The sequence below is a fragment of the Macaca nemestrina genome, chromosome 5 (genome assembly GCF_043159975.1).
Source record: "Macaca nemestrina isolate mMacNem1 chromosome 5, mMacNem.hap1, whole genome shotgun sequence".
Classification (NCBI taxonomy): Eukaryota; Metazoa; Chordata; class Mammalia; order Primates; family Cercopithecidae; genus Macaca; species Macaca nemestrina.
In genome coordinates, this window is record NC_092129.1 from 81886621 (window position 1) to 81958709 (window position 72089).

The following is a 72089-nucleotide window of genomic DNA, read 5'->3' on the forward strand; positions in this document are numbered from 1 at the left end:
TCGATGCTTCCTATCCATGAGCATGGAATATTTTTCCATTTGTTTGTGTCCTTTCTGATTTCTGTGTGCAGTAGTTTGTAGTTCTCCTTTATCTCCATTATTCACTAATTGAACTAAATAACAGACAGGTAAAATATATGACGTCTTTGTCAAAACCAAAATACCTTAAAATTTTACTTAGGGCTAGATATTTTTATATCTAATGAAAAATTTTAAACCTCAATTTTTTCTTCCTCACAATATACCAATTAATATTGATGTATGCATATTAAAAATGAAACATTTTATACAAAATTAGCAAGGCATGGTAGCACATGCCTGTAATCTCAGCTACTTGGGAGGCTGAGGCAGGAGAATTGCTTGAACCTAGGAGACGGAGGTTGCAGTGAGCTGAGATCATGCCATTGCACTCTAGCCTGGGCAACAAGAGCAAAACTGTCTCAAAAAAAAAAAAAATTTAAAAAAATCACACCAATAACACTCTCAAATGTATAAACCTTTAAAGTATGAAGTACAACAAACCTTACTTTAGACAAAGGGTCTTGTTCCTTTGTGGAAGCTTATTTTTCTAATCTTGAAAACAAGATGAGTATTGAATATTTTGTATATATGATGATAAAATATGAAACAGTACTTTTTCTGCATACCCAAAATAATTAAAATGTAGATGGAAACTAATGTACATTTTATACTATAATAGTAAATTGGCCTCTGTAAATGTTTTAAGATAAATATTAAGTGTAAGAGAATACAGAGTAGATTGAATAAATGTGCTAAATCAATTTAAAACAGAAATAAATTTGATATGGCTATAGCTGCCATAGATAGTGATTACTCTGATCTGGGAAAAGTTAGTTGAAAACATTTCAGAAAGGATTCATTATTCTGGATGCCACTAAGAACAATTATGATTCATGGGAGGAGGTAAAACTATCAACATTAACTGGAGTTTGGAAGAAGTTGATTCCAACCATCAGTCATCAGGGGTGACTTTGGGGGGTCCAAGAATTCAGTGGAGGAAGTACCTGCAGATGTGGTAAAAATACCAAAATAACTAGAACTAGAAGTAGAGCCTAAAGATGGGAGTGAATTACATTCTTATGATGAAACTTTAATAGATGAGGAGTTGCTTCTTACAGGTGAACAAAGAATGCGCTTTCTTGAGATGGAATCTATTCCTGGTGAAGATGCTGTGAACATTGTTAAAACGAAAACAAAGGGTTTAGAATTTTCCATAAACTTAGTTGATGAATCATCAGGATTTGAGATGATTGACTCCAAGACTGAAAGATGTTGTACTGTAGGTAGGTAAAATGCTATCAAATAGCATTCATTATATGCTGCAAAAATTTTGTGTGTGTGTGAAAAGAGGAGTCAATGTATGTGACAAACTTAATTGTTGTCCTGTTTTAAGAAATTCTCAGTCACTCCAGCATTCAGCAACCACCACCCTGATAAGTCAGCAGCCATCAACATCGAAGGAAAATCCTCTTCCAGCAAAAAGATTACAGATCACTGAAGGCTCAGATTATTTTTAGCAATATTTGCCAATAAAGCATTTTAAAATTAAGGTATGTGCATTTTTAAGACATAATGCTATTGCACACTTATAGACTACAGTATAGTGTAAACATAGCTTTTATATGCGCTGGGAACTAAAAAATCCATGTGACTCTCTTTCTTATGATACTCACTTTATCACAGTGGTCTGGATCCAAACTTGCAGTATCTTGAGGTATGCCTGTATGTGCAGACTACACTTGGAACAGCTTAGAGAAAAATTAGACTGAAGTGAGACTTGAGCTGTTGCCCAAGGAATAGGTATTGTAGTACATGTCTAGTTGGAAATATTACCTGCTGAACAAAGGAAACAATACAAATGGAGAACAATAGCAGAATTCAGAATCTTCACAAATTAACATATGTAGCATTAAAGATGAAACCTAAAAGTACTTAGCATACAAAACCAACAAAATGGAACTCATTCTCAAGAGAATATAAACTCTACTAAGTCTAACTCAAGGATCAATAAGATGTTGGAAATAATAGACAAAGATTTAAAAGTCATGGAAATACTTATCCTCTATGAAGTAAAAGTAAACATGTTTTCAATGAAGAAAATTTCAGCAGTGTAATAGCAGGAAGAAAATTAGATATAACTTATAGCATCAAATAATGTAATTTCTAAAATAAAAATATTAACTGGATAGGTTTAACAGCTGAATGAAAATGACAAAGGAAAGAATAAATAAAGATAGATCAATAAAATTATCTAAGGTGAAGAATGGAGAAAAAATTCAAAAAATGAGCAGAATGTTGGTGAGCTGTGAGACAACATTGAGCAGTCCAGCATATGCGAAACCGGAAACCCAGAAAGAGAAAAGAGAAACAGGGGCAAAAAAAATATTTTAGGAAATACCAAAAATTTCCCCAAGTTACATGAGAGACAGAAAGTGTGTAAATACAAGATGTTAAACTAACACCAAGCAGAATGAACACAAATAAGCTTGTCTAGAAACATAGTCAAACTGTTGAAAGCCAAAGATAAAGAGCAAATCTTGAAAGAAGAGAAAACTGACATATTACATACAGGGGAACCACAATCTAGTAGCTGCCTTCTTATAAGAAACTACGAAGTCCAGAAAGAATTAAAACATATTTAAAGTAATAAAAAGAAAAAAAGTCACAAAACCTGTCAACTCAGAAGTCTATTTCACTGAAGATATCCTTCAAGAATGAAGATGAAATAAAGACATCTTCAGATAAAATAAGCTAAGACAATTTGTTGCCACCAGACCAGCATTATAAGAAATGCTAAAGGACATTCTTTACTTTTAAATATTTTTTGTTTGAATTTTATTTTATTGTGATAAAGAACACAATATAAGGTCTATTTCTTAACAGTTTTTTAAAGTACATGATACATTGTTTTTTAATACATCTCTAGAGCTCATTCATCTTGCTTAACTGAAACTTTATGCCGATTGATTTGTCATGTTCTTTAGATGTTCTTTAGAATAAAGAAAAATGGTAGAAATTTAGGTTCTCAGGAAAGAATGAACAGCATTAGAAATGGTTAACATCTGTATAAAGCAAATGAAAATTTTTGTTTTGCTTTTTACCTCATATCTTTATAAACTATGTAAGCATTTAAAGCAGAAAGTATAACTTTCTATTGAGGGGTTTATAATGTATGTAGGTATCATAGAGATACAACCATTATAACAAAGGATGAAAGAATCTGAACCTCTAACTATGCTAGGTTTCTATATTTTATGGGAACTAGTAGTATTAACTCTACTGTCTGTGAAGAGTCAGAGATATACATTGCAATCCCTTCAGTCAACAGTTGAAAAGGTTGGAAAGAAGAGTAGCTAAAATATCAACAAAAAATTAAAATGAAATTCCAAATACATTGAAACACCACCCCCAAAAAGGTAGGAAAGGAGGAATAGAGGATGATTATGTAGAAAACAAAAATTAAAATGGTAAACCCATACTTAATCATATCAACATGACATTACACTAAATGTTAATGGACTAAACAGTCCAAATCAAGGTTGATATTGTTAGAATGGATTCAAACAAACAAAATGTATAAACAAGACTCAACTGTATTGTATAAAACTGATGCATATTAAATGTAAATATACAGGTAGGATGGAAAAAAGACATCTATATATGCAGTAAGCATAGGAAGGCTGACTTTGCCATATTAACATTAGATAAAATAGATTTGAAAACAAAATAGTGTTAAGAGAAATTGTTCATAATGATAAAGGTTCAGTTCTTCAGGAAGTCGTAGTTCCTGTGTCCAAGACCCACGGTGGCTCCCGTGTCAGGCCCAGCTGTGGCTCTCTTGTCAGGTTCTGCTGTGGCTCCCGTGTCTGGGCCCCACCATGGGGAATGTGTGTGGGCCCAATAACAAAGATTCGAAAGACAGGAGGCTAAAGTTGACAGAATTAAATGGAGAAACAGGCAAGTATGCCATTATTAATAGTCCCTCTCAAGAGCTGAATGAACAATTAGACAAAAAACAAAAGACCATCAAAGACATAGACAATCTGAACAACACTATCAATCTCTTTCATTTAATTGATATTCACATGTCAACACAGCCCCAGACAACAAAACACTCTCTTTTAAAGTGCACATAGTACTATACTAGAATAGATAATAATCTGGCAATAGAACATGTGTCAATAACTTTAAACATATTAAAATTATACTGTTCTTGACAACAATGAAATTAAAGGTCAATAATAGTGAGATAACCAGAACCACCCCCACCAAACCCTGTGCCAAGAACATACATAAATTAAATGAAAGACATCTAAGTGTGATCATTTGGTCCAAGAAAAATTGGAATCTGTTGGGACAGAATGATAACAAGCATACCACATGAAGTTTGTGGGATGCAGCTAGTGATGGAGGTGGCCTTACAGGTCTCCAGAAGTATTGAGTAATCCATTATCCACAGATGTGGTAGGAAGAATGGTTTTATGCTCCCGAACAGCTCATTTTCATAGTCCTTTCTGCTCTGCACCTTGGTCCTGTTCAGGACAGATTTTTCTTCGATCTTAAACTTTGAATTCCTTCTGAGTTTTTAAGTTACTATTCTGCCTTTTCTCTTTCCTTATCTCAGGCCATCTTAACTCAATTCTCAGAGGGAAAATATTAGCCTGGCAAATAGGTCTCAGAGAAGGGAATTATTGCTTTGCAATTAAGTCAGCAATTCCTTTGAATGTGTTTCTGCACTTTGGTGTGGGCTGGGGGAAGGAAAATGGCCCTTGGGGTGAAAGAGAAAGTATGAAGTGGTGGAGCAGAAAGTTAATGGAGCCTAGTCTTGAAGAGGAAGGAGCAGTCAATAAAAGCACATTGAAAGATTCACTATTTAAATGGGAGGGAGTAAAAGATAGAGACTTATCTTCCCTATACCTTGGGGAGAATGAAGAGGCTAGGAGAAATCTTTGGTAAGAGATTTCAAATGATTCTGTCTGGTCTTCTCTCTGACAGGTACAGGGCCTATACCTTCATTCTACCACTACCACTCTAGGTTTCCAAGGCCCCATTCACCAATCGCAGAGCTTTCCATGAGTTTTAGCAAACTGAACTGGGGTTGTCCACACAGTATGTTTCATATAGCTGCTGGCGGTTGAGGGGAGATGTTGAGTAAAGTCTGGGAGCACAGAGGTGCAGCATGTCCTGCTGGATAGTCATTGGATGACTTGCTGACTTGGTTTAATGGTCTTTACCGAGTGGCTAGAGATGAAAGGGTATGGGCTTGTTTCTCTGATGCAGGACTTTCTATCTAATTTGCTCCTGTTGCTGTTTTCTCTTGGATTCTCTTTTCTCTAAACTGTAAAGTCTTTCATCTTCATTTGGAGTGCCACATAAAGGCATTTGATTCAGTTTCTTACTTTATATTGAGGGTGTGTTTACTTCTACAGTGGCCCAATTCTGATAGCCATGGGAAAGTGAATCATTTCTAACTGAAAGTAAGCCTGAACTTGAATCTTGGCCCTCTGAGTACAAGAAGTCAAACATGACAGGAGATGAGGAAAGGAAATTGGGAAGCACACCACCTAGAAATGTAAAGTATCATCCAGCAAGGAAAACAAGTCTAACTAAAGATAGAAAAATGGAGGTAAAGGGAAAAGAGGTTGGGGCTATTTAGGCAAGGTGATTGTTTTCAGTGATAAACCAACCAAGGTCATCTGTTGAGTTTAAGAGAGCAAATGAGTTATAATAGTTTCCCTTTTGCAGTGTTATGCATATGAAATCTAAAAAATATTCTATTTTTGTGAGGATATCTAATGAAAGAATGAGATAAACACTTTCCAATGGAAGATAAACTCATCTACAGCATCTGCCAAATAAAGAACATCAATGGAGAATTACAATAAAAAAGGATAGTTTACTTTCAGAGTTTAATAGCATTAAAAGTGCTTTTAAAAATGAATTTTAGATTCCTTAGAGGAAGAAAAGAATATACCATGAAGTCAAGCAATTTAATCTGAACTCAAATTATAAAAGTACATGATGTTTTGCCATCAAATTCAGTTACATGTTCTCACTCATAGGTGGGAACTGAACAATGAGATCACTTGGACTCGGGAAGGGGAACATCACACACCGGGGCCTATTATGGGGAGGGGGGAGGGGGGAGGGATTGCATTGGGAGTTATACCTGATGTAAATGACGAGTTGATGGGTGCAGCATACCAACATGGCACAAGTATACACATGTAACAAACCTGCACGTTATGCACATGTACCCTGGAACTTAAAGTATAATAAAAACAAAAACAAAAACAAAAATAAATAAATAAATAAAATTTGTACATTCCAAAAAAAAAAAAAAAAAAAAAAACACGCTGATCTGAGGTTGTTTTGTGCATTGTGACCAACAATACCTCCTCTTCTCCTTTCTCAGTTATGCCACGCTGCTCCATTTGTGGAGCTCCATTTGCTCCATTTGCCTTAAGGATACCAGAATTCAGCAGCAAGGTAATATTTAACTTTAGAAGAAAAATTGCTGGACTTTATAGCTTTCAAAGGACCATGTGTCATGATGTTACGCATGAAAAGAGTTTTCCTATAGGGGAACTAGTTTTATAAGCAATGAATGACCACAGGGAATAAACCATAGTTATTTTAGAAAGCATTTGAATAACTCTAACAAATTACCATTTTATACTTCATAATATACCTCCTTCCTAAAACTTGCCAAGAAAGCCTCAACCACTGATTTTTACAGTCATCGAATGTAGAGAGTATCTTTGGCTAACACCCAACTGCACTTGGTGGCTGATTTTACTCCCCTTACTCTGTTGTTCTGCTGGGTGAGGGGCTTCATAGAAAGCAGGTTTCAAGAGAAGAAAAAACAGATCCATTCTTCTCCTTTTTTTCCTGATTCTTCTATGTATTTTATTTTTTTACAGAATGCTTTATCCGATGCTTACATTATTAAAAATATATTTTATTAATAATACATTCTAGATATATTTTTAGCTTCAGAAAATACATCCTTTATTCAGCCTTCTTCAAAAGGTGGATATAACACATAAGTATCTCCAAGATCCTTTTTAACTAAGAAAAGGTGTTTGAATTGGGATATCCACCAAGTAAGTTTGCTTTTGTGTGTCTACTTCCCAGATTGCAGAAAGAGTGCCAGCCGAATTGTTCAAAAGTTAAGTTGTATATTGGTCATAATGCTCTGGAGATCAGTCATATTTAGGAAATTGATTAACACTCATCATAGTTGCTTGTTGAAAAGTTACTAGGAGAGATAGATGAGTAAGAAGGCATTGATTAAGATAGTTTTCTGTTTTATCTCACTGAATCGACTGTCAAGAAAAGTTGGCCATTTTCAATTACAGCCATCTCTACATCCTGGGGCCACTAAACACTGAAGATAATTTATATATAATTCAATTAGTCATTAAGAAGTTTACAGATAATTGAATGTTTGCTGTCATGCAGATAAAGATGGTAATTAAAGTGTTTAGTTCCCATCAGCATACTAGATATCACAGATACATAATCATAAACCAGGTTCAGCAGTCTTTGCAACAACAAAAATTGAGTACCTTTTTTTCCATCCAAAATCTTTTATTCCTTGCCTACAACTCACTCATTTTCGCTTTAAAGTGTCTGTGAGTAAGGTTATGGTGCTTTATATTATATTCAGGTTTTTCTCCTTCAGTTGAATGTACATGGTGCAGACTGATGCTTGAGCAGCTTACATTTTTTCAGTATTTAATTCAAAGTTATAGTGATTTTTAAAACTTTTATTTAAATATTGACATAATAACATGTATCTCACAAAATTAATATAATTGTATATGACTTAATCTTTAGTTTCAAAATTTATAATAGTTAATATAACTATGCTTGAGATATTTTTAATTATATTATATACATTATCCAAGTCTTATGTCTACATGAAGTATAAATTGATTATTAAATACTATAATTAGAGAAAAATATTTGTTTTAGTATATCCTTTGAAAATTCATTACATTTGCCTTTAAACATGTATTATAATCTTAAAACAATGTTTTAAGATGTTTTATTATCATTTTAAAACAATGTTTTAAGACATTTTATTATAATCTTAAAACAATGTTTTATTATAATCTTAAAACAATGTTTCAGAAAAATATACTTTTGTTCATATAAAATATGTATTCTATTTTATTCTCTTGCAAAACAATAATAAATTATATTCTACTTTGGAACACTAATGATTTAAAATAAATATCTAAGTTCAGATTGATATCATGTGATATGGTTTGCCATGAAACTGCTTTGAAGAAAGCTAAGACTTCAGAGACCTTTTTAAAATAAAAAATGGCAAGAAATCTCATTTGAAAAGACTATTTAAAATTTTCAGATGAGATTTTTTTTTGCATTAATTACATTTTTAAAAACTGCCTTTAAAAAGCTGGTAGTATTTAAAAAGCATATTTATTCTTTGTAACCTTTCTGAAGAACAAAATGCTTAACAACCTTTATCGAACCTCTTCCATAATTTGAGTGTAGTCAAAAAAGAGAAAATAATTCCATGATTTCTGCACTATTTCATGAAGACCTTATTAGAAGTTTAATTCTGAATCACGATTCATTTGTAATCCATTGTGAACTCTGTATTAATTAAGAGTGCTTATTCCCTATGGGAAAATTTGAGAAATAACACCTTAACCTTTAACATGAAAGGAGCTAGTGTCAATTTTTTTTTTGAAATGAGAATATTACTTCTTTTGGTAACACTAAAACTATTTTTTTATTCAATATTTATTTTTTAGAATCACTTACCAAGATCACATTTCTTTTACACTTACAAATCTTGTGTTATGTGAACACTCTTTGAGGGAAAAGAAATGTTGAAGGCTGTTAGCTTTAATTGCCCAGGTTTTTCTCTGTGGCTCTCTGGACACTGTCTCTAGAGCATAAACTTAGGAAATAACTTAGATAACTAATATTGTCTCATTCTCTGCCAAAAATATTGATTGAGATGGTTCTTAAACATAATTATATCACTACTTATGGAATTAATCTTCAGATTTTAAAAAATCATGTTTATTTGGCCTCTTTAAATAAATTTCACCTATGAGTCCCATTTGAGTTTATTAGTTGACTCATAATTACTTCATACAGTTTTTCTGGTGTTAGTGTTCTCTTAACTTAGATATTTGATTATAAGTATACAATTTTCCCCCCCTTTCATATCCTTTCAGAACAAATAGCATAGAATAAACTATAGCTATTGTTCAATGAACAGGTACATATATGATGTGTGGTTTTCTGTTGTGTGTTCAATGGCAATCAAATTATGCAAAGCATGCTTCAAGATTGATAACATTTTGACTGTTTGATATCTGGAAAAAAGTGTTACACAACTGACATGAGATAAAGTAGATAATTTTTCAAAGTTAGTCAATAGTACTGTAGTAGACTGTAATAGATTTGTTAACCTGTTAATAAAATAAAATCCAATAGGATTTTTAAGTGACTCAAAAGACAAGAGGGAAAGTTATAGTCTGGCAGTGACAGCTGGCAAAGTTGCCTTACATGCTTTTAAGAACAAAATTGATAACATCCATGATTGGCTACAGTTCAGGGTACCCAATTCCAATGTGCTGTCAACCGTATATTTTTACTATTGATTAACACTCTAGCTACATTCTCTTCAGAATTTTGATGTTGAACCGTTACCTTAGGAGCAGCAGCCATATGTTTTTCTCTCAGACCTGTGATGAAATATATGAACAAGAATCAATTAATATGTTCTTATGGATAAAGTTAGTGTTTCCATTAATCATATTTTATAAATCTAAGGAAACTGTTTTAAAGTCAAAGAAAAATCAATCAATTTTAGTCAAAACATTTGAAAAGAATGTGCACACTGCTAGGCTCAGTACCAAATGAATATATTCAAATAATGTGACTTTCCAAGTAGTATCCACACACTTGGATCACATATACAATATCAGATGAATTCAGCATAAATGTTAATGTCCATTCCATAGAACTGCTTAATCCTCAAATTTCACACATATGCATAAAAGAAATCTAAACAAATAAAACAACCCTGTTCTCTAATGTGTTTAGAAATGTGTCTCATTTATAAGAGTTCATAAATTTTTTTCACTTGACAAATATTTATTGAATATCATATATGCTCTGTATTGTTCTAGGGATATGGTAGATAATGGAACAGACAAAAGCCTCATTTTTATGAGTTTCTGTTCTATGGAAGGTGACAAGATAAGACAGAAAATGTATAGTCAAATAATAAATGCTTTGGAAAAAAATGAAGTAGGGAGCGGGCATAGGACAGGTAAACAATATAGTTGTCAAGGAAGGCTTTTGTGAGAAGTTATCTGAATAAAGACCTAAAGAAGTGAGGTAGTAGGTCATGGAGGTCAAGGAGAAGAGCATTTTAGCTGAAGAACACATCTTTTTGAGATGAGAGCCTGATGAGAGCAAAGTGAGCCAGGGGGGTGTCTGGTGGGAAGAGGATGTCAAAGGGATAATGGGATTGGACGACAAATTGTTTAGAGCCTTCTAGGCTACTATAAGGATACTTGATTTTTACTGTGGGTGCGATTGGGAAACTCCTGAAAGGTTTAGGAGAAGAGTTTCATATTCTGATTTGGAATGAAAGAATTGCTCTACTGTTCTGAGATTAGGCTGTAGGAATCAGGGATTGAAACAGGGCAACAATTAGTTGGATGATCGAGTGGTGTTGAGACTGGTGTATTTGATTCCAAGGCTACTTGAAATATGTACAGGGACATAAGTCTCTAATACATGTCCAGATCTACTAACTGTGAAACATTTAGCTGCCTGGTAATGAATCTGGGGTCAAGGCATTGTACCTAACTCGTCCCATCTTCCATTTGACATCATCTTTCTCTTTCAAAAGAAAGCTATATTTCTCTTCTATTCTAGATTTTACTATGATGCATTTTCCCAGGGTGTAAAAACTTCTAGAGTGAAAAATGAAGGGGCAATTTCAAATATTTTTATTTGACATTCTCACTTCTTTCACCTACCTTCTGTCACTAGAAAAACTATCATTCCTGTGGGAGATACCTTTGAGAGCAAAACAAACTGAGATTTTATCGTGTCACAGATTTATGACAAGGCTCTCTTGTTTTATTCATTCACTTATTTATCTGTTCACCTACATATCCATCTGAGAATTTCGATTTTTGAAGATGGTTTCCACAAGAAACTTTATTAAAATGGAAAAAATCAAGTCAGACTATTCTAATTGTGTACAGCTGGTTTGATAATAAGAACTGATTTTCCCATTTCCTTTCACATTTTCCTTAAATTGAATTAAGAAAGTCTGCAGCTCTATAGCTTTTAGCAAAAATACATTCAAAGCCTGTGATAAGACATATTTTATTCAATAATCTGTTTTGTAAACCATTTAGAAAATAATTGTATTTTGATTTTTCCTTGCTGTTTCTAATTGTATCTTGTGAAATAGTTGTCTGTAAGTGAAAGAGTAGTAGGTATACTGAATAGCAGTTTAGTAAATATCAGTAATTTTTCTGGGGTATACATTTCATAAATTTAAAAATTGAGTAACTTTAAATGACTAGACAAATAAAGGTAAAAGATTAATAGTATTTTCTATTTGACAAAATTAAGTATTAAAGTTAGTAGTTGATAGATTATGAAAATAATTTTTATGAGAGACTACTATGGATTTTTGTTATAAGACTTGGATAGAGTTTAATTAATTTGTAATATAAAAAAGTCTGTTCTAACTTATTTTGTGAAGTGTCTCAGTACTTATATCTATACAGGAAAATAAGAAGTGTAAAATGAATTGCTGTTAAAATGTATACAATGAATAAGTTTTCATCTATGGATAGGCCAACTAATTGGAGGTAAAAGTCCCCATCTATCTTATTAGGGTGTGCCAGTCCAATAAGATGTTATGTTTCTTATTTTTTCCTTTAGTAATTACAAAGTATTCCAAAATTTGATGTCATTTTCATCAATTATATTTCACGAATAATGGAAAAGACGACTTCATTCAAAACATATTTTAAAATTTTAGGATTTATGGGCCTAGGAAATAAAAAAGGTATCAAATTCTAGACATTTTTATTGCAGAGAAGTTTGTTAGGTGATCCACAGAAGAATCAGCACTATCCAATACAAGTGTAATTTTAATAGAATTGCATATAGAAAGCACATATATAATTTTAAATATATATTGAAAATAAAAAGAAATAGGTGAGATTCATTTTAAAACATAATTTTTTATCCAACACACAAAAATATTTCATTGTCATGCCATCAATATAACATTAATGAGATAGTTTATAAAATAGAAAACATTATAGTTTCGTATTGTGAAAATCTGAAATGTGGTGTGCATTTTACCTTATAGCACATCTCAATTTGGACTAGTTACATTTCAAGTGCTTAGTAGCCACACGTGGCTACTGACTAATGACTACTGGCTGATACTCTGTACAGAACAACTCTAAATTTCAAATAGATGTGTACATACATACATATATTACAAGTTTAATTAGAAAAAGAATTTAACATTTCCACTTGTTAAAAAATGCTTATTCTGTATATTTTTAAGTGGAAGATGGTGGGGTTACATCAATATGGCATTTAGATTCAATGGGATTACGTAAAATAAAATTTATTATTTGCAACAACTTAAACTCATAATGCAATTTTTAGTTCTTAAAAATGTTTAGAGGAGCATGTGGGCAAACATGTTTGAAGACTGCTAGGCTATTTGATAATACTGGCAAGAGATGATGATAACTTGGGCCAGATACTGAAACTCAGTTGAATTCTGGATATATTTTTATATCCAGGTCACTATCCAAATTTTTTAAGACAAACAAGGTAGAAATGGTAGATTTTAAACCTGGAAAACTTTGCCAGTGAAAGGATCCTTTAGGTTCTCATCAGGAATATACAAGGTTTAGAAACCACAGTACATTACAGAGATTAGTTTTTAAAAAACAGAACCTCATCCTATCCCTTGTTACCCTAGAGAGACTTCCCATGATTGTTGTGTCTCAGTGCCACTGGGACCACTAATAGTGTTTGAAGTGTGATAGCAAATTGTCTGTGGTGGTTTGGCGGGACTTCAATCTGTAATTGTAAACATTTTCTCCACATCTTTAGGATTGCGTCCGTTATGTTTGGGACTCTTTCTAAGTTACGATTTGGGACTCAGCCTGTCTGATAGGTATTTTTTCAAACACTCAATCCCTACCACAGAAAATTGGAGACAATACACACATCAGATAATTCTATCTGATTCAACTTTGGATTTCTATGGATAGATGACAATTTAAACGATTTAAAATTGGATTCTCATCCAATTTTTTCAGGTTGAGGGCTTGTAAGTCAGCTCCTTCTCACCAAAGCCTCTGAGGAAAGATTAGAGAAATCCCTTTCTCATGATTTCTGTTGATCTTTTTTCTCCCTGTGGAATTTGTGGTCTTGGAAGAAAAGCTATCTTTAGGTGGTGAAGCTCTTTTTTATCTTGGTGTAACTGAACTCAGATTTTTTTCCACTGCCTTTATGTGACACTTCCTTGGAAGGAGTACATAGTTTCACTGTATCTATGATCTTGTTTTCTTGCTTCAAGATTCTAGAGAGTCTTATATTCTGTTAAAAAAGATCTTTGGGCTTTTTGTAGTCATGAATTATAGCCATTTTTAAATTTCCCTTAATATTCATATTATTTCTACCAGAGTAGGCCTTTAGCTTTGAGTGAACAGAAACTCCTTGAGAAAATTTCATTATATTGCTGCTATTAGCACCTTCCTTTCAAAATATAGAGTCAAGTAGTAGCTATATTCATTGAATCTTTTCATATATATATAAAGTCTGTTAGACTACTTATAAAATAGAAGCTTTCATGCATCTTTTCTTAAAGCAGTTTGTCAGGGTGGAATGAATCAAATTTGATATTTTTAGCCTTGGAGATGAGACATTTATTGACAAGTGGTATGTAGATAGTGTTAAAGCCACTCAGGTGTGACAGGCAGTCCTCTCCATGAAGTGTGCAAATAAAACATGGGATTAGACATGAACCTTTGACTAGAGATTTTGGGCCGTAAAGTTTTGCATATTTTAAACTTTTTATTAGATAAATGATGTGTTTTCCTCAATTGCAACATTTCAATAGGAGCAAAATCTACTGATTTAGGGATAACACATTCTTAGGAATTTAAATTTCAATTTGTTCTGGGGAGATTTTCTTTCTACTTGTCTTTATTTCCTTCTTAACTCTCTTATGATTTGATTGTTTGCTTCATATGTATACATAGTATAAACTATCAACATACCACAAGACAAATATATGGTCTAAACTATATAAATCCTCTGTATATAAATTATGTCTATGTCTATTATATACATATTACTCAGTATATGTTTCTGCATATAAATTATATTTTGTGTTTTTATACCTATAAAGTATCAGAAAAATTTAAGTTAATGTATAGTTTAAAACACCTTATTAGCTGCAATTCTTGAGAATTCAATAGTACTCGAAAAATGATAACATTGTACAAGAATGCAGAATGTGTTTTGTGTGTATGTGGTAGGGGTGAAGTATATTCATCTTCATAACCATGTGAAGATTGAGTTTTTCTGGTCAGAGTATTTATTTTTATTTTGTCATCACAGTTTATCTGTATGAGAGACTGGATAAATATTTGAATGTGTTTTTATTTTTCATCTTTTAGAATATTTGGCTAGAATAATTTCTAGATGAGAAGTTTTTTGTTATTATATTTCAGCTATTTGACAAATACAGGATTTCTTATAGAAATCATATGGATAACAAACAAACCCATCAAAAAGTGGGCAAAGGATATGAACAGACATTTCTCAAAAGAAGACATTCATACAGCCAACAGACACATGAAAAAATGCTCATCATCACTGGCCATCAGAGAAATGCAAATCAAAACCACAGTGAGATACCATCTCACACCAGTTAGAATGGCAATCATTAAAAAGTCAGGAAACAACAGGTGCTGGAGAGGATGTGGAGAAATAGGAACACTTATACACTGTTGGTGGGATTGTAAACTAGTTCAACCATTATGGAAAACAGTATGGCGATTCCTCAAGGATCTAGAACTAGATGTACCATATGACCCAGCCATCCCATTACTGGGTATATACCCAAAGGATTATAAATTATGCTGCTATAAAGACACATGCACACGTATGTTTATTGCAGCACTATTCACAATAGCAAAGACTTGGAATCAACCCAAATGTCCATCAGTGACAGATTGGATTAAGAAAATGTGGCACATATACACCATGGAATACTATGCAGCCATAAAAAAGGATGAGTTTGAGTCCTTTGTAGGGACTTGGATGCAGCTGGAATCCATCATTCTTAGCAAACTATCACAAGAACAGAAAACCAAACACCGCATGTTCTCACTCATAGGTGGGAACTGAACAATGAGATCACTCGGACTCAGGAAGGGGAACATCACACACTGGGGCCTATCATGGGGAGGGGGGAGGGGGGAGGGATTGCATTGGGAGTTATACCTGATGTAAATGACGAGTTGATGGGTGCAGCACAGCAACATGGCACAAGTATACATATGTAACAAACCTGCACGTTATGCACATGTACCCTACAACTTAAAGTATAATAATAATAAATAAATTTAAAAAAAAAAGAAAGAAATCATATGGATAAAGGTTATCTTTAGGTCAGAATAGTATAGAATTTTGGTTACATTCATTCATAATATAGTCCACTGTATTATGCGGATTCTGCAAAATTATTTATTTTTTCAGTTGTCCACCTCCTCAATCCACATTTATTTAGTGCCAACTATTTGCTAGGAACTTTGGTAGGAACTAGAGATATGAATTTAACCATTTTCAAAATGAACAAACTTGATTTAGAGAAAAATATTGCCGTATAAGCTGATTACTATATTTACTATCAAATTTTTTCTATAATATAAGGTACAAGGTAGACATCATGTCTTCATATGCATAGTAACTCATATTATGTTTATTCTAATATTGGTATAGATTTTTGAAATTGAGAATGGCCTTGAAATTGGTTTGTAAGCATTATCAGAAAATGAGTATCTTTGTAATTATGGTTTTTTAAATAGTCTAATTTTGTTCAAAAATATCTCTCATGATTACAAATATAATTCACCAGATTTGGATCTGAGTGGCTCTTGCTATTTTAAAAATGAAATTTCTTCAGAAAGGGAAAAATGATTTTGCTTCAGTTAAGATGATTAAGAGGTAACTTAGAAAAGAATCTTCCAAAATATTTTAAGCAACATACCAAATAAAATCTCAACACCATTTCTAAAAATATAATCTAAGAACGAGCCTCCAGACATCCATATACACATGTGCCTGCATGTGCAGTCATATCTCCTGCAATAATCATTCAGTATCATCTGAATCCCAAGTAGCATGACCAAATCTGGGCATCATAAAACTAGAATTATTTTCAGGAGTACTTTCCATGGACTGCCATTACTAGGAAAGAGAATCATTTTCACAATTATTTTAGAAAGACCAAGAAACATGCTGAAATCTATACTTACGTATCTATCTAATTATAGCTCATTATATAAACCAATATGTGACACTGCCGGAACATGTTTCTACTTAGGAGGATGCTGAGCCATTTTTTTTTATTGCTATATAGATACCTTTAATCTCATGTGAGGTAGAGATCTGACATTTGCCCTAACTCAATGAGTTTATTGTCTGTTCTTTCTATATTTTATGTAAAACCAAGTTTTCAAAAGGTTATACATACTTTATTTCTTTCAGTTTCTTGATTCATTACAATTGATTGAATTACCTTTTGCTACAGTCATTATGATCAAATGTCATATGTACTTTGCAATGTTATGATTTTACTTATAAAAGACATTAACAGCTAATCACTATTAAATTGGTTTTAATGAATTTAAAACTTCAGTAGGTTAGAACTCACAGATAGAACACATGTAAACCACCCTAAGTGACATTATTCATGGGGAATGATATTTGGAACTCTATTTCAGTTTGTTTATAAAATGTTCAGTTCTAGCTGTTCATCATAACACTTAATATTACTAATATATGGCTGCTATTTATGGCCCTCAATGGGATACTTTCAAAAGCATGCATTGAGATGGTTGTAAGCCAGCCTTAAACAATGATGACATACAAAGGCTATATGGAATTTAACAAAATGCATACAGTAGTGAAGTCAAAGTCACAGGTCACATGTTTCTCTGTAAACACTTTTATGAAAGTTCTTTTTGTTGTCTTTAGTGTTGTGATTTAAATTTGCAGATGGAATTTTTCATAAATATAGAATCCAACTAAGATCACTGATACTAGTTTCCTTTTTCCGAGGATACTTGTTTGCTATTCAGTAAAAAATATAAAAGGCAAATTTCTAGAGTGTGAAAAATATTTGTTTAGTATTTACAAGGCAGGAGAATATCCCAGGTGTCTATGCTGGTCCACTTCTTCATTCTTTGTATGGAGATTAGATTTTTCTAAATTTTATAGAAAATACAGTCTTTCAGATAAACTCTCTAATCCCTCCTCCTGTACAGAGATGCTGGTGCTACTACTGATAAGACATAGGGACAATGACTTATTCACCTCATGCATTAAAAAAAAAGTTGTACCTCTCTAGGATTTCTCTATTACCTATTGAAAAGGTGTTTTATCTGAAGTAATCATTGTGATGTATCGTTGCTCTGAATTAAGAAAAACAATGGTCTCCAGTTTTTTGGTTATACTCTGAAATAGTGCTTCTAAAATTTTATCGTGTCTTTAGATTGCCTAAGCTTCTAGTTAAAGTACAGATTCCAACTCAATAGGTCTGGAGTAAGGCTTGAGATTCTGCATTTCTAACAAGTCCCAGGGATACCCAGGCTGCTTATAGAGGGACCCCATTTTGAGGAGCAAGATGCTAAAGCTGCTCAAGGTATTTGTAGAGCAGCAGATAAAGCAGACATGCAAAGAATGATTTGCTAAGATCCAAGAATAATTCCCTAGCAAGATGATTTGCTGCCTTTCTACTGTTTCTTTACTGCTATCTGCTCATGAAATCATTTTTAGTAGCTGATTTGCACTCTTTAATTCAACCTGCTCTATTGAGAAGAGAAATAATAAACAGCATGATGTCAGATCACAACTTCATAAATTTTGGACATTTTAAATCTAACAGCCAATAAGTATCTATTATAAATAATTCCAAATGAGCTCCTTTGCTTTTAAAAATGTACATTTTCCCTTTTAACTTGGAAATGGTTTGCTTGTGTGCTCAAGCTAATAGTCATGGGAAATTGGTGAATTGCATTTTTTTGGTGATACATGGACTGTATTTCTTATTTCCTTTGCTATTATGAAAATACAACTTTTAATGGATAACTTTAAACATTATTATAAGGATTTGGTTGCATTATGACCAAAATCTTGTAGCACTGGAACTTTTTCTCATTGAAAACAAGTTTGCATTCTAGAATTTTGCTGAAATAGAAACAATACAGAATGTACTTTGGGCCAAGTATTTTAAAGACGTCAGATGGTAGAGAAGATCTTTGTAGCTCAATGGACACACATATGTGTTATTAGATTAGTTTTCTCCTTTGCTTTCAGAGGGTTATTTTATTCTGAGTTAATTTGGGGTTAGAGTTGTTTTATTTAGCTATAATGGGGTATGATTTATGGAAACAAGATATTTGGCAAGGTGGAGGAGAAGGTGTTATTTGTGGTTGTGCATCATGGTGCAGTCATGTATGTAATGTAAAGTAGGTTGAGAAAGACTGAGAAAAGATGTTTTCTTCCCAGCAAGGGCTTATATTTTCACAGCTAGCTAGTTATGCCCTGGTAGACATGTGTACCTGGCTTGTAGCCATTTACCTATCCTTTATCAAATGAATCAATTTCTGATACAAATGTGCAAAGAATAACAGGTGTGTCCATATTTATAAATATAAGACTTTTTTTTTGAATATAGGCAGTCTTGAGAATTCTATTGGTGTAAATATAAATTCCTTTCAAATGTGAGAATGTCCAAGTTCTTTTGTCTGATCCCTAGGAGTCAGGCAACTTAGTAGTAATGATAGTAGTCATATTTTTCTGGAGCAACTTTCTGGGAGATACCTGATAAGTATTCATGAATCAAAAAGACAAGTGGATGAATACTCTCTAACTCATGTTTATCAAGAACAATAATTACTACATTTTACATATCCATTTTAGGATAATATATGCATGCATAAAAATAAACACATTTTCAGTTCAATGAATTCTTGTCAGAAGAATAATTTTGAGACTGTAAGCCAAGCTTTTGTCTATTATTAACCAAACGAGTTCATTAGGTGTCAGGGAAGAAGGCATTGAAGCTACATTTTGTAGAGATGATTTTATTACAATAAATAGTTTTTTACAGTTGTTCAATGAGACCAGGAAAATAGCTTTGCATTATACCTGCACGTATCTGTTTAGAAAAGTATAAAAAAGCTTACATGTGCAAAAGTTTCTGTTAAGAAGAACTGAAGTGATTGAAATTGGATTCTTTCTTGTATGGCACTGTGAACATCATATCATTCTTAGTAAAATGATAAACTTTGCAAGAGTAAGCTTTTTATTTTCCTTATAATGATCTTGAAACTGAAATCACATCTCGAACTTCACATGCATATCAAACTTTCTCTTTGAAACAGTTAGTGAGGCTTTTTGTCCTATTCTTGGGAATGATTAATGCAATTCAGCTCTATCTCCCTAAATTTGCCACAGTGATTTTACATGGTGGAATAAAAAAATTGCAATAAAATGGAATAATAAAACTAACTTACATTTTTACTAATCATTTATCATGAAAAATATTTTCTTTTGTCATATACATTAAACATTCTATTAAATAAGTAAACCTATTCTCCTTTACCTAAAGTGAGATATTGCTATTTGTTTAGGATGATATGATTGCTCTTAATCGACTCCTAAGCATATGTGTGTACGTATAACTCCTCATATCATACTGTTTCTTCAGATTTATTTTCTTCAGTGTTTCTCTTTTAATTTTTAAGCGTATGCAGTATGTCTAAATCACTGTTTAGAAATTCTTTAGGTTATAAATCTATAGATAATTTAGATCAGAACTCTAATTCATGTAGTAGAACACCTTTATTTTTATAATCTAAATGATACCCTCAGACATGCTTATGAATAATAAATTGATAATTTGCCATCAGCATCTCTGGCTCTTTAGCTGTCTTCCTGAGTGGTCTGACTCACTGGTATCTGATCCATTCCCCATTCCTACTCCTGTTTTGCCTGCTCCAAATCTCATGAATGTAGGAATGTCGGCAGAAGATGGCATAGTAGATTGGGCAGGTTGCCAGTACAGCTATAAATGGAGATGACCAAAGTGAAGGAGGGGTAGAGGTAGGTGAATGGCAATCAAACCATATTGCCTCAATCCTAAAGTGCAGAGGGCAGGTGAGAGGGAGGGCATGGATTTGAAATGCAAAGACTCCTTCAGTTGGCTTCATAAACTCTAAAAACCAGTTTGACAGAAAATGTCTGCTTGTTTTGGCAGAAAACTGCTTTCCAAGTGCAAGCTGTACAAAACCATTCATCAGACCTGGTAGAGTTCAATGAATGGAAGGAGGGGCAGAGCAGTGGCAGAAAGTGTCAGACCACAAAGGCTGACCTGAAAAGTCCTTTGATATACCTACTGATAGTGGTGTTGCAGAAGCAGGTGATGGCAAGGCACTGGAAGTGGAAATCAGAGAGATTTATTTTATTTTATTGTGGTAAGAACACTTAACATGAGATCTACCCTTTTAAATTTTTAGGTGAACTATACAAACAGGAACCCTTGCATGCCAGTACAGCCACTATGGAAAACAGTTTAAAGATTCTTAAAAAATAAAAATATAACTACCATGTGATTTAGCAATTCCACTTCTGAGCATTTATCTAAAAGAATTAAAATCAAGATTTCAAAGAAATATTGGCACTCCTATTTTCATTACAGCACTATTAGTCAGGATGTAGTAGTCAAAGGAATTTTTAAATGGAAGTGTGATTGGGAGTGTGGTGCCCACTTACAGGAGAGTTTTAAGTAAGTGCAGCATGGTACCAGTTGAGTAGCATGCTAGGAGGGAAGGGGCTGAGTTGAGGTTTGAGGGGGTTTCAACAGCAAAGAAGGCAGTGATGAGAACTGGAATGTCAGTTTAAGAAGTACAGTAAATATACATTAAGTTTGGATGAAAGTGTGGCAAATGCAAACTAGCCTCAAACTAAAGGAGAGATTCAAGGCTGCAGGTCATAATCTGGGAGAACAGGGAAGATATAGTGGAAGCATCAAGCAAATTAAGGCACCTTGGGGAAAATTAAACAGAGAATAATGAAAAAGTGTCTAGCCCATGTGAAACAAGATTGATGAGAATGAAGTGGGGGAAATGAGTAGGGCATAGGGCATGTCATCCATAGCTTGAGTTGCGTAGGCAGTGAATGGCTCTACTGCTTCTTAGAGTCTTTGGGGCACTTGGAAATTATCTCTGGTATCTGGAGCTTCCAAGATCCTTTCCCAGACAAAGCCCAATAGTAGTTTTGCTCATTAATTGTAGGATTGGCTGAAGTGTGTACAGATACTTAGTGTTCAAGGCAAATAACTGTGATTGATATGGCTTGGATTAAAATACTATATCCTGCACAGGCAACATTACAGCTCTTAAATACACAGGTAAACACAGCTTAGTGAACTCCTCTCAAGTGAACATTATTTAGAGTGGACCCGGCTGTTTTCCTTTTGTAACCCTAATTTGTGCTGGTACAGGTATTATGAAGTCACAAAATTATAAAACTAAAACATTTACTGAGAAAATATACTACCATGTGATAATTTGTGTCTAAGGAGTGAACAGCCTGGGTTTTCTCTTTGATTCAGTCAGTACTGTCCAAGGCTTCTCAATGTCCAGGCAATCATTCAGAGCAGCAACACCATAATTCTTGTTCCACCTAAGGCACATAAGATTGATGGTAAAAATATTTTGTAATGGGGAAACATCAAACCCAAAATGATACAAAACTATTATTATTGAAACAATTAAAAATTCACTTAAATACCATGAATAAACAAAATCTTCTAAATTCTAGTTGTCCCCATGGTATAGGGCAATATTTATATGGATACAATAGAGAATACTAGCAAAGGAATTATTCTTCATATTTCTGTATACCAGTGAATGGAGCTGTCATTAGTGTCCCAGAAAAACGTGATTCTCTCTTGATTGTGCTCTGAAGAGTAAAGGAAAGCCATGATGGAAACCAGAATACCAGTACTTGGAAAAATACTCCTTCTTACAAAATGATTAGACAGAGCTTTTCCTTTTCTTCATGGATGATTGTTCATTCTTTCTGGCTGCCAGAAAATTAACTTCGAAGTTCAGTGGATACTTCTGGATGTTGTTGCCTTAAATCTCCCAGAACCACTGTTTGCCCCTTTTCTAAAAGATGACATTGACTCTCATAATTTCTTTTCTGGAAGAGTGACCTCATTTCACTGTATGCAACTTATAGCCAGAGAATAGGTTAGCCATAGGAACTAAACACTCCCCTGTCTGCTGGACTCTGGTAGGAGAAGTTAAATTGTTTGGCTGTGCCCCCACCCAAATCTCATCTTGAATTGTAGTTCTCATAATCCCCACATGTCCTGGAACGGGCCTGGTGAGAGGTAATTGAATCATGAGGGCATTACCCCCATGTTGTTCTCGTGATAGCAAGTGAGTTCTCACGAGATCTGATGGTTTTATAAGGAGCTTCCCCTTTTGCTAGGTACTCATTCTCTCTCCTGCTACCGTGTGAAGAGGTGCCTTCCACCATGATTGCAAGTTTCCTGAAGCCTCCCTAGTCATGTGGAACTGTTGAATCAATTAAACCTCTTTTCTTGATAAATTATCCAGTCTTGGTTATTTCTTCCTTGCAGTGTGAGAATAAACTTATACAAACAGTTAACCTGGATTCAGCAGACACTTCTCATTAATGCAGACCATCAGACCCCAGCATGCTGAAAGAAGGGGAAATGCCAAATGGGCCTTTTTAATTGATGAGCATGACTAAGTGCATCTTTAAGTAATTGCTTTTTGTTTACTTTGGTATTCCAGATGCAGTCTGTTCTTGACTTAGTGGTTTCTCTTAGCTCCTTCTTTTTAATCCAGAGCAAATATATTCTTTGTTGATTGCTTTTGTTAAAATCCAAATTCTCACACACTTAACCTGTTAGGAACTTTACTTTTATGTCTCTGTTCTACTCCATGGCAAAGTCAATTCCCATGTATCTAACATTTTAAATCTGTGAAATATTAAATCTGTCAGAATTTCGGAGATTTAATGTTTACTTACCAATGATATTTTACTTGTATTATGTAAGTATATCCATCAATATTATTGTGATTGTATATACTACATGGGTGTCAAAGAATACAGAAACAAAAAATAATACTTTTTTTAATTTGAAGGACAGTTTTTGCAAAATGAGAATCATATGTGAACCAAAGAAGAGAAGAGTATAATTTGATGGTAGAACCTTACACACAGTCACCCCTAAGATCAGAAAGAGGAATTGTAAAGGCTGATTTCCATGGACTATGCCTGTTCAGTGATGTTGAAAAGATAACCAGAGTCTGTACATTAGGTATTGCAAATATTCCACAAGTTCAGGTATCTGAAAGCACTCTCCAGACCCAACAGAGCATACTCATGTAAGGGTTTTGTTTTGTTTTTGTTTTGTTTTAATAGGAAAATAGTGCAGTGGGAGAAAGTGTGCAGACCGGCACTAGGAGTCTGGAGTCTGATAGATAACTAGCTGTAAGCTCCGCAGGGTTGTTATTTGCCCAAGGACACATTTTGTCTCTGAATTAAACTACCAAGTCTGTGTGAGGAGTCAGGGCAAAAGTTCCCAGAGGGGATGTTTATGACCCCCTGGTCATGTAGTCAAGCCAGGCTAACAAGTTACACCAGGTAAAACCTATCAGTAAACAAACTGGCCCTGGAGAGTCTCCAGGGACATTTTGAACATTAAACTGCCCACCATAAATCTCACTGCATTCATCTTGGGCCAAAGGTCAAACCTGACATTCAGAGTCCCCAGAGATAAAGATAGACTTTACCCGGTTTAATTGTAAATTAACTATGTCCTGTACAGTTACTTAGTTGTTTTATGTACCCCAAGAAGATAAGCTTGAATATATATTAATTTAATTAAGGCTGAATTATCACAGGGAAGAAAAGATAAATGTCCAAAGTCCTATAGCTATAACTGAGCCAGAATTAGAACTTACATCTGCTGGATTTAATTTTAATATTTTCCCCAATAATCTCAACTGTAACTCCTCATAATTTAGGATTCCTTTTAAGCATAAAACTGGTTATTTATCAGGCATGCTCTCTTAGTCTGTTTGGTGTTGCCAAAACAGAATACCACACACTTGGTAATTTAGAAAGAAAAGAAATGTATTTCTCCCAGTTCTAGAGGCTGAAAGTCCAATATCAGGGTGGCCAGCATATGGTAAGGGTCTTTGTGCTGCATCATCCCATGGCAGAAGACAGAAGTGCAAGAGAGAACAAGTTCAAGGGAGGGCCAAACTCTTTTTTGAGGAGCCCACTCCCTTGATAACTCACTTCTGAGATAAAGACACTAATCTCTTATGATCTAATCACCTTGTTGCATTGGGGATAATTTTGAACACATGAACTTTGGGGGACACATTCAAACTATAGCATTTGGGACCTTGGCTCCCAAAATTATGTCATTCTCGCATGCAAAATATCTTCATTCCATCTCAGTAGTCCCAAAGTCTTAACATATTCCAGCACCAATTCAAAAGTTCAAAGTCTAGATTCTCATCTGAATCAGATATGAGTGAGACTGAAGGCACAATTTATCCTGAGGCAAATTCCTTTGCAGTTATGGGCTTGTGAAATTAATAAGTGATATGCTTCCAAAACACTACAGTGAGGTGGGTTTAAGACAGATATTCCTATTCTAAAAGGGAGAAACAGGCAAAACCAAGCAAACAAACGTAAGGTATCTGGTACCAAAGAAATCTAAAACCAAACGGGGTAAACAACATGATCTCTTAACATTGGAGAATAATCTCCTTTGACTCCATGTGCTGCATCCTGGGCACATTGGGATGGGAGTCTTGCCCCTAAGGCCTTGGATAGACCTGACCTATTGCTTTGCTGGGCTCAGTCCACTCAGCAGCTCCTGTGAGTTGGGGTCTCATGCCTGCAGCTTTCTCAGGCTGGAGTTGCAGGCTGGTAGGTCTACAGTTCTGAGGTCTCTGAGGTAGCCTTGCTCCCTCTGTTACAGTAGACGTTGCCCTAGTAGGGGTTCTCTGTGATGTCTCAACCCCTGTGACAAGTGGATACTTGGGTCCTTAGGTTGTCACAACATCAAATCTAGGTGGAGGCCACCATAGCCCTAAAGCTTGTGCACTCATCACTTCTGCAGTCAGCACATGTGGGTCCTGCCCAAGTCCTACAGCTTGCTCCCTTGGGAATTGTGGCACAGGCCACACCTGGGCCTATTTGAATGCCAGATGGAACATCTTAGGACCTCTGCCCTGGGATGTGGGGAGCCGAGCCCTGAGGTGGCCCTGGGTAACAAATGCTGAGGTCACAATGGGTGCCTCTCTGAAAACCTTGTCCTCAAGGCCTTGCCCTGTGCCTGTGATGGGAAGGCAGTCTCGAGGATCTCTAAAATATCTTTGGGGTCTTTCCTAATCTCCTTAGCAAATGGTTTCTTGGCTAAACCTTTTGTTTGTTCTCCTAAAGATGTTTGTTTTACTCTTTATATGGCCAGGCTGCGAATTTTTCAAATCTTTCCATTCTGCTTCTCTTTTAATTATAAATTCCACCTGCATCTTCCTATATGCAGTTAAATGTAGCCATAAGTCTCCTTCAATATTTTACTTAGAAATTTCCTTCACCAGATATCCTAGTTATGGCCCTTAAATTCCACCTTCAATAAAGCCCTTGGGCATGGACAAAATCCAACCAAATTCTTCTTGACTTTATAACAAGGATGATCTTCCATCCAGTTTTCAAAACGTCATTTTCATCAGAGACCTCATCAGAATACACATTACTGTCCATTTTACCAGTAAATACTCTGATCACAGTCACTTAAGTAATCCCTAAGAAGATTTAGGCTCTCCTTATAGCTCTTGTTTTCTTCTGAGCCTTCACCAGTATTGCCATGAACACTCCCTTCACAACAATACAGTCTTTTCCCAGCCTGTTCCTCAAAACTCTTCCAGTCTCTACCCATGACCTGGTTTCAAAGCCACTTCCACACTTTCAAGAATTTGTTGTTGCAACAGCCCTCCTTCTTGGTACCAATTTTCTGTCTTACTCATTTCTGTGTTGCTATAACCGAACACCACAGAATGTGGGTAATTCATAAAGAAAAGAATTTATTTTTTAGAGTTCTGGAGGCTGAGAAGTCCAAGGTTGAGGGATCTGCATCTGCCAAGGGTCTTATTGCTGCATCATCCATGGCGGAAGGTGCAAGAGTAAGAGAGCAGGCTCGAGAGAGAGAGAAAAGGACAAATTCCGTTTCTTCAGAACCTCATACCAGAGATAACTAACCTCTCCCTCAAGAAAGGCATTAATCCATTCATGATAGCTGAGCCCTCATGACCTAGTCACCTCTTAAAGGACCCCCTCTCAACAATACTTCACTGGAGATTAGGTTTTGAACACCTAAACTGCAGGGAATACATTTAAGCCATAGCACATATCTATGTTGTGGAGACCAGAAAGAAACCCTCAACCACTACTACACTCAAGGGTATAAAATGTCACTTACAGAAAGAAACATATATTACTTTAAAAATAAATAGTACCATATTCATATTAGTAAAAATGCAGTATCTTATTAGTAATTTTTATTAGTCAAAATGCTGTCATTAAAGTAACTCTAAAAATTCAAGACATAATAACTATCTTTCTCAACTAATAATGATCAATCTAACTTTTATTTTGATTTTCCAAAACTTAACATTTAGCCCTATCAAAACTATAAAAAGGTATGCATTTTTAAAAGAAACTTAACAGAAGGAGATAATAGAGTAATACAATTATATTTTCTACCACACACTGTAAGAAAGCAAATGTCTTCTATTCTTGATATATTCTATATATACATAAATATAGATCTATTCTCTCTGTGTATACATATAAATATACATATTTATATACCTGATTTGGAGATGAAGCTCTTTGAGCATTTTGGTTTTCTCTAGAACCTGAGGAGAAATAAACTCTTAGAAATGTCATGCTATGAGAAATAAGGCCTTGCACAAATCTGTGAAATATTTCTGAAAGACAGAATGGTTTATTTTTAGTAAGGAGAGGCTTTTTGTTGAGATATAACCTTGAAGACAAGGAGGGAGAGCAAAATAAACTGCCTAAAATAGTTATCATCAACATGTGTATTTGAGATAATCACATAAGCATTTTTACTTCTGATTATGTTGCTTTTCCATCTCCTGCTCAGCTTTTTCTGGACAAGCAAATAAATGATCAATTTAGAATCACATTACATTCAAAATGGACAAGATTGTGAGATCATGTTTGAACCAGCAGTCCAGTGGAGAGGATTCAAACTTCCATTGGGAGCCTACTGAAAATACAATAAACATTTCTACAAAGGCATGTGTCTCTTGGATGATCTGGAGAGTAAATCAATAACTCAGAGAAAAGGCACATGGTAAGAGAAGACAAGGGGACAAAATGATTATCTGAAATTGATAGATAATACCTAACAACTCCCAAATGGTTGAGTGCATTTTCACAATGCTGGTGAGGCCAGATCTTCAGCCAAGTCATAATTCTGGAACCATCCATCTTGGTGATGAGAGAGGGCTGGATTACTGAGGATGAGTCAGCTCTTCTAAGAGCCTAGACACTTGTATATTTGTGTCTTGGGCTAAAGAAACATAGCCTATATAATTTGCATTTTTGTGAAAGTGAAGGTTGCTATTCTGTGGAATGAAATAATAAACCCTCTTGTCCTGCTAATTTATTCAAACTACTCTAATGATGTTGTCGGCTTTAATGTTATTTGCTACTGCTCATGAATTCTTTTCTAACTGTATTACCTGAAAGCAAATCGCTGCTAAGATGATTTTGCCTAATGATCCTAGATCTTTGTGGTACTTTTCTATTGAAATTAGGTTTATATTTTTCTTCTTTTGTTCATGTCTTATACTATGAATTAAACACATAGATTCATGAATTTTCATATGTTGGACTTGAGAGATTCTGAACTGATAGACCACATAGAATCATTTTTATTTTTTGTTTTTAACTTTTATTTTGAGTTCAGGGGTACATGTACAGATTTGTTATATAAATATACTGCGTGTCATGGGGGTTTGGTGTACAAACTATTTTGTCACCTAGGTAATGAGCATAGTACCTGATAGGTATTATTTCTGATCCTCTAGCATCAGCAAGGGTCTTATTGCTGCATCATCCGTGGCGCAAAGTGGAAGAGTAAGAGAGCCTGTCACCCTCCACACTCAAGTAGACCCTGATATCTATTGTTCCCCTCTTTGTGTCCATGTGTTCTCATTGTTTAGCTCCCACTTATAAGTGAGAAGATGCAGTAATTTGTTTTCTGTTTCTGCATTGGTTTGCTTGGGATAATGGCCCTCAAACTCCATCCATGTTGTGGCAAAAGATAACATCTCATTTGTTTTTATGGCTGCATGGGATTCCATGGTGTATATGTACCATATTTTCCTTCTCTAGTCTACTGTTTTTGGGCATTTAGGCTGATTCCATGTCTTTGCTATTGTGTATAGTGCTGTGATGAACATGCATGTGCATATGTCTTTATGATAGAACAATTTATATTCCTTTGGATATATGCCCAATAATGAGATTACTGGGTCAAATGGTAATTCTTTTTTAAGTTCTTTGAGGAATTGCCACACTGCTTTCCACAATGGCTGAACTAAATTACACTCCCACCAGTGTATAAGCACTCTTTTTTTGCTGCAATCTCACCAGCATCTGCTATTTTTTGACTTTATTATAATAGCCATTCTGACCGATGTAAGATAGTATCTCATTGTGGTTTTGATTTGCATTTCTCTGATGATTGATGATGTTCAGCATTTTTTCATATGCTTGTTGAACGCATGTAAGTCTTCTTTTGAATATTGTTCATGTCTTTTGCCCACTTTGTGATGGGGTTGTTTTTTTGCTTGTAAATGTGTTTAAGTTCTATGTATATTCTGGATATTAGACCTTTGTTGGATGAATAGTTAGCAAATATTTTCCCCCAATTTGTAGGTTGTTTACTCTATTGATAGTTTGTTTTGCCTGGAGAAGCTCTTTAGTATAATTAGGTCCCATTTGTCAATTTTTGTTTTGGTTGCAATTGCTTTTCCCATCTTCGTCATGAAATCTTTGCCAAGTCCTATGTCCAGAATGATATTTCCTAAGTTATCTTCCAGAGATTTTATAATTTTAGATTTTACTTTTAAGTCTGTAATCCATCTTGAGTTGGTTTTTGTAAATGGTGTAAGGAAGTGGTCTAGTTTCAATCTTCTGCAAAAGGCCAATCAGTTTTTCCAGCCCCATTTACTAAATAGGGAGTTCTTTTCCCATTGCTTGTTTTTGTCAGCTTTGTCAAAGATCACATGGCTGTAGGTGTGCAGCATTATATCTGGACTCTCTATTCTGTTCTATTGGTCTATATGTCTGTTTTTGTACCAGTCCCATGCTGTTTTGGTTACTCTAGCCTTGCAGTGTAGTTTGTGGTTGGGTAACGTGATGCCTCCAGCTTTGCTCTTTTTGCTTAGGATTACATTGACTATTCAGGCTCTTTTTTAGTTCCATATAAATTTTAAAATAGTTTTTTATAATTCTGTGAAAAATGTCATTGGTATTTTGATATGGCATTAAATAACATTGAATCTGTAAATTGTTTTGGATAGTATGGCCATTTTAACAATATTGAATCTTCTTATCCACAAGCATAGGATGTTTTCCATTTGTTTGTGTCATCTCTGATTTCTTTTTTTAAAAAATGCTTTAAGTTCTAGGGTACATGTGCACAACGTGCAGGTTTGTTACATATGTATACATGTGCCATGTTGGTTTGCTGCACCCATTAACTCATCATTTACATTAGGTATTTTTCCTAATGCTATCACTCCCCACTTCCCCCACCCCACAGCAGGCCCTGGTGTGTGATGTTCCCCACCTTGTGTCCAAGTGTTCTCATTGTTCAATTCCTACCTATGAGTGGGAACATGCAGTCTTTGGTTTTCTGTCCTGTTGATAGTTTGCTCAGAATGATGGTTTTCAGCTTCATGCATATCCCTGCAAAGGACATGAACTTATCCTTTTTTATGGCTGCATAGTATTCCATGGTGTGTATGTGCCACATTTTCTTAATTCAGTCTGTCATTGATGGACATTTGGGTTGGTTCCAAGTCTTTGCTATTGTGAATAGTGCTGCAGTAAACATATGTGTGCATGTGTCTTTATAGTAGCATGATTTATAATGCTTTGGGTATATACCCAGTAATGGGATGGCTGGGTCAAATGGTATTTCCAGTTCTAGATCTTTAAGGAATCACCACACTGTCTTCCACAATGGCTGAACTAGTTTACATTCCCACCAACAGTGTAAAAGTGTTCCTGTTTCTCCACATCCTCTCCAGCACCTGTTGTTTCCTCACTTTTTAATGATTGCCATTCTAACTGGCGTGAGATGGTATCTCATTGTGGTTTTGATTTGCATTTCTCCGATGACCAGTGATGATGAACATTTTTTCATCTTTCTGTTGGCTGCATAAATGTCTTCTTTTGAAAAGTGTCTGTTCATATCCTTTGCCTACTTTTTGGTGGAGTTGTTTGATTTTTTCTTGTAAATTTGTTTAAGTTCCTTGTAGATTCTGAATATTAGCCCTTTTTCAGATGGGTAGATTGCAAAAATTTTCTCCTATTCTGTAGATTGCCTGTTCACTCTGATGGTAGTTTCTTTTGTGTGCAGAAGCTGTCTAGTTGAATTAGATCGCATTTGTCTATTTTGGTTTTTGTTGCCATTGCTTTTGGTGTTTTAGTCATGAAGTCCTTGCCCATCCCTATGTCCTGTATGGTATTGCCTAGGTTTTCTTCTAGGGTTTTTATGGTTTTAGGTCTAACATTTAAGTCTCTAATCCATCTTGAATTAATTTTTGTATAAGGTGTAAGGAAGGGATCCAGTTTCAGCTTTCTACATATGGCTAGCCAGTTTTCCCAGCACTATTTATTAAATAGGGAATCCTTTCCCCATTTCTTGTTTTTGTCAGGTTTGTCAAAGACTAGATGGTTGTAGGTATGTGGTATTATTTGTGAGGCCTCTGTTCTGTTCCATTTGTCTATATCTCTCTTTTGCTACCAGTACCACGCTGTTTAGTTACTGTAGACTAGTAGTATAGTTTGAAGTCAGGTAGTGTGATGCCTCCAGCTTTGTTCTTTTTGCTTAGGATTGTCTTGGCAATGCAGGCTCTTTTTTGGTTCCATATGAACTTTAAAATTTTTTCCAATTCTGTGAAGAAAGTCATTGGTAGCTTGATGGGGATGGCATTGAATCTGTAAATTACTTTGGGCATTATGGCCATTTTTACAATATTGATTCTTCCTATCCATGAGCATGGAATGTTCTTCCATTTGTTTGTTTCTTTGAGCAGTGTTTTGTAGTTCTCATTTTAGAGATCGTTCATCTCCCTGGTTAGCTGTATTCCTAGGTGTTTTATTCTTTTTGTGTCTATTTTGAGTGCGATTGCATTCCTGATTTGACTCTCAGCTTGGATATTTTTGGTGTGTAAAAATGCTATAGACTTTTGTACATTTACTTTGTATCATGAAACTGCTGAATATGTTTATCGGATCAATGAGCTTTTGGGCAGAGACTGTGGTATTTTCTCAATATAGAATCATGTCATCTGCAAACAGGGATAGCTTGACTTCCTCTTGTCCTATTTAGAGGGCTTTTATTTTTTTCTTTTGTCTGATTGCACTGGCCAGGACTTCCAGTACTATGTTGAATAGGAATGATGAGAGAGGATATCTTTGTCTTGTTCCAGTTTTCAAGGGGAATGCTTCTAGCTTTTGCCCATTCAGCATGATGTTGGCTGTGGGTTTGTCATAGATGGCTCTTATTATTTTGAAATATGTTTCTTCAATGCCTGGTTTATTGAGAGCTTTTAACATGAAGGATGTTGAATTTTATCAAAAGCTTTTTCTGCATCTAATGAGATGGTCATGTGTTTTTTTTTGTTTATGTGAGAAGTCACATTTATTTATTTGCCTATGTGCCACCAACCTGGCATCCCAGGGATAAGGATAAGGCCTACTTGATCAAGGTGGATTAGCTTTTTGATGTGCTGCTAGATTTGATTTGCTAGTATTTTCTTGAGGATTTTTGTATCAATGTTCGTCAAGAATATTGGCCTGAAGTTTTTTTTTTTTTTTTTTTCTTGTGTCTGTGCCAGATTTTGGTATGAAGCTGCTGCTGGCCTCACATAATGAATTATGAATGAATCCCTCCTCCTTAAGGTTTTGGAATAGTTTCAGTAGGAATGGAACCAGCTTTTCTTTATACGTGTGGTAGAATTCAGCTGTGAATTTGAGTGGTTTTATTACTTGGAAGGCTTTTTATTACTGATTAAATTTCATAATTCATTACTGGTCTGTTCAGGGATTCAATTTCTTCCTGGTTCAGTCTTGGGAGGTTGTATGCGTCGAAGAATTTATCTGTTTCTTCTATATTTTCTAGTTTGTATGCATAGAGGTGTTCATAGTAGTCTCTGAAGGTTTTTGGTATTTCTGTAGGGTCAGTGATAATGTTCCCTTTGTCATTTCTAACTGGGTTTACTTGGATCTTCTCTCTTTTTTTCTTTAATAAGTTAGACTCCAAACTAGACTAACAATTTTTTTCAAAGGACCTATTTCTAAATTCATTGATCTTTTGTATGGCTTTTTGCACCTCCATTTCCTTCAGTTCTGCTCTGATTTTGGTTATTTCTTGTCTTTTGCTAGCTTTGGGGTTGGTTGGTTCTTGTTCCTCTAGTTGTTATGTTAGGTTGTTAATTTGAGATCATTCTAACTTTTTGATGTGGACACGTAGTGTTATAAACTTCCCTCTTAACACTGACTTAGCTGTGTCTTAGAGATTCTGGCATCTTGTATCTTTATTCTCTTTAGTTTCAAAGCATTTCTTGATTTCTGCCTTAATTACATTACTTGTGCAAAAGTCACTCAGGAGTAGGTTATTTAATTTCCTGGTACTTGTATGGTTTTGAGCTTTTTTTTTAGTATTGATTTCTATTTTTATTGTGCTGTGGTCCAAGAGTGTGGTTGGTACAATTTTGGTTTTGTTGAATTTGCTGAGGACTGTTTATGTCCAATAGCATGGTTGATTTTAGAGTATGTGCCATGTGGCAATGAGAAGATTCTATATTCTGTTGTTTTTGGGTGGAGAGTTCTGTAGGTGTCTATTAGGGTCATTTGGTCTAATGTTGAGTTCAGGTCCTAAATATCTTTGTTAATTTTCTGCCTCAGTTATCTGTCTAATGCTGTCACTGTAATGTTGAAATCTCCCATTATTATTGTGTGATTATCTAAGTCTCTTCCTAGGCCTCTGAGAACTCACTTTATGAAATTGAGTGCTTATGTGTTGGGTGAGTATACATTTAGGATAGTTAGGTCTTCTTGTTGAGTTGAACCTTTTACCATTATGTAAGGCCCTTCTTTGTCTTTTTTGATCTTTGTTGGTTTAAAGTCTGTTTTGTCTGAAATTAGAATAGCAATTGCTGTTTGCTTGGTAGATTTTTCTCTCACCTTGTACATTGAGCCTATGGGTGTCATTACATGTGAAATGAATATCTTGAAGACAACATGCCATTGGATCTTGCGTCTTTCTCCAACCTGGCACTCTGTGTGTTTTAATTGGGGCAGTTAGCCCTTTTATATTGAAGGTTAGTATTCACATATATTAATTTGATTGTGTCATCCTGTTGTAAGCTGGTTATTATGCAGACTTGTTTGTGGGGTTGCTTTATAGTGTCTACGGTCTATGTCCTTAAGTGTGTTTTTGCAGTGACCAGTAATAATCTTTCCTTTCCATATTTAGCACTCCCTTCAGGGCTTCCTGTGAGGCCAGTCTGATGGTGACAAATTCCCTAAGAATTTGTTTGTCTGAAAAGGGTCTTATTTCTCCTTCACTTGTGAAGCTTAGTTTGGCTGAATATAAAATTCTTGGCTGGATATTCTTTCCTTCAAGAATACTGAATATGGTCCCCAATCTCTTTTGGATTATAGGGTTTCTGCTGAAAGGTCTGTTAGCCTGATGGGGTTCCCCTTTTAGATGTCCTAACTCTTCTCTCTAGCTTCCTTTAACATTTTTTCTTTCATTTTGACCTTGGAAAATCTGATGATTATATATTTTGGGGATGATTTTCTTGTGTAGTGTCTCACAGAGGTTCTCAGCATTTCCTGAATTTGAATGTTGGCCTCACTAGTGAGGCTGGAGAAGTTTTCATGGATGATATCCTGAAATATGTCATTTAAGTTGCTTGCTTTTTCCCTATCACTTTCAGGGATGTCAATGAGTTGTAGATTTGGTCTCTTTATATAATCCTATATTTCTCAGAGATTTTGTTTGTTCTTTTAAATTTTTTTTCTTTACTTGTGTCTGAATTATTTCTAGAATAGTTTTTTTTTTTTTTTTTTTTTTGGCTACTTGAAATTTTCTTTTAGTTAGTTGCCAAGATTTAAACATTGGAAGACTTAAGAATATGCTTGTCTTTTAAAAAATATAATTCCAACTTTTATTTTAGATTCAGGGAGTGCATGAGCAGGTTTGTTACCTGGGTATATTGTGGGATGCTGAGATTTGGGGTATGATTGATCCTGTCACCCAGGAACTGAGCATAGTTCCTAATAGTTTTTCAATTCTTATCTTCCTCATTTTCTGACTGCTCCTGAAGATTCAAGCATCCTGGTAGCAACAGTGTCATATTTCTGCATGGTCACTCTCAGCCATTGCTGTATAGCTATTGCCTCCTATAGACTTGGCTGCCATACTTCACTTTGTCTCAGATCCTTCCTGACCTACTCCACTGTGCATAGCATACTCCTGATCTCTGTGGACACTAGTACAGATAATCAGAAGCAGCTCAGGTATTTTAGAACACCTTACTGGCATTAAGTTATTCTTTTCTTTCTTTTTTTTTTTTTCAGATGGAGTCTTGCTCTGTCATCCAGGCTGGAGTGTGGTGGCTCAATCTCAGCTCGCTGCAACCTCCACCTCCTGGGGCCAAGTGATTCTCCTGTGTCAGCCTCCTGAGTAGCTGGGACTACAGATGTGTGCCACCACACCCAGCTAATTTTTTTGTATTTTTAGTAGAGACAGGGTTTCACCTTGTTAGCCAGGATGGTCTCAATCTCCTGACCGTGTGAAATGCCTGCCTTGAACTCCCAAAGTGCGGAGATTATAGGCGTGAGCCACTATGCCTGTCTGGGATTAAGTTATTCTATAAAATTTAGTTATTTTATATAAACTAAAGAAACAGATTTACCAGCAAAACCCACATAAGGATTATTTTAAAAAGTTAGAGATAGTTAGGCATTCACATTGAGTTTATATTCTTTCCATTCTCAATGCCCAAGTTCTGTCCTAGTCACTGCAGCATCTCTGTAATGAAGGAGTAGTCCATGAATTGCAGTATCTGTATTCCATTCCAACCTCAACATTTATTTTCCGAGCTACCAGATAAAATTTGAAGAGTATGTTACAAACTTTCTACTACCTCATGTATGTATGATAAGTGTGTCGGGGTCCTCAAGACCATCCTGAGGTCTGGTGATTTATTAGGATGACTCACAGGACTTAGCATATAGTTATACTCAATGGCTAAGATTTATTACAGCAAAAAGAGACAAAACTGCAAAGGAAAAAGACTACATGGGGCAAAGTCCAGACAAAACCAGTGCAAGCATTCAAGAGTCCTCTCCCCACGGAGTCACACAGGACATGCTTAATTCTTCTAGCATCAGATTATCACAATACATGTGAAATGTTGTTTATTAGGAAAGCTCATTAGACATTCAAGCCTCAGGATTTTTACTGCCCAGTGGTCACATAGGCATCCTCTTCCTGGCACATGCCGAACTTCTAGACTCCCAGAAGAAAAGCAAGCATTCAACATAAACCTCATTGTTTGCACACATAATCTAGATACATTAAACACTCTTAGCAGTTAGGGAATAGTGAGAACACACCTGAAACTCAAGTTCCCAGATGCTAGTCAATGGCCAACCTCCTAAGCAGGCCCTTCTAAAGAGAGCTGTCAGGACTGCTATGTTAACCTTTTCCTGAAAGAACAAAGACTAAGTTATTCTTTTCTTACAAGCATACAGCTTATCTTTGGCCAAGTATTTTTTTTAACTGAATAATAGAGAACCTACCCAGTTAGGAATTCTAGTCTGTTTTCTTTGATAAAGAGCTAGCTATGAACATAGTATTTGAGGTAAATCCTATCATTTATCGCTGAGAGCCCTACTAATCATTAAACAGAGAAACACATCTCAGGCTGTGCTATTTGTTGAATTTATTCACTTTATTCACTCAACTCATATTATGCATAAAATCATTAAAATATATGATCTCTGCTTTTATGGAAAGGATAGCTTACAATGAAGAGAGAAACATAAAGTCAAAGACTTAATGTGTAAAATATATAGTATGTTAGAAGATAATAATGGTATGAAAAATAGAACAGTTTAGGTGTGCATCTTTGCTATGTTTATTTACAAAAGTTATTTTTATATTCTAGATATGAATCTGTGGTATGCAGGCTAAGGGCCTCCAAAAATATTTGGATTCAAATCCCTGATACCTGTAAATATGTTACCTCACATGACAAAATAGACTTTGAAGAATGGATTAAGGTTAAGGACCTTGAGAATAGACTTTGAAGATTGGATTAAGGTTAAGTACCTTGAGATGGAGGTTATCTAGGTGCTCAATCTAATCATGAATCCTTCAGAGTAGAAGAAGAATGCAGAAGAGGGCCCCAGAGAGATGTGATGTGAGAAGTGCTTGACCCTCCATTGCCGACTTTGAAGATAGAGGAAGGGTCCATGAGTCAAGAAATATGGCAGCATTTAGAAACTCAGAATGGTCTCACTTGACAGCCAACATAGAAATAGGGACTTTGATCCTTCAGCTGCAAGCAACTGAATTTGCCAACCACCGGATGAGCAACAAAATGAATTCCACTGCACTTCGAGGCCCCAGAAAGAAATGTAGCCTTGCTGACACCTTGGTTTTAGCATAGTGAGACTCGTGAATGAATCTTGTCCTGACCTGCAGAGCTATAAGATAATAAATGTTTGTTATGCTGTTACGTTTTTGGTGACTTATTTTGGTGGCAAAAGAAAGCTAATAATCCTTTGTCATATATGTTTATTGTAAACATCTCCCACTCTGTGCCTTGGTTTTTCACTCTTTTAATGCTGTGATTTTAGAAGTTCTTAATTTTTAAGTCGTCTAATTATGGTTAGTGTTTTCTTGTCCTGTTTAAGAAATCTTTGTGGGCCAGGCATGGCAGCTCATAATCCTTGTGCTTTGAGAGGCTAAAGAGGGAGGATTTCTGGAGGCCCGGTTTGAGCAACATACTGAGACCCCCATCTCCACAAAAATTTTTTTAAAAATCAGCTAGGTGTGATGGTGTGTGCCTGTCATCCTAGCTACTCAGGAGGTTGAGGTGAGAGAATAGTTTGAGACTTGGGGTTTGAGACTGCAGTGAGCCACTGCATTCCAGCCTGGGTGACACAGCGAGACCTTGTCTCTAAAACTAAAAAAAAAAACCAAAAAACAAAACAGAAATATTTTCCTACCTGAAGGTCATAAAAATATTACATTTTCTTCTAATATATGCATTGTTTTAACTGTCATATTTAGTTAACAGTCTATCTGGAATTGAATTTTTGCTTCTGGACTGAATAAGGGTCAAGGTTCATTGTTTTCTTTGATGGATATCTGAGAGAGGGGAAACTTGCTGGAGTATGATCTTGTGCTGGTAAGATGGCATGGGATCTAGCAAACCTTTCTCTTTTCTCCTACACACAACACCATTTATTAAAAATGTTATTTTTTCCCCAAACAGTATTGTTTTGTCACATTTGTCATGAACCAGATGATAATATGTTTAGGTCTGTTTCTAGATTCTCTATTCTGGTCCACCGGTCCATTATTTTATACCTACACAAATACCTCATTTTTTCAGTTTAAACTTTTCTGTTAGTTTAAGCACCTGGCTTCTTTCTCCTTCCTAAAGATCTTCCAGGCTATTCTTTGCTCTTTGCATTTCTATGTAAATTTCCACAGAAAAATTGCTTGCATTTTCATTGAAATTACATTGAACCTGAAGACTGATTTGGGAAAAATTGTTATCTTTACAATGTCCATGAACATGATATATGCTTGCATTTTTTTAGGTCATCTTTAATTTCTCTCAAATTCTTTAGCTCTAATTGTATAAAGCTTATAATTTTTCATTAATTCATTCCTAGGTATATGATGATTTTGAGACATATAAAATTTTTTATAAAATATTATCTATTTTTGTTATATAAAAGCATTTTTCATACTGACTTTGTATGAAGTGTATTTGCAAAGTTTACTTACTATTTCTACTAGTTTGTTTATAGACATAATCGTGTTGTCTGTGAATAATGATATGGGTGCCCCTTCCTTTCCAGTCCTTTACAACTTTATCTTGACTAATAGCATTGCCAAGAGCATTCACACAAAATTGAAAGAAAGTATTGCTAAAGTTTTTAGATTTTTGAAATTATGTTTACGAGAGATATTAGCTTATATTTTTTGTAATGCCTTTTTAAGAAAAGTTTTTGATAGATTTTTCAATTTCTTCGTAGCTTTGATAAGATGTGTTTTTCAAGGAATTCTTTTACTTAGTTGCTCAGTTTATTTGATTTTGACATAAAGTCATACATAATATCATTCTTATTTTAATGTCTGAAGAAGTGTACCAGTTCACTCCTAAGGATGGCAATTTGGGTCTTCTCTTTTATCATGTAGTCTTCCTACAGCTAATTCTTTTCAAAATTAGTTTTAGTTTTTGGCAATATTTTTTCTGACTGTTTTCTTGTTTTCTGGCTCTATTTTCACGATAGAACAATACCACCAAAGACAACAACTTTCCTGACAGATTGACTGTGGGCTGTGGGAAGATGACTGTAAGGCTTCTGGCCTGTGCATCTTGATGGTTGGCATTGCCATAAACTGTGATAGGGAGGGTGAGGGGAACCAGGTGATAGGTGGACATGTAGAAGTTCAATTTTCGATATATTTGGTTTGAGATGTCAGACTTTTAAGAGGACATGTTGAGTAGACAGCTGGATATATGACAGTGAAATATGGAGAAGTGTCTGGACCAGAGATAATAAAGATAATTTAATATTATCTATAATAAAGATAATAATCATAGAATTAGTGTTTAAGACCAGGGGAATAGTGACATGTCTAATGGAGTGAGTAAAAAATGAGAAGAAAAGACCAAAATCTAGGTCCTGCAGCACTCTAAAATTATGAGGTTTGTGGGGATGAAATAAAACAAGCCAAGAAAACTGGTAAGGATCAATGTGGGAGATGTTTTTTAACCCAAGTTAAGAAAGAGTATAAAGAAGGAAGAGATCACATTCCACACATTGTTGATGTGTGGAATAACATGAGAACTGAGAGCTGACTATTACAGTTAGCAACATGGAGATGGTTGAATAACTTTACAAAGAGCAGTTTTATTGGAGAGGTAGATGGCAAAAGCCAGGTTGAAGAACGGAAAAAGGAAGAAAATGGAACTGGAGACATTGAGTACCGACAATTTTTTGAGGTGTTTTGCTCCATGGAGAGGCTAAGAAATGGGAGAGTGCTACTGGTGGTAGTTGGGTTAAGAGAAGTATTTTTAAGATAGGAGAAATGACAGTGTATGTGCAAGGGAATGATCATGTAGAAAGAAAAAAATGTTTGATGCAGTGGAGAGAAGAGGAAGAAACTTGCTGGAGCATGTTAATTGTGTTGGTAATAGCATGGGATCTGGCCCTTCTCCCCTTTCTTTCCTACATTCATAGTGTGCAGTTAAAGTCCTTATAACTGTGTCTATAACATAGATTTTCTTGCAGAATGCCTTTATGAAATGATTAATAATACTGTATATTGAAGATCTTGTAATATACATTTTTAAATAAAAATGCTTTAAAATCCTACTTCTTTTCAACAGTAATATTAAAATTTAGAATATGGAATAAACCAAGGGATAAATAAAATAAATACCTGAGCAGCAAATGTATAATACTAAGCTCAAGTATTTTAGAATACCTTAATGCCATGACCCAAGTTATTTTGTATAAACTAAGGAAATTGATTTATCAGCAAAACACAGTGGCAGTAGGGGAAAGCAGTAGGTATCAACAGAGGAACTAGACATAACAAATTTTGGAAAATTAGACAAGTTCTTCTATTTAGACTCATCATACATAATTTGGATAAGAGACATCATATTAATTTGGGCCAATATGCTATAGCAACAAATATCTATATATACCTCAATAACTTTTGAAGGTGTTATACTTTGCCACAGTACAATAATTGTTCACAGTGAGATCAAGTCCTTTTTTCAATATATGATAGTGTTCAATGGAAAATTTTCAGTTACATATTTGTAAAAAAACCTTAAAAACATATTTGTGCCTAAATGACTTAAGAGTAGTGATCCGGAAATGTGCTTAAGAATTTAGTTGACAAACTTTATTTTCTGTCATTTCTGATAAATGGAGCAATAATGCCTGCATACAGATGAAGATATCAAGTGCTGACCATCTCTAACGTAACTAGACAAGCATATCCCAAGATGTGTTCTTTAAAAACACTGAAAGACAAGCATATTGATCATAGAGTAGTAGAGAGTCAGAAAACACCCTTGACTTAATCAATGTTGTATCTGCTTAAATGTGCAGAGATCATAATGTATAGTAATGGACATATTTATCCTTATTCTTCCAAATTTTCATCTGTATTTCTCATTGCTTAATCAGATAAACTATGTTTTTCTTTGTATGTTTATATTAACCATGAATAAGATAATATTACCAGACCACCAATTACACAAAATTAAGATGAAATTAAGTTCTGAAGTAAAATTTTGTCCTATAATTTAGGTATTATAGTAACTGGAAAAAGAAACTCAAATAGAATAAAACTTAATGTATAAAAAATGTTGGAAATTAGCATCTATTCAAGCCACTATGAATAACACTTTTTGTTTGGAATACATGCGTAAGGAGATGAAAGAGACCTAAACATATTTTACAGACAAATGAAATCAACTTTAACTGAAACCCAGAGAAAAATGGGAAAAATGAAACTTCTTAATGTGGAGCAAGTATTAGTAAACTCCTTTAAGAGAGATTCTGGTAGACAGGTCACTTTCATAGCAGAAAGTCGTTGTGCAAATATGTAAAATTCTTGGTATAAGTGTATCAAGATGAAAAATCTAAATAGGTTATCTGTGAAAAAAATTCAAATGGAAATATGCTAATATAGAATTGATAAATAGCATTGTGGGCAAATACAATTCTTATAAGAAAGGTACATGCAATGTGTATGCAAAGGCTTATACTTTGGAAGTCCATGTTAAAATATTAATAGTGATTCTTTGTGAGTGGTGAGAATGTTATTTTTTTTACAACTTTCCACGTTGTCTAAAGTTTTTGCCATGTGTATTTTATTTTCAATTAGAAAAAAATGTAATATTCTCTATTAAATATGCTAATATATTTTCATTGTAAAAACTTCTATTCATGAGATAAATACTCATACTATTTTGGGGTATAGCCTTTGTGTATTTATATATGCTTCCAGGTATAGTTATATACAAATATATTCTTTTATCATAAATGAGATCATCTTACATATGCTGCTGTTTATTCATTTATTAATAATCCTACAGAATTTTTCATATTAGTACTTTTAGATCCAAGTCAATGATTTTAATAAATGCTTTATTTATTTATTTATTTATTTCTGATACACAATCTTGCTCTGTCGCTAGGCTGGAGTGCAGTGGCTCAATCTCAGCTCACTGCAACCTTCGTGTTCTGGGTTCAAGCGATTCTCCTGCCTCAGCCTCCCAGGTAGCTGGGACTATAGGAGCACACCACCATGCCCAGCTAATTTTTTTATTTTTGGTAAAGATGAGGCTTCACCATGTTGGTCAGGATGGTCTCGATCTCCTGACCTCATAATCTGCCCGTCTCAGCCTCCCAAAGTGCTGAGATTACAGGTGTGAGTCACTGTGCCTGGTCTATATTTTATTACTATTAAAATTTAACAAGTTAGAAAACATTTTACCATTTGATTCATTTTCATCCTGTACAACCATTTAAGCAGTACTTTATAGCCATTAACAAGGACTTTGTGGGACAGTTTCAAAAAACTTGGGGAAATTATTTTTGTATAACATCAAACTAAAATCAGAGCAAAACAAAAATGCAATAGAGCAAGACTGAAAGACACTACATTAAAATATTAGTAGAGGGATCAGAGGTGACTTTTTTCTGTGTCAAAATATTAGTTGTGAAATTAGAGTGATTTTTTCATCTTATGCCTTTTTGTGTTGTCAAATTTTCTATAATAGTTAAGGAATTATTTTGAAAATCTAAAAAATACAAAATATTTATTTGACAGAAGCCTGCATTCAATTTAGAGTTGTTATACAAATTTGATATTAAAGTCTTTCAAACTTTAATTACTAAAGGCCTAAGACTCTGATGAAAAGCAAGACATCACCTCTGGAGAGATGGATCACATGCTTTTCTGAGGCTCTACAAATATGATCTTTATTTATTGTTCTAAACCTGATAACACAAAGTAAAAGTTGCCTTAGTGCTGCGTTATTACTTTACATTTTGTTTCTAGTTAAAGTAGTTTATGCTACAGTGAATGCAATTTTAAGATACATTCACTAAAATAATACTAAAAACTTTGTAGTCATGTTTCTGACAAAGAGCTTAATTCACAAATACTTTAAGGATCATGGACACAATATTTAATCAACTATAATACGTTATATCCTTATATAAAATAGGAATAGAATATTTCAATATGTATAAAAAGAGATTCACCAAGAAGCACTGTAACCAGACAAAACCCGCATGAAATTACTTCATATTTCTTTCTTCTTCTAGAGACAATGAAGTGCTAGCCCACTTTAACCAGAGTCAGAGGATTTATAATAAAAAGGCGTCTTTCGGGGAGACACCCTGGGGTACTTAAGGCCACCAGATAACTTTTTGAGCAAATGTATCCACAGATGTCTCTTTGTGTTGTCCTCTTTTTCTTTTGCAAATTTTCCTGAGGTGAGCAGAGTCATTCAACTTAAAATTGTTCCAACCTTCAGAAAGAAAGTGGTTCTTAAGCTGTGTCTCCTCAGCTCCAGAGCCTTCCCCTTGTGTACTGATGCTGTGTAGGGCAACCCTGCCTTTAAAATGCAGGAAACTTGTTTGTGCTCTATTTTTTATCCTTTGATCCTTACCAGGCAGTTACTTCACAGTTTGAGTCTCAAAGCTGTGGCTTAAATGATGGCCAGACTCAAAAGTGCACAATCTATAGCTTGATACTGAGTATATAATATCAGGTCTTTCCAACTCAGGCACAAGTCTTACCCTTTGCCTTAAAATCATAGCTAGCAGTTTGAAATTTAGCATTCTTTTTTTTTTCTTTTATTAGTCATTTTTAAGGAATGAAGATCCAGTGAGACTGAGATTTCAGCAATATATCAGAACTTTTGTATCCTAGCAAGTATTAATTCTTTCAACAGTTCCCTTGGGAAAATATATATTTTTTTCCAACAAAGATGCTGTTGCTTAGTGCTCTTCAGAGGCCATTTTCCAGCTACACATGAAAAAATTTATTATTACTTTGATAGAAAATGTCCTCTTTTCTCCCCACCATTCTGTCTTATCTACCTCTTTTTCTGAATTTTCCCCTTCACTCCTTTTCATTTAGTTAATTAATTGGTTGGTGCATTAATTCATTCAATCATTCATTCGCAAATAGTTATTAAGTGCCATTCCTGCTCAGCCCAACTTAATTTTGGGCTCTCTTTTACCTTTCTGTTTTTATTTATTTATTTATTTTTTGGAGGCAACATAATGTTGCAGCCGGACACATACTAGAAGCTGGAAGTAGCTTTTCCTAGGGTACATTTGGCAACTGATTAAAATCCGTTATGTGTGATGTTAGATTGCTTGAAATGTCCTTGTTAAGGGGTTTATTTGAAGAAACATTGCAAATTAATATGAATAAAAATCTAGGACTACTTGTAAAATATCCCAAATCATTCAGTATAACTTTAGCATGTATATATGGTCCTTCACAGTCTAGCTTCAATCTCCCCCTCAGCCAGTGTCAGCTAGTCCCTGCCCGTATTGGGTACTTTAATTAGCATCATATAGGTCAGTTGTTCCTAATCCTCAACAAGGGGCCATTTTGCCTTCTACCCCATGGGATACTTAGTACCTAACATCTGGAGACATTTTTGATAGTCATAACTCGTGTGTGTGTGTGTGTGTGTGTGTGTGTGTGTGTGTGTATTACTGGCATCTAGTGGACAGAGGCCAGAGGTGCTGCTAAACATCCTACAGAACACAAGACAGCCCACAAAACAGTTATCCAGCCCAGGTGCCAATAGTGATGAGGTGGAGAAACACTGCTGTGGGCCTGTAACAGGTCATGCCTAGGTACCAGCTCTCCTTTCTTTGGTTCACAAACCTCTAATCTTAAAAGTCATCTCAGAGGACACTTTCTCTTTAAACTGTTTTCTCAACTTGATTTATTTGCCCTCCTAATATGCTCAAAGAGTGTTTTCTTATTGCTTCAGTTTTTTTTTCTTCTTATGCATTAAGTTATGTAACTGAATTCTCTACATTTCTGTCTCTTGCGCTAGGCTGTAAGTTGCTCAAGGACATGGAAAGTATGTCTTGTTAACCTTTGTTACTGGAATGCTTACTGCATGGCAGGTGCTTAATATATGTTTATAAAAAGAATGAAAAGAAACAGATGATTAATATTCAAAATGCCAGCCATGAGTTTCTGTCAAAGGTCAATTGTCTTTTCTTTGGTAAACGATAACTCCTGGTACTCCTCTGCTAACATCTGAAGCATCAGTAGATTTTTGAAAAGAGAAAAATTGAATGCAGTTGAGTTCGAAGAGAACCTGCATATCTGTTAGTTCCAACTGTTAGTATCTTGCTACTTTGGCATTTTAGAAATTCTAACAGGTCCAACATAAGCTGATGTTGAGAAGAAAACAAATATTATGTCCTATTGTGTTAGGATGTTTTCTAGCAAAACAACACTTGACCACAATAAGCCAGAGTGCCAAACTGTGAGACTGTGACACCGTTAGATATGCTAAAGGGGTAGGCCTCCTGCACCTTGTCAGAGCCAAAGGCAGAAGACCTACCTCTTGCAAGAGCTAAGGGACACACATAAACTGCAGTGATTCCCATTATAGGCAGCACTTCCAGATAGGGACTTTCTAATCTGGCTACCTAGGCTATGCTAAAAATTTACCTGAGTATTAGTCAGGGATCTGCAGAGAAAAAGAATGAATAAGAGATACACAGCAAGACAGGTAGGTAGGCAGATAGATTTATTATGACGAATGGCTCCTAAGATTATGGGGGCCGAGGAGTTCCATAGTCTGTCATCTGTAACCTGGATCTAGGACAGTTAGTGGTGAAATTCCAGTCTAAGTCCAAAGGCCTGAGAACTAGGGGAGTCCATGGTATAAGTCCCAGTCTAAGGGCAGGAGAAGACTGACTTCCCATCTCAAGCAGGCAGGCAAGAAGGAATAAAAAAAGAAGACCAAAATCCTCCATGTTTTGTTCTCTTCTCATTGAATTGGACAATGCACCACCACACTGGAAAGGACAGTCTACTTTACTGAGTCCACTGACTCAAATGCTGATTTCATCCAGAAACACTCTCCCAGACACATGCAGAAATCGTGTTTAGCCAGTCATCTGGTCATACCCTGGTCCAGTCAAGTTAACACATAAAATTACTCCAACCTAAATGACATGTATTTCAGAAATCAGTTGGTATGGGGGTAGGGTAAGAGACTTTCTGAGAGATTTTATATAGAGTTTGAACTTCTGAGGAGGATCACATATCTGCCTGGCTCCTTATGGAATAAGACACTAGCAGGTATTCTTTTCTTGACACATGAAAGCTGCTTGAAATACAGCATTACTCTTCATTTTGTACCTTTTGGGTATGTTTTGAAATTTCTGTGTGAGAATTTTTTTTTAATCTCTACTTTTGGAAGGAAACCTGAAGAAGGCTTATGGGACCAGGAAGCAGTAATTACAAGAGAGCATGAGAAAATACAGAGAAAAAGAAGGAATTCTAATTAGGACTGAAAAAAAAACCCCAGAAAATAACCTGAAACTTGCTAAGCAAGCCCTGGGAAAATTTTTGCAATTATTTTATTTTATTATTTTATTATTATTATTTTCAAGGAAAGGTCTTGCTCTATCACCTAGGTTGGAATGCAGTGGCACAGTCACAGCTCATTGTAGCCTTGGCCTCCCAGGCTCAAGTGATCCTTCTGCCTCAGCCTTTGAAGTTGCTGTGAATACAGGCACATGCCACCATACCCAGCTATTTTTAATTTTTATTTTTGTACAGATGAGGTCTTACTGTGCTGCCCAGGTTGGTCTCAAATCCCTGGGCTCAAGTGATTCTCTTGCCTCAACCTTCCAAAGTATTGAGATTACAGGTGTGAACCCCTGTACCCAGCCTGCATTTTTATATTAACAAAGTAATATAGCTTTGCCATTTTAGAAATTGTTTTATCTGTGATATAGACATGAAGCTGAATAATTTTCTCTAAACTTACAAAAATTTCAGGCTACACCTAGTTAAATAAGATAGAAAGAATAGCTTAACATGTACATAAATTCACAAGAAAATAATATTTAAAATAAGTGAGGGATCATAGGCAACAATGTGTATAAACAAGTAAGGTGGATCAAAATGTGAGGAAAATCACAAGACGCATATAAATATACACTCAGCACTTCTGGATTTCCATGTGCAAATGTGAAGACAGCAATGAGTTGTTGCACATACTCCAGGATTCATAAAACAAAAACATATTTGTTCCCAATACTAAGATACCAGGAATATGTTACTTGTATGTTTGCTTGAGATAGCGAACAAGGTCCTCAACAACACCCTCACAGTGAACATCACGAGGGTGCTTCTCTTAAGGATTTTCCTGGCATTAACCATGATTTGTTGCTCAGGGTACTCACTGCTGATGTTAGCAAGTAGGCAGTCATTTACCTAATTAAACACTATAGTTTAGAGTTTCTATAGAAATGTATGTCCTGAGTATCTATTGTGGACTTGAATGTTGTCATCCTAATTCCCCCTCCCCCATACATGTTTTGTTTGCTTTACCTTTCCCATGATTCACATAATAGCGAACTCATAGAAGCAATTTTGCAAAGCATAGTCCTGACTTCTTTGTTGGATCAGGGATGGGAATCTGATCCGTGGTAAACTAAGTTGGTATTTACTCTAGATCCTGTTCCTTGCCCGTAATTTATTAGTTCAACAAGAAACAAATTCAGCCACCTCTTAAGCAGTCATAGTCCATTTCCCTGGTATTATGGATTGAGAATGAAAGAGAGAGAGAGGTGATAACCTCTTTTTGGAAGCTGAACTTATAAAGGAAGATGCATATAGTCAAGACTATGCATCTTTAGCCCACCCTATGAACCAAAGTAGCAGAAGCTGGTCTGCAGGTAGAGGGAGCCATGAATCAGGTATGCAGAGAAAAATACAGATAAGCTACAGATTTGAACCCATTTATGAGGCCTGATTGTTGTATTAGTCTGTTCTCATGCTGCTAATAAAGGCATACCTGAGACTGGCTAATTTATAAAAGTAAGAGGTTTAATGGTCTCACAGTTCCACATGCCTGGGGAGGCCTCACAATCATGGCAAAAGGCAAAGGAGAAGCAAAGGCACATCATACATGGCAGCAGGCAAAAGAGCTTGTATAGGGGAATGCCCATTTATAAAACCATCAGATCTCGTGAGACTTATTCACTATCATGAGAACAGCACAGGAAAGACCCACTCCATGATTCAATTACCTCCCACCGGCTCCCTCCCATGACATATGGGAATTACGGAAGCTACAATTCAAGGTGAGATTTGAGTGGGAACACAGCAAAACCATATCAATTGTATTTCTGGTCCTGGTTTCCGTGGCTCAACTCTATTTCTCATAAGGAATGGAAGGGGAGAGGGCCCTGTTACTTAGATTATGTGTTTAATGCAAATTCCCCAAGGTATTTATTCTTTTTATTTTTTGCTGCAGTGGGCCAATGTCATATTCACTGACAAGTGCCTGGACAGCATCTATTCTTTGTCAGTTAATCAGTGACAAAAAGTATGCTATAACAACCAGCTGAATTGAGGAGAACAATGACAGTCTTTTATGAAAATGTCCTCTAAAGGGGACATACACAAATAGAATGCAAATTTGTTCTATGTATGTGTAACTCATTTGGAATATTATTTTGTCATTTTTAACTTAAAATCATATTTTAATATCCCCACTGGATAATTTTAGGATCAGAAGATGAAAGACTCTCTTAGGTGAAGTTCAAATATTCTATCAACTTTGGTGAAAAGCGGGTTTCACTTTCTCCTGTGTCCATTTTCTTATAGCTATTTGTGGAAATGTGTCTTTTAGGTTATAATCTTCTTGAAAGCCAGGACCCTGTGTTATCTCTCCTTTCATCCCCCATGGGTGTTTGTAGAATGTCTGTCACAAAAGGGATGCTCAGTAACAATCTCTAATGGTCCTTTTGTCAAGGAGAGGAACTTTCCAGAAGAGCTTGAATTGACAGTGGTTGCTCTGTGAAAAGAAGCATGAGAGGTCTTGCTCCTTCATATGTAAAATCATCAAGTATCTTTCTTAGCTGAAATAGCTCAGTTTTTCCATTCAATTACATCAAACCCACTGCTACATAGGCAGCACTGCAGCATCGTGTGCCTTTCTGCTGGGAGTGAAGTGGGGGAAGGTCATTCTCCAGCACACACAGGCAGGGACATATATGTCCGTATCAGAGAGGCTTAAAGAGAGGCAGGAAGGGGAAGCAGAAGCCATTGACCTGCTTTAAGCAGAGTCTTCCCTTTTACATACCTTGGAGGAGGAAAGTTGAGCTTCCTTCAAAGTGCGTAGGGTTGAAACTCTTCACCCTCAGAGTTCATCTATTAACTGGTGGTCAAGGGATGACCTCTTTCCCCATGAAGTCGTTTATTAGGTACACTTTGGACAAAATGCATACTTTCCCCTCCAAAAGAACACAGCTTAGCCTGTAAAAGAGCTTATTTTTCTGAGTAAGTAAAATTGTATAAAATCAAAGCAGAATTGTCTGCTAAAACCTGTACTCTTCTGTACTCACGTGAATTGAGATTCTGAAACCTTTGTTAGGCTTTTCAAAATTAGCTTGGGCTCTTAAGCTGCTGGGCTCTGGGCAGATTGCCTAGGCAGCCTTCAAACAGGCAAATAATAGGCAAAAGTAGTGCATCCTTTTGACCTACTCTCTACAGTTCAGATTGATTGAAGATTATTTAATAATGATAATATTTTCCATGGCAAAATGTACTCATAGAGTTTTCAATCTCCAGTGGCATTCTCATGCAAAATTCTAACTTTAATCTGAAATACCAAAGGCATATATTTAGACAAGTTTCCCCTGCTATGAGGCAAAATTCATTATGATGCAATCACTTTAAATGACAGTACATATGGGTTATTAAGTATCAAACTGTGTGTGTTTATTACTCATTACTATATTTAGAGATTTAAATAGCTTTACTGCTTTGAGAGGTAGTTATAAGCTTTCAAATATTTAAAACCTAAATGACTAAACTGTTCATTTATTCCAAGTTCATGATTTTGTTTAGACAGGAGCAAAATGTTTTTCATGTGCAACTTTCCATCAATGAAGTGAATTTCAGGCACGGAATATAGAGAAGACGTTTCTTAAATTAGAGTGTCAGTGAGTAGAGAGGCAATGTGAAGTTAAAATGTTGAAGCTTTTATCTGGACTATTCAGGCCAAGACTGCTTTTAGGAAAATAAAGGGTGAGTTTGGATTTACTATGAAAGGTCATTTCTGTGGTTGTAACTATATAATGCCAGAAATCTGGAACTATCAAGATGAAATATCTGAGGCTACTTTCTTTTTCAGAGCTGGGTATCTAATACCACAAGGGAACCTAAATATTAGTCACAATCACTTAATAATTGGTCTAACTCTTTGCTCAGGCTACCTCAGATTTAAAGGAGATTAAAAATATGAGAGTGACAGACTTCCAAAAATAGATTATAATTGAACTTAATTATAGCCTTTGGGAAATAGATGAAAATATGATAAAGCTCAATATAAAGCCAAAACTACTGCTGAGAACCCTTTTCTGTTTTCTTTTTAAAGATGATTAGGAAACTTTAACAATTTATTTTCTATAATAAAACAGTAGCATTAATAACAAAAAATACATTGCAATTAAAAACATTGCTTTTAAGACACTAGAATAATTTACAGTCATAATTTTGAAGTTTCTAAGACAAAATTCTTACATGGAAACAATAATAATAAGAATTGAAACGTTTCTTCTTTGTGATGATATTCCTGGACAAGCTATTTATAGGTACTTTCTTTTGGAATGAGTCTTAAAAAGAGCCTTTTTTTGGGGAAATGAAAACGATGATGTGTAATTTTATAATTTTATATTATCTTTAATTAGGCTTCTCTTAATCCCTCTACTCAAGTCTCCTCTTTCGTTTTTCTTTAGATTTTTTTCTGTGTATGTTTTTTGTATTTATTTATTTATTTTATTTTTAGAGACAAAGTCTCTCTGTGTTGGTCAGGTTAGAGTGTACTGGCATGATCATGGCTCACTGCAGCCCCAAGCTCCTGGTCTCAAGTGATCTTCCTCCTGTCTCAGCCCCCTAAGTAGCTAGGACTACAGGAGCATGCCATCATAACCGGATAATTTTTTTTTCCATAGGCAGGGTCTTGCTTTGTTTTCCAGGTTGGTCTTGAACTCCTGGCCTTAAGCAATCCTCCTGCCTTGCTGCTCTAAGCTATTTAAAGGGCTTAGGTATCCATAATAATTCTGCTCTGTGCTCTAAGGAAAAAGCTCAGCTCGTCATCTTTCAAGGACTATTGAGTTGATGTAAGGCTGAGAACATACCCGAGAGAAAACTGCTGCCTTCTCAAGCAATCTTTGCAGTGTGGTAGCTTTGTAGTGAACAGGTTGGGTTGAATGAGAATTCTGCCTTAGCAGGTAGTTCTGAATATTAAATCTTAATCTCCCCAAATGATGCACATTAAGGACAAATCACTCAAGAGAGAATTCTAAGAGACAATAACTTACCTGCTTGAACAATCCCCTCAACTACTGGTAAGAAAAACATTATTTAAAAGTGTCACCAGCTGGATGTTTTTATTCTTTACTGTGTGAAACCTGGCTGTGGTTTATTAAATTTTATTTCTACATGTATCACTTTATTACAGTGACAAGCTATACAAAATATATTTTGAGCTGCTGGGACCAGTTCCACCTTCTCTAACCTTCTCCCTCCCCTCCAAAAAAAGGCTGGAATATATAAACTGTATAGGAAAAGTTGTGTTAAGTCCCATAGAGACCCTGATGCTCAGTTATTTGATGATAATAATAATGATTTGTTTAATGATGGCTGCCCGGTTAAGGGTTAGCTAGGCAATTCTTTACATTGTGACACAAATTCTTATTGTATATTTTGACCATTGTTTATTCAGAAACAGCAGTTCATCTCTTTTGATCTAGTACCTAGGGCAAAGGATATTGAAGGTCTAGTGCTGACCTTGTTTATTCATTCATTTAATGAATATTTACTGAGCTCTTCTGATGTGGAATACATTGTTTTTGAATTACTGAGAGACAGAAATTTGGTCTCCAATAGTTGACAATATATTAAGGAAGATAAAATATGTGCAAGTTATTATACTATAAGTAATAATAATAGCCACATATTATGTTGGAGGAAGGGGTGGATTATTCAAAAATAGGTAAAGAAAGAATTACTGAAAAAACTGTAAACTTTTAGGAATTCGTCTTACAGATATACTCATTCATGTGAGATACTATATATTGATGACAGTATTTATTGCCGCATCATTCTTAGTGTTTATAAACAGAAAAAAGACAATTTCAGTGCCCATCCGTGGACTTTCATGTAATGTAATATTTGTAGCTTTTAAAAAGAATGAGGTACCCCTTGATATAATCCACTGAGAAGGGCACAATATCACTTCTGTATTACGCTTGTCAAAATTGCATAAACTCAACTTGAGCATAAAAAAAATCAGATAAACATAAATCAAAGGACAGTGTACAAACTACCTGACCAGTGCTACTCCAAGTGTCAGCATCATGAAGGACGAAGGAAGACCGAGTTAGTATCTCAGATTATAGGACATTAAGGAGATAGAAAACTGAATGAGACATGAGGGACTGGGCTAGATCCTGAAACAGAAAAAGTGCAATAGAAAAAAGATAAAATTCAAATAACATCTATGGTTTAGTTAATAGAATTGTAATAATGTTTATTTCTTAGTTTTTATAATTGTGCAATGGTTATGCAGTCTGTTGACATTAGGGGAAGCTGGGTGAAGGGTGTATGGGAAATCTCTATTGATTTGCAATTTTTCATATGTATGAGCAGATACATATATGTTTAAATATGCACAGACTATCTGTATAGTTAGGGCCTATAAAGTGGTTGAGAACTCAGCACCTGGATTTAGTAAGAAGCTGCCCGGCTACTTACTAGCTCTGTTACCCAGGACTTTGTCTTTTTATTTCTGGGCTTCTGCAGCATGAAAATGAGGATAAGAGTTATGAGGGTTGTTGTTAGGACAAAATCAAATGAAGCATATAAAACACTTGGCATTATGCCTGGAACAAATAAACATTTGAAATGGTAGCAAATAACTAGAAGTAGGAATTAATGGCAGAATCAGTAGACGGTGTAGTATCAGAAGTTGGAGTAACAGTAATAGTGATAGGTTTAGTGTTCACTGAATACCACTGGAGAATTAGTATAATAACAGCCCCCAATGAACTTAGAGGCTCATTGGATAGCAAAGATAAAAACATGAAGTAATTGTAACTGTAAGTCATGTCACTGTGTATGAGCATACAGGTTATATACTGTACAAACTACATAGTCATATGTGACAGCTATAAATTTAAGACAACTCATAATAGTATGTAATAGTATACTATGGAATGTGCAAAGTCTAAAATATTCATAGAAAGTTTTATTTTGGAGGGAATTTAACTTGCTCGGATGACTACTATAAAGGACTGTAGACTTTATTCCAGAAAAGGAAGACAATGGGTATAGAAATGAAAGAAATGTACTTGTGGGATGTTGAAGAGTAGTAAAAGCAGTGACTTCTTGTTGGGTGATAAAATGAAAATGCACTTGAGTGGGGCTAATAGCATATTGGAGACAGAAGAGTCACTGGACTTGAAGACAAATCAATAGAAATTACATATTGTGAAAAAGAGAAAATTTTTTTTTTTAAAAAGAACTTCATAAAACTGTGAAGCAGTATTGAGTGTTCTAAGATATATTTAATTGGTGTCCTCAAAGGAAAGAGGAAAGAGAATTGAGCAGAAATAAAATCTGAAGTATTAATGACCAAACAAATCCCTAAAGTTGATTTAAAAAAACACATTATCTTATAGACATAGAAGCTCTGTAACACCAAAGTAGGATTGACAGAAAAAATGACACCTAGAAAGCTCATGTTCAAACTGTTGGAAACCAAAAATAAGTGGAAAAATTTTGAAAGCAAAATGAAAAATAACGTATTTTATGCTGGACCCCTTCCTTACACATGATGGTTGACCTCTCATCAGAAATAATGGAGGCCAAGAAGATGGTGGAATGACATCTCCTAAATACTGAAAGAATTAAAAAAAAGACAAAAGCACATCTGCTAATTCATATATCTATATCTATAAAAAAATGTCCTTCAAAAATGACGACAACATAAGCCATTATCAGATCAACATATATTGAGAGAATTTGTGGTCAGCAGACTGTAATACAATAATTGTTAAAGGAAGTACTTTGGTTTCAGTGAAATGACACTAGATAGACACTTGGATTTTAGAGGGAAAGAAAAAGACATAGAAATTGTAAATATGGGGCGGAGCAAGATGGCCGAATAGGAACAGCTCTAGTCTCCAACTCCCAGCGCGAGCGACACAGAAGACCGGTGATTTCTGCATTTTCAACTGAGGTACTGGGTTCATCTCACTAGGGAGTGCCGGACAATTGGTGCTGGTCAGCTGCTGCAGCCCGACCAGCGAGAGCTGAAGCAGGGCGAGGCATCGCCTCACCTGGGAAGCGCAAGGGGGAAGGGAATCCCTTTTCCTAGCCAGGGGAACTGAGACACACAACACCTGGAAAATCGGGTAACTCCCACCCCAATACTGTGCTTTAAGCAAACGGGCACACCAGGAGATTGTATCTCACACCTGGCCAGGAGGGTCCTATGCCCACGGAGCCTCCCTCATTGCTAGCACAGCAGTCTGCAATCTAACCACAAGGCAGCAGTGAGGCTGGGGGAGGGGCGCCCGCCATTGCTGAGGCTTAAGTAGGTAAACAAAGCTGCTGGGAAGCTCGAACTGGGTGGAGCTCACAGCAGCTCAAGGAAACCTGCCTGTCTCTGTAGACTCCACCTCTGGGGACAGGGCACAACTAAACAACAGCAAAAGCAGCAGAAACCTCTGCAGACGCAAACGTCTCTGTCTGACAGCTTTGAAGAGAGCAGTGGATCTCCCAACATGGAAGTTGAGATCTGAGAAGGGACAGACTGCCTGTTCAAGTGGGTCCCTGACCCCTGAGTAGCCTAACTGGGAGACATCCCCCACTAGGGGCAGTCTGACACCCCACACCTCACAGGGTGGAGTACACCCCTGCAAGGAAGCTTCCAAAGCAAGAATCAGACAGGTACACTCGCTGTTCAGCAATATTCTATCTTCTGCAGCCTCTGCTGCTGACACCCAGGCAAACAGGGTCTGGAGTGGACCTCAAGCAATCTCCAACAGACCTACAGCTGAGGGTCCTGACTGTTAGAAGGAAAACTATCAAACAGGAAGGACACCTACACCAAAACCCCATCAGTACGTCACCATCATCAAAGACCAGAGGCAGATAAAACCACAAAGATGGGGAAAAAGCAGGGCAGAAAAGGTGGAAATTCAAAAAATAAGAGCACATCTCCCCCGGCAAAGGAGCGCAGCTCATCGCCAGCAACGGATCAAAGCTGGACGGAGAATGACTTTGATGAGATGAGAGAAGAAGTCTTCAGTCCATCAAACTTCTCAGAACTAAAGGAGGAATTATGTACCCAGTGCAAAGAAACTAAAAATCTTGAAAAAAAAGTGGAAGAATTGATAGCTAGAGTAATTAATGCAGAGAAGGTCATAAACGAAATGAAAGAGATGAAAACCATGACACGAGAAATATGTGACAAATGCACAAGCTTCAGTAACCGACTCCATTAACTGGAAGAAAGAGTATCAGCAATTGAGGATCAAATGAATGAAATGAAGCGAGAAGAGAAACCAAAAGAAAAAAGAAGAAAAAGAAATGAACAAAGCCTGCAAGAAGTATGGGATTATGTAAAAAGACCAAATCTACGTCTGATTGGGGTGCCTGAAAGTGAGGGGGAAAATGGAACCAAGTTGGAAAACACTCTTCAGGATATCATCCAGGAGAACTTCCCCAACCTAGTAGGGCAGGCCAACATTCAAATCCAGGAAATACAGAGAATGCCACAAAGATACTCCTGGAGAAGAGCAACTCCAAGACACATAATTGCCAGATTCACCAAAGTTGAAATGAAGGAAAAAATCTTAAGGGCAGCCAGAGAGAAAGGTCGGATTACCCACAAAGGGAAGCCCATCAGACTAACAGCAGATCTCTTGGCAGAAACTCTCCAAGCCAGAAGAGAGTGGGGGCCAATATTCAACATTCTTAAAGAAAAGAATTTTAAACCCAGAATTTCATATCCAGTCAAACTAAGTTTCATAAGTGAAGGAGAAATAAAATCCTTTACAGATAAGCAAATGCTTAGAGATTTTGTCACCACTAGGCCTGCCTTACAAGAGACCCTGAAGGAAGCACTAAACATGGAAAGGAACAACCGGTACCAGCCATTGCAAAAACAAGCCAAAATGTAAAGACCATTGAGGCTAGGAAGAAACTGCATCAACTAACAAGCAAAATAACCAGTTAATATCATAATGGCAGGATCAAGTTCACACATAACAATCTTAACCTTAAATGTAAATGGACTAAATGCTCCAATTAAAAGACACAGACTGGCAAACTGGATAAAGAGTCAAGACCCATCTCACATGCAGAGACATACATAGGCTCAAAATAAAGGGATGGAGGAAGATTTACCAAGCAAATGGAGAACAAAAAAAAGCGGGGGTTGCAATACTAGTCACTGATAAAATAGACTTTAAACCATCAAAGATCAAAAGAGACAAAGAAGGCCATTCCATAATGGTAAAGGGATCAATTCAACAGGAAGAGCTAACTATCCTAAATATATATGCACCCAATACAGGAGCACCCAGATTCATAAAGCAAGTCCTTAGAGACTTACAAAGGGAGTTAGACTCCCATACAATAATAATGGGAGACTTCAACACTCCACTGTCAACATTAGACAGATCAACGAGACAGAAAGTTAACAAGGATATCCAGGAATTGAACTCATCTCTGCAGCAAGCAGACCTAATAGACATCTATAGAACTCTCCACCCCAAATCAACAGAATATACATTCTTCTCAGCACCACATCGCACTTATTCCAAAATTGACCACGTAATTGGAAGTAAAGCACTCCTCAGCAAATGTACAAGAACAGAAATTATAACAAACTGTCTCTCAGACCACAGTGCAATCAAACTAGACCTCAGGACTAAGAAACTCAGTCAAAACCGCTCAACTACATGGAAACTGAACAACCTGCTCCTGAATGACTACTGGGTACATAACGAAAGGAAGGCAGATATAAAGATGTTCTTTGAAACCAATGAGAACAAAGATACAACATACCAGAATCTCTGGGACACATTTAAAGCAGTGTGTAGAGGGAAATTTATAGCACTAAATGCCCACAAGAGAAAGCAGGAAAGATCTAAAATTAACACTCTAACATCACAATTAAAAGAACTAGAGAAGCAAGAGCAAACACATTCGAAAGCTAGCAGAAGGCAAGAAATAACTAAGATCAGAGCAGAACTGAAGGAGATAGAGACACAAAAACCCTCCAAAAAATCAATGAATCCAGGAGTTGGTTTTTTGAAAAGATCAACAAAATTGACAGACCGCTAGCAAGACTAATAAAGAAGAAAAGAGAGAAGAATCAAATAGATGCAATAAAAAAATGATAAAGGGGATATCACCACCGACCCCACAGAAATACAAACTACCATCAGAGAGTACTATAAACACCTCTACGCAAATAAACTGGAAAATCTAGAAGAAATGATAATTTCCTGGACACTTACACTCTTCCAAGACTAAACCAGGAAGAAGTTGAATCCCTGAATAGACCAATAGCAGGCTTTGAAATTGAGGCAATAATTAATAGCCTACCAACCAAAAAAAGTCCAGGACCAGATGGATTCACAGCTGAATTCTACCAGAGGTACAAGGAGGAGTTGGTACCATTCCTTCTGAAACTATTCCAATCAATAGAAAAAGAGGGAATCCTCCCTAACTCATTTTATGAGGCCAACATCATCCTGATACCAAAGCCTGGCAGAGACACAACAAAAAAAGAGAATTTTAGACCAATATCCCTGATGAACATCGATGCAAAAATCCTCAATAAAATACTGGCAAACCGGATTCAGCAGCACATCAAAAAGCTTATCCACCTTGATCAAGTGGGCTTCATCCCTGGGATGCAAGGCTGGTTCAACATTCGCAAATCAATAAACATAATCCAGCATATAAACAGAACCAAAGACAAGAACCACATGATTATCTCAATAGATGCAGAAAAGGCTTTTGACAAAATTCAACAGCCCTTCATGCTAAAAACGCTCAATAAATTCGGTATTGATGGAACGGACCTCAAAATAATAAGAGCTATTTATGACAAACCCACAGCCAATATCATACTGAATGGGCAAAAACTGGAAAAATTCCCTTTGAAAACTGGCACAAGACAGGGATGCCCTCTCTCACCACTCCTATTCAACATAGTGTTGGAAGTTCTGGCTGGGGCCATCAGGCAAGCGAAAGAAATCAAGGGTATTCAGATAGGAAAAGAAGAAGTCAAATTGTCCCTCTTTGCAGATGACATGATTGTATATTTAGAAAACCCCATTGTCTGAGCCCAAAATCTCCTTAAGCTGATAAGCAACTTCAGCAAAGTCTCAGGATACAAAATTAATGTGCAAAAATCACAAGCATTCATATACACCAGTAACAGACAAACAGAGAGCCAAATCATGAATGAACTTCCATTCACAATCGCTTCAAAGAGAATAAAATATCTAGGAATCCAACTTACAAGGGATGTAAAGGACCTCTTCAAGGAGAACTACAAACCACTGCTCAGTGAAATAAAAGAGGACACAAACAAATGGAAGAACATACCATGCTCATGGATAGGAAGTATCAATATCGTGAAAATGGCCATACTGCCCAAGGTAATTTATAGATTCAATGCCATCCCCATCAAGCTACCAATGAGTTTCCTCACAGAATTGGAAAAAACTGCTTTAAAGTTCATATGGAACCAAAAAAGAGCCCGCATCTCAAAGACAATCCTAAGTCAAAAGAACAAAGCTGGAGGCATCACGCTACCTGACTTCAAACTATACTACAAGGCTACAGTAACCAAAACAGCATGGTACTGGTACCAAAACAGAGATATAGACCAATGGAACAGAACAGAGTCCTCCGAAATAATACCACACATCTACAGCCATCTGATCTTTGACAAACCTGAGAGAAACAAGAAATGGGGAAAGGATTCCCTATTTAATAAATGGTACTGGGAAAATTGGCTAGCCATAAGTAGAAAGCTGAAACTGGATCCTTTCCTTACTCCTTATATGAAAATTAATTCAAGATGGATTAGAGACTTAAATCCTGGACCTAATACCATAAAAATCCTAGAAGAAAACCTAGGTAGTACCATTCAGGACATAGGCATGGGCAAAGACTTCATGTCTAAAACACCAAAAGCAACGGCAGCAAAAGCCAAAATTGACAAATGGGATCTAATTAAACTAAAGAGCTTCTGCACAGCAAAAGAAACTACCATCAGAGTGAACAGGCAACCTACAGAATGGGAGAAAATTTTTGCAATCTACTCATCTGACAAAGGGCTAATATCCAGAACCTACAAAGAACTCAAACAAATTTACAAGAAAAAAACAAACAACCCCATCAAAAAGTGGGCAAAGGATATGAACAGACATTTCTCAAAAGAAGACATTCATACAGCCAACAGGCACATGAAAAAATGCTCATCATCACTGGCCATCAGAGAAATGCAAATCAAAACCACAATGAGATACCATTTCACACCAGTTTGAATGGCGATCATTAAAATGTCAGGAAACAACAGGTGCTGGAGAGGATGTGGAGAAATAGGAACACTTTTACACTGTTAGTGGGACTGTAAACTAGTTCAACCATTATGGAAAACAGTATGGCGATTCCTCAAGGATCTAGAACTAGATGTACCATATGACCCAGCCATCCCATTGCTAAGTATATACCCAAAGGATTATAAATCATGCTTCTATAAAGACACATGCACACGTATGTTTATTGCGGCACTATTCAGAATAGCAAAGACTTGGAATCAACCCAAATGTCCATCAGTGACAGACTGGATTAAGAAAATGTGACACATATACACCATGGAATACTATGCAGCCATCAAAAAGGATGAATTTGTGTCCTTTGTAGGGACATGGATGCAGCTGGAAACCATCATTCTTAGCAAACTATCACAAGAACAGAAAACCAAACACCGCATGTTCTCACTCATAGGTGGGAACTGAACAATGAGATCACTTGGACTCGGGAAGGGGGACATCACACACCGGGGCCTATCATGGGTAGGGGGAGGGGGGAGGGATTGCATTGGGAGTTATACCTGATGTAAATGACGAGTTGATGGGTTCTGATGAGTTGATGGGTGCAGCACAGCAACATGGCACAAGTATACATATGTAACAATCCTGCACGTTATGCACATGTACCCTAGAACTTAAAGTATAATAATAATAAAAAAAAAATAAAAATGAATAAAAAATAAAAATAAAAAAAGGAAATTGTAAATATATCTGTTAAAATGAAACACTATACATTTTCTTTTAAATTTTTCTCTAAAAATTATTTTAATTTTATAAATATGGATTATATGCATATTTATACTTTGTGCATTGTTAATGTGTTTTTATTACTATATATGTGTGTATGTGTGTATGTGTATATATATGCATTTTAAAGAAAATAGCATCCTATTAAATAGACATTTTAAAATTTAGGGTACATACTGTAATCCTAAGAATAGTCACTAAAAGTTAATATGAAGAAGTAATGACACACACACACACACACACACACACCCCCGGAGAAGGAATGAAATATTTTGCCAAAAAAAGTTAGAAAAAGTAGGGACAGTGGGGCAAAAACAGATGAGACAAAGAAACAAGAGGAAAATGGTATGTGTCGTGCAAATATTTACAGAACATTACAACTGAATAAGAGAAACAATCCAATAAAACTGGCAAAAATATTTGAACAGATTCTTTTCAAAGAAAAATGAATGAAAGACCAATAAACACATGAAATGATATTCACCAACTCTATCAAACAAATGCAAATTAATGCTTCTAAAAGACAATCACCTCTCACCAATTAGAAAGGATAAGTTAAAAAAGACTGAGATCATTAAGTGTTTGCAAGGATGTAGAACAGTTGGAATTCTTATACACTGCTGGTGGGAATACAAAATGATATCATTGCTTTGGAAAACTATATGGCAATTTCTTATCAAATTAAAAATATATTTACCTTATGAGCCAGCAGTCTCATTCCTAGGTATTTACGAAACATAAATGAAAACACATGCTACATAAAGACTTGTATGTGAATGTTTATAACGATATTGTTCACAATAGCCAAAAAACTTGGAAGTAACCCAAATGACTATCAAACAGGAAATTGATAAAATGTGATATATTCATTCAATGAAATAATAATGCTCAGCAATTGAAAAGGAGCAAAATATTAATAGATATAAAAATAGATAAGTTATTGTGCCAAGTAAATAAACACAAAAGATTACTCTGTATGATTCCATACATCTAAAACCTAGAAAGGGTAAGACTAGAGTGGCAAAGAGCAGATCAGAGGTTGCCAATGACTGGGAGTCAGAAGAGGGTATTAAGTGCAAAATGAGAAGTGAGGGAACCTTTTAAAATCCTGGAGCTGTAGTATATTTCAGTTATAATAGTAGTTATATGACTACGATTACCAAAACTCTCAAGTTATGTATTTTAAATGGGTGAGTTTTGTTTAAATACATTCAATAAAGACTTTGAGACTAACATTACAACCCTAAGTGGGAAATGCCACAATCTATATTTCTGGACCTATACTGCCCCATAATCTTCATCTTTATCTCTTTAAATGTCTCAGATTTGCTGCTCTTGGAACAATTAAAACTGATAAACTTCCATATTAAGTGGTAGAATGTTCCTGTCTTTAAGCTTTTAAAAGACTGTTAGGTGGTACCTTGTCTGTCTCTTCTCCACTTTTGTGATGCAAAGTTGGGTTGATTCTCCTCTGATTTTAAACTAATTGTGGACTTAAGGCAGCTTTTGTTAGAAATATAACCTAGAATATGACAAAATAATTACATTTTCTTGCTGCTGTTTTACATTTATATATTTCTTTTTCTTTAATTTTATTTGTTAAGTACCTCAATTTCCATGGGATTTGTGTTTTCATATAGAAAATTTTACATTGTGATAGAGAAAAGCATTTTTTGTATCTACCTTTTCAATGACAACCAATTCATCAACTTAGCACAATACTTAAGTATTAGAAAAAAAATAAGAATTATAGGGTAAGTATGTAAATCAGAAATTTATAATCTACTTGAAATTAACTACAACTGAAGATGGCTTTTTGCATGGTTTGTCTAATAACAATTCTAATTTTCTTTTAGAAATATTATCTTGTTTTTAAGAACTGCTGAGCTCTCTCAAACTGCTTTGTGCTTAGTTCAGGTCGTCATTAACAATCTCCCCTCCAGGCAAGTATTAAGGTGCTTCTCTTTGTATATCATGACCGTCTAACCTAGTGTTTCCTCATTCTCTTGTTCTCTTGCCCTGGGATACATAGTAGTAAGACAAATCTGAGGGATATGGAAGATGCTATTGTCTGATATGTAACGGTCACATTATATATTTGGTATGAATAAGGGAGAGTATTCAGATTGTATGAAGATAGGCCAGTATGCCAGGGATTAAAGGCATTGTCTTTTCTAGGGAGACCCTGTCTCTGATAGTGCTTCTTCAGGGAAGTACACCTTGGATCAGAAGTAACTTCAGGGTTAGAGATTCCTCTGCAATTATTTTGCTGGGAACAGCCTCACAACCTTGTACCTACCCCATGAATTTAGGTAGTCTTTAGCCTGAAAATGTGCGTTATTTGGCTACAACAGTGTTGGTCATCACAAGTTGACTGCCAATATTTAGAAATTTAGAGATTTTACAAAAGCCTGGATTTCCAGCTTCTTTTGCACAACTGTCTGCTACTGCTTGGTAGCAGCTTCCCACTTTGGACAGAGAAGGTACTCTCTCTTTGCCACCTGCTTAAACATTCCCTAATGTCTTTCTGACTCTGAGACCCATTACTGCTTGCCATTTATCATCATGTTTGAACTATGCTTTTTCTCTAGTAGAGTTAAGAGGGAATAAAAGATACGTCTTTTCGTGTTGAAGGAAAATCTTGGTATTGTAGACTATTAGCATGTCTGAGTGCCTATGGAAACCCATCTCCTAGATCCCCTGTAACTTTTGCTGTGTGATGCTTATACAAATAAATATCTGCCTTAGTGGGAAAAGGATATGATACCTTTCAAGGTTACTTCACCCTCAGCTTATTCTTTTCTACACAGTCTTGAGAAAAAAAGAATTTTCCTGCATAAATCCTTTCTATTTTTTAATTTTTAATTATTTTTTGTTGGTTTCTTTTTTTTTAATTATACTTCTAGTTCTAGGAGTACATGTGCACAACGTGCAGGTTTGATACATAGGTATACATGTACCATGTTGGTTTGCTGTACCCATCAACTCGTCATTTACATTAGGTATTTCTCCTAATGCTATCCCTCCCCCAATCCCCCACCCGGACAGGCCCCGGAGTGTGATGTTCCCCTTCCTGTGTCCAAGTGATCTCATTGTCCAGTTCACACCTATGCGTGAGAACATGCGGTGTTTTGTTTTCTGTCCTTGTGATAGTTTGCTGAGAATGATGGTTTTCAATCCTTTCTATTATTTTGTTTTTCATAATGTTATTTAATTCATTTAAGACCATAAGCAACCATCATAGAGTGAAGTCATTATTTTGTATTATACTGACAAAAATTCATATGTAAGCATTTGGGGAAAACAAGACAAGCAATAAACCAATGAATTTTTTAAAAATGGAAAATAAAATCCCCTAAGGAAAAGAAAATAAGAATATGAGTGATTCTGTCTGCCATTCCATTTAGTAGTACATGCCCTGAAGTGAGAAATGAGTTCACTATTCCTTCTAGCAGCTTCAGTTCCCCCGTTCTTCTCATTGTTACCATTGGGAGCCTCTGAATGGCATTCTTGTCTTCAATAAAAACATTTTTTGTTATAACATGACCCATTGGAAGAAACAGACTTGCACCCAAGTATTATACCACTTCACTAACTGTTTCTTTCAGTTTTAATATGACTGTTATAGTTATAAATTTTACTGGAAATTTCACAATAACAATGCTAATATTATGCATTTATCTTATTATAGCCTACCTGTAGCCTTCCTTATGAACAAAGCCAGCCATATCTTCACTGTGTGGAATTTAGTTTGGCTAGTTCTTATGACCTTCTGTACAGCAAAAGAAACTATCAGATCAAACAGGCAACCTACAGAATGAGAGAAAATATTTGTAAACTATGCATCAGACAAAAGTCTAACATTTAGAATCCATAAGGAACTTAAACAATTCAACAAACAGAAAACAACACCATTAAAAAATGAGCAAAGCACATGAACGGACTCTTCTCAGGAGAAGACATAAAGGCAGCCAACAAACACATAAAAAAATGCTCCACATCACTAATCATCAGAGAAATGCAAATCAAAACCACAATGAGATAACATCTCATACCAGTCGGAATGACTATTATTAAAATATCAAAAAATAACAGATGCTGGCAAGGCTGCAGAGAAAAGGGAACATTTATATACTGTTGGTGGGAATATAAATTATTTCAGCCACTGTGAAAAGCAGTTTAGAGATTTCTCAAAGAACTAAAAACAGAATTACCATCCGACCAAGCAATCCCATTACTGGGTATATACCCAAAGGAAAATAAATTGTTCTAACAGAAAGACATGTATATTCTATATTTATTGGAGCAGTATCACAATAGCAAAGTCATGAAATCAACCTAGGTGACCATCTAGGAAAAAAAAGAAAGTAGAATATATGCACCGTAGAATACGATACAGCCATTAAAAAAGAATGAAATAATGTCTTTCACAGAGACATGGATGCAACTGGACGCCATTATCCTAAGCAAATAAATGCAGGAACAGAAAACTGAATACTGCATGTTCTCACTTATAAGTGGGAGCTAAGCATTGGGTACTTGTGGACATAAAGATGGGAAAAACAGACCCTGGGGACTGCTAGAGGGAGGAGAGAGGAAGTGGGACAAGGGCTGAAAAACTATGTATTGGATGGATATTATGCTCACTACCTGGGTAATGGAATCATTCATACCCCAAATCTCAGCATCATGCAATAAATCTGTGTGACATATGTGTACCTCTACCCTCTGAATCTAAAATAAAATCTGAAATTATAAAACCTCAAATGGATAACATGTGTTTTCCTGATCCTCTTTAAAACAAACAAACAAACAAACAACTCTGGATCTCATGGGGGCTTTTCCAGCCAAATTTTGTATTTACTTTAAAATTTTTTTTTCTGGGTATTTTTCTCCTACTCTCTTGTCATGTGGCAGCTCCATTATTCATCATCTTTTCCTTCTCTTTCAATTGCCTTGAAAGCCTCTTGAAATAAATAGGTTATGAAAAGTCTCATGGCTTTAAACTTTTTATCTAAGAATGTAGAAATATGAAAAATTAGGGACAAATGTCAACACTTTACAAGTTCTGTATTTTTCATTCAGTGCGCCTTCGTATCTTGCCACTACGCCTTTGAATGTGTAAATAAAACATTTGCTTTGGATGATGTCATCTAGAATCAAAGATTATAAATTACTTTCTGTTCATAAATATCAAATCCATAATCTGTAATAAAGCTGTATTCCTTAATTACTTTGTTTTTACCATCTGCCAAGGAATACATTAAAGAATGTAGTAAACAAAAGGAGTGAGCTGTAAACGCTGACTGAAATTCTAGTGAAACACCCTTAGGAATTTTTTCTTGCGATAAATGACATATTACTTCAGTGTAAGATTTGAGGTAAGAGGAAGGAAAAGTAGCTGTCAAGAAAGATTGAAAGGCAGATGTGTGATGGGTATAAGAGAAACATCAACAACTGCTTTTATGGTTTCTTAAATGTTTAATCTTAGTGGGACTATAGCACAACATTTATACCCTACCTTTCTGTACCTAATTATATATGTGTAAAAGAGGCATTTGCCCAGTTATGTTTTGGAATTGAAGTGCACTTAAGTAGTAAGATGTAAAAACCCTGGGCAAAATTTTTACGGCCATAACTGTTAGGCTTAAAATTTTGGAATATGCATTTGAGTTTGATAATTGTTTTCTATGCTTGGGCAGTACACTGTTTCTCATCAATTTGAGGCACAGGGAATGTTCAAGTTAGAAGGATTTTGGGCCGGGCACTGTGGCTCTTGCCTGTAATCCCAGTACATTGGGAGGCTGAGGCGGGTGGATCACCTGAAGTCAGGAGTTTGAGACCAGCCTGGCCAACATGAAGTCCCGTCTCTACTAAAAATACAAAAATTAGCCAAGCGTGGTGGTGAGCGCCTGTAATCACAGCTACTCCGGAGGCTGAGGCAGGAGAATTGCTTGAACCCAGGAGGTAGAGGTTACAGTGAGCCAAATCACAACATTGCATTCCAGCCTGGGTGACAAGAACGAAACTCCGTTTCAAAAAGAAAAAAAAGAAAAAAAAAAGAAGGATTTTGGAAATAATCTAAGCCAAGGATTCATTTTATAGATAAGTAAGTCAAAATAAAATTTATGAAATGTAAAAAAGATGAATTTAGGGCACTTTAGGGTGCTTGTTTGAAGATTTTGCTGTTGTTTTGCATTGATGCAGCTATTACAGGATAAGACTGAGCCCCAAATGCATACTGATATAAAAAGATAGTAATGTGAGTTAAAGAGAGAAAACATGACAAAGGCTGCATTCATTTAAATGAAAATTGTGTTGTTCGTGGTAGAGGTTACTCTGATGACTTAACACTTGCCAAACATGATGGAGGAGGTTGGCAGCAACTTCTAAAAAAAAAATAAATTTCTATTCATGTTGAATCACTAATCATAATGATTTCTGAAGGGCAATTTTAATTGTATTAGATGGTGCGGTTATTAGAACTAAGTGTATGAATTTTATTAACCAGAATTTATATGATAACCTTTTGAAATTTTGGGGTCAATGATGAATCATTGTCTCTGCATATTAAGAATTTTTAATTTTAAGAACAACAAGCTTCTAATATGATCAATTTAAAAAATTTTATTAAATATACACTCGTTTTTAGAATAATTGGTGTTAGGATAATTGTAATCACAAATTTCAATTATCATCTTTTTATTAGTGGAGCTTTAAATTCAAAAATTCGCTTTAGTATGGAATTCCCACATTGCTTCTTGTTTGTTAAAACTATTTGGGCAAATTATAAAATGTAAAGTCTTAGATTATAACACTGCCAAGCTAGATATAATGAATGAGATACTTCTTGATAACTCTCAATGTGACTCTTGAACAAATGTATGGTACATGCTGATACTTAAGAGAAATAAAGATGTAATGGAGATTCTAATACGTCTATATACATTTTACAAATGATGAACCAAAAAGCTTCCTATAATAATATAGTCTGAGACCCTAGTCTGAGACGTAAGAAAGCCCTGTATAAATCAGAAAGACAATGTTCAACATGTTGATCAAATTACCTAATATCTACTGTGTTCAGAGATTAAAAAAGAAAAAAATAAAGATGAAAAAAATGAAGTATTTAAATCTTTTTAGAATATAAGAATTCATACCAACAAATGGCCAAACGGCTCACAGTTATGAGTCAAACAAGGTTTTAGTACTTGGAATTCCACAAAAGCAGCAATGTGCCTGGGGAGTAGAGCAAAAAAAGAAGAACTTCAAGCATTATCTAGTTTCAATTCCTAGCTCAGCCATATGTTGGCTGTGTGGCAATGGATATACTACTTAAAATGTCATAGTTTCAGTTTTAGGTCTTTATCTTAATGGGATTTGCAATAATGTATATAAAATGCCTAGCACGTGATAGGAATCAACATATGTTATTTTCTTTCCTCTATAAGCCCTGGGTATAAAGGGAACTACTTGGCACCCTTTCCTTAGGAACCTGGGATTTGCACTTTATTAGGTTAAAAAAATTAAATATAGTTGGACATTTTCACAAAAAAGTTAAACAAAATAAAGTTAGGAAAGTGGAGAGAAGGACTGTTGTGAAACCCATTAGTCAAAGCCAGTGCATTAGTTAATTTATCAAGGTTAGAGACCAAAGGAAAACCAATTTATAATAAGGGTTAGAGGGAAGGAAAGTTAGGATCAGGAAGATGGATTTTTGCTAAGTGAAGAAGGGAAAATAAAAAGGTACACAGGAGAGTGAGAAAACATTTTAAAATAGTCAGGCTGGTGTTATAAGCAGAAGTGCTCACACTTGGGAATTTGTGCCAGCTAGCCCAACTTTACGATGCCTCTAATGACGATCTAATCCTGGCTATGCTAGACAAAAGATTCTATTTTAATGGTAAAGGAGATAGGAAACTATTTGACTATGAACAAATTATTTCACAAACTTGTGACTGTTATGTGAGGAATGTAGAATAAATTGGGGGTTCATTTCCCAAGAGGCCTAGTATTTGTGAGTAATATTGATAATGTCCCCCTTTGGATTTTTATGAATTTGTAGGTTATTTTGTTTCTGCTTGTATCTAATGAGGATAGAAGCAAGATGCAAATACGTGAGTAAAACAAATAAACAGGTGAACTATTGCTTGACAATTACACTTGAAGACACCAGGAAACATAGCAGTAGTTAGGGATATAGGCCAGAGTTAGACACAGCTGAATTTCATCTCAGTCCTTCCATTTTGGGGATTTTGATCAAGTTATTGGATAGTTTCATGCATCAGTTTTCTTGTTGGTAAAATGAGGTTATAAATACAACACACTTTACATGGTATGTATGTAAATGACTCAGCACAGATCTCAACATAAACCCAGTATTTAGGTTATCTCTTATCTTAGTTACGGCTGACTAAATACCAGGAAGGAAGGAATGGATGGATAGGTGGAGGATGAAAAAGAGTGAGGAGAGGAGGAGGAAAAGAGGTAGAAGAATGAAGGAAAGTAGGAAGTAAGTAGGAAGAGGGGAATGGTCAATTTATTAGAACAAAGTTAATTTTTCTTTGTGTTTTAACTTGGAATCTCTGAAGACGAATTATATATTACATAAATAGATGGCATATGCACTTAGTTTTTTTATCCTTAAATGTAATTCCTGTAAGGCACAACAAATGAATATTGAGAGATATCAGATGCATGCCTAAAATTTGGAGTGAATCTAGAAGTTGGCCACTGTCATATCCTGTCCATCAGCTTCTTTTAAGAGGCTTTTAAATCAAATTCACTTGTAAAAGAATTCAAGTAATTTATAATAGCCAGCTGAAATGTCAACTAGAGACTGAAATTAAGATTTATTTCTGTACTAGTGCCAAGGCAATTGAAATATGGTGTCCTTAGAAAGTGTCATTTTGGATCTTAATGTTCTTAATGGTAGATCAGGAATGCATGAAACAGATGTGAGGTAAAGCTGCCAATTCATCTGTATTTGAAACAGAATTTATGATATTTTTCTCTATTAAATATATGTTTGTGCATTTCAGTGTTTTTGCTTTGAGTCTTTCATATTTCAGGCAGAAAGTCTAGAACATAAATGCTTTATTTATATTTTTTAAGGACAATTGCCTAAAGAAATTCCCTATTTTGACACAAATCCAAAAAGCCACAAAAATGTACATAACCATAAAATATTTCTGCTTTAAAATTTACCATAAACAAAGACACTGGATGGACAACCACCTGGGGAAAATATTTGCAACTCACATCACAGAAAAGGGTGCTAAGTTTCTTGATATATAAAAAACTACAAATCAGTGAGAAAAATTTCAAATATATAATAGAAAAATGAACCAAACATAAGAAAGTTAACAGAAAAAATTCGTAAATGTTTCTTTTGTATATAAAAAGATACTCAGCCTCAATAATAAGTGTCACTTGAAATTGCAACATCATTTTTTCACTTTTAAGATTAGCAAAGATCAGTATTTTTTAGTAAACCACATTTCTAAGGCAATTTCTAAGGGAAATAGACATTTTTGTAAAATGGTAGAGGTAAAATTGTCAATAGATATCAAAATAAAAAAAAGTACATCACCTTTGACTTGGTAATGTTACTCTGTGTGTGTGTGTGTGTGTGTTTTCCAAACAGATGGATCTACTCACACAAAGGAGAAGTAAACCCTTTACAAAGATACTCACTGCAGAGTTTTTGTAATAGTGAAGAAATGGATTCACCCCTATGTACATAAATAAAGGGCTAACTGAGCAAATTATGGTATATTCATTATAACAAAATACTACTTAGTTGCTAAGAAGGATGATGTGGGCCTATAGGTATCAATAAGAAAAATGTTCAAAACATACTACATAAAACATTAAGATTCAGTAAAGTATATAGAGTATGCTACCATTGTGTAAAAATATGGCATGTATATTCTTGTGTATTGGGGGGTTCTACCAGCCATTCCAACTTCAGTAATTTGCTATGAAGACTCACACGACCCAGCATGTGGTCATATCCATGGCTATGACTGATTGCAGCAATGGATACAAAGCAAAATAAGCAAAGGGAAAAGGCACATAGGACAAGGTATGGAGGAAACCAGGAACAGGCTGCCAGAGTCTTGTCTCCATGGAGTTATGCAAGATGTACTACTTCTTCCAGCTTCAAATTGTGATAACACTTATGAAGAGTTATAAACCAGAGAAGCTCATTAGAGACTCAGTGCTCAGGGGTTTTATGGGGGCTCTTAACGTAGGCACCCTCTATCTAGCACGTGTCATAGTAGACTTCTAGAAGGAGTCCATTCAGCAGAAATCACACTGCTGGCACCGTCTAGGCATGCTAAGCTGCTCTTATTAGTGAGGGTATAGTGGCAATGTTCCTAAAATCCAAGTTTTCCAACCCTAGCTGATGACCTACCTTGCAAGCTGGTCTTTCTAAGAATAGCAGTTTCAGGCCTGCCATATTAACTCTTTTCTGCACAGCTTATATACAGCATATCTTGGGAACAATAAAAAAAATCAACGACTGTGGTTTCTTCAGAAAAAGTAATTGAGTGACTAAAGAACAGATTTGATTGGATAAGTTTATTCTTTTCTATCCTTTTTTTTTGTCATGTGTTACTTATTTGAAAAATAAAAACAGATGATGAAAAAATTCACTGTTTATTTTGTTAAAGTACTTTTTTTGTCCTTTTATATTTTACCATACTTTTCTCTTTGTATATTAATTTTATTAGCATTTTAATTTTCATTTCTATTTAAATTTTAGGCTTAATAGTGAACAGGAATTTCAAGGGCAGGCAGTTGACCCTGTATATCAGGCAAGATGACTGTGTAGGGCAAATCAGTGCTTTTTAACCTTTCTCATGTCATGGAACATCTACAAAATGATACTATGTCTACTGGCACTGGGATATGCGTATATGACGTCTCATGAATAAGACAACCAGCCTGTGGGCCAACTGTGTCAGTCTATCCTTGGGAATATAGACATAACTCATTTTCTTTTTGAGACAAGTTCTTACTCTTCCACCCAGGCTGGTGCGCAGTGTCGTGAACATGGCTCACTGCAGTCTCAACCTACTAGTCTCCAGTGATCCTGACCTTCCAGTCTCGAGTGATCCTGACCTTCCAGTCTCAAGTGATCTTTCCGTCTCAACCTCCAGAGCAGCTGGGATCACAAGCAGCTGCCACTATGCCGGCTATTTTTTTAAAAAAAAATTTTGTAGAGATGGGCTCTTGCCGTGTTTTCCAGGCTGAACTTGAACTGCTAGGCTCTAGCAATCCTCCCACCTCGACCTCTCAAAGTGCTGGGGTTACAGGCATGAGCCACTGTGCCCAACCCCATAATTCATTTACGAAACCTGTTC